The 72,089-nt window shown below is 36.5% G+C and overlaps 4 protein-coding genes and 1 pseudogene across 6 annotated transcripts in view; 4 read left to right on the top strand and 1 right to left on the bottom strand.

The window, feature by feature from the left end:
* The window catches only part of LOC137745373 (cytokinin riboside 5'-monophosphate phosphoribohydrolase LOG7), a 5,455-nt gene extending 4,966 nt beyond the window's left edge, over positions 1-489 (bottom strand). The window contains exon 1 of the mRNA XM_068485321.1: positions 297-489. Coding sequence (XP_068341422.1) covers positions 297-404 — 108 coding nt within the window. The 5' untranslated portion in view covers positions 405-489. The remainder of the gene's footprint in view (positions 1-296) is intronic.
* A 29,098-nt stretch (positions 490-29,587) lies between these two features.
* Positions 29,588-31,407, top strand: LOC137745550 (probable aspartyl protease At4g16563). Its single transcript, XM_068485511.1, has one exon. The coding sequence runs from the start codon at positions 29,657-29,659 to the stop codon at positions 31,061-31,063; it is 1,407 nt and encodes a 468-aa protein (XP_068341612.1). The 5' UTR covers positions 29,588-29,656; the 3' UTR covers positions 31,064-31,407.
* Positions 31,408-37,563: 6,156 nt separating this feature from the next.
* On the top strand, positions 37,564-38,143 carry LOC137744555 (uncharacterized; annotated as a pseudogene).
* Positions 38,144-39,107: 964 nt separating this feature from the next.
* On the top strand, positions 39,108-46,897 carry LOC137744035 (protein TRANSPARENT TESTA 9-like). Of its 3 annotated transcripts, none has more exons than XM_068483899.1 (20): positions 39,108-39,322; positions 39,896-39,947; positions 40,023-40,099; positions 40,192-40,325; positions 40,531-40,624; positions 40,796-40,853; positions 41,458-41,566; positions 41,661-41,781; positions 41,860-42,046; positions 42,386-42,654; positions 42,905-42,993; positions 43,108-43,163; positions 43,550-43,597; positions 43,736-43,876; positions 44,415-44,520; positions 45,046-45,120; positions 45,236-45,285; positions 45,436-45,586; positions 45,711-45,877; positions 46,387-46,897. In XM_068483899.1, the coding sequence occupies exons 1-20, from the start codon at positions 39,270-39,272 to the stop codon at positions 46,666-46,668; spliced, it is 2,319 nt and encodes a 772-aa protein (XP_068340000.1). In that variant the 5' UTR covers positions 39,108-39,269; the 3' UTR covers positions 46,669-46,897. The 3 variants fall into 3 exon arrangements, with proteins under 3 accessions (XP_068340000.1, XP_068339998.1, XP_068339999.1); XM_068483897.1 differs by having other exon boundaries at positions 40,023-40,118; positions 40,240-40,325; XM_068483898.1 differs by lacking the exon at positions 39,108-39,322 and having other exon boundaries at positions 39,912-39,947; positions 40,023-40,118.
* A 15,786-nt stretch (positions 46,898-62,683) lies between these two features.
* On the top strand, positions 62,684-66,794 carry LOC137745864 (protein SMAX1-LIKE 3-like). The gene is made up of 3 exons (XM_068485898.1): positions 62,684-64,299; positions 64,730-64,979; positions 65,124-66,794. The coding sequence occupies exons 1-3, from the start codon at positions 63,080-63,082 to the stop codon at positions 66,291-66,293; spliced, it is 2,640 nt and encodes an 879-aa protein (XP_068341999.1). The 5' UTR covers positions 62,684-63,079; the 3' UTR covers positions 66,294-66,794.
* The last annotated feature ends 5,295 nt before the right edge of the window (positions 66,795-72,089 follow it).

The following is a 72,089-nucleotide window of genomic DNA, read 5'->3' as shown; positions in this document are numbered from 1 at the left end:
AAATGGAAACAATGTATCAATGCATTAAATTAAATCCAAATTCCTATGAAAGTCAAAGAAGATAAATATGGCTTCTATGAATCCCAGGAGTAGAATCATTCGCAGAAAACCGAAATAGATCAATTTGGTACGTATGCACATATATACGATTAAACACTTTCTCTGAAACATAGATCTTTTGGCGATGAACTGTTCCAATTTATGTGGGAATTTTGGAACCCAAAAGGATGAATATATAAGAACAAAAAGTGAGAGATTGAAAGAGAAAATATAAAAATGAATCGAACGTTGATTACCAGCTCCTTCCCAAGTTCAACAGCAGCTTCTTGGTAGCTGGCTTTCTTCCCTGAACTGCTACCACAAAAAACACAAATCCTATTGAATCTCGACTTTGTCTCTTCCATCTCGTTCTCTCTCTCTCTATGATCTCAGAGATAGAATAATGATGATCTTCTGAGCAAGTGAGGGAGGGGGATGGTTGGGAATGAAAACAAAGTGAGTATTTGTTTATATGGGATGAAATATTATAACGCCTTCGCCAATTATATATTTGTATATATAGGCATAGGGGGCTCTAGAGCACTCACTTTCCTATTTGAAAGGTTGAAAATATTTTAATGGTTTTGTTTGGAATTTGCTATTTATAAACCGCTTTTATTTATCAATAATTTTTTTTTATAGTAGTAGTAGTTTTCAGTATTACAGTTATGTAACTTATAAGAAAAGGTTTGTTGTTTAATAGGCAACCAACCAAATAATTTTGAATTATATAAAAGCAGTTTTGATGTCAAATAGAGTAGTTGGTTGTAAAACATAGACATATTGGAGAGATATTTTTGTAGAAGTATTAACCATGGGAATAGGATCCTATTCAGATGTGGATTTTAGAGATTACTTTATCGTGTTCGCTCATTTATCATTCTGTAATTAGAAATCATTTAAAATTTTTTTTTGTTTAAAATTGAACACAAACATTACTTGACGAAAAGTGATCACACGATGTATGATGAACGAACATGATGAAGTGATCCCCGAAATCCTCATAAATAGGATCCGGAGAGGATGCTCATCCTTAACCATGGGATGTTCCAAGTAACTCTCTAGCAACTTAATGAATTATTTTGAGTTGATTAGTGTGATTCCGTGCAACCGATACATTTGCATTGCACAACCACTAGGTCTCTAAGTTTTTTTATTTATGGTCAAGTTATGCTTGAAGGTGGACACGGTTTGGTTCAGTGCGGTTTTAAGTAAAACCGCAACGAAATCGAAACATTTTGTGGTGAAGTTCTATGCGGTTTTAACGCGCGCCTAAACCGAAATGAGACCAAACTATTTGGTTCAGTTCGGTGTGGTTTCAAACGGTTTTGGTTTGGTTTTTGAGAAAAAAAATTGTATAGTTTAAAATTTACATTTTATCTACACATAAGACAACCTCATTTTCCACACAATACATGTTTACACCGATCTAATCCAAGTGTTCATTTATGCTGAAAATTAATAAAATAGAATCTTCGGCATGTTTTCACTTGGCCAAGAAGGAGATTTGTATTTGGCAGCAAAGGCTGATTAGCTTAATAAAGCCTACACTGTACATGTACATGAGGAGGATGGGAGAATTGTTTATAAGTCAACACACTATATTTGCTTGTAACAGATGACATATATTCCAACTCCATATATATAGATATAGAGCACGTATTTTTGCACCTTTACATGTTAATTACTAAGATGGTATAGTATAGTACCAAAAAAAGTTGTAAGTTTGCACAAGAAAATTACATGTCAATCCTAATGCAAGTGTTAATTTGCACCATTTACTGTTAAGCTTATGGTTATTAAATCTAGGAACATGGTTTGTTATGCAGAAGCTGGGGATGATTTTGTTAATCTACTCTTCAGTTTTCTAAAGAAATGCAGGGTAGCTTTTCCTCTTCGAAAGGTTGCATTGATAAGTGCTAATTGTCAAATAGAATAGGGGTGAAAAGGGATGACATTCTAGTGTAGTTGAGTTCATACTAAATGTATGTACTCTAACAAACAACCAATTAAAACATGACATTTAATTTGAGCTACAATTTTGGTTTCAGTGCGGTTTTCAAAAGCCAAAACCGAAACCAAATAGTTTCCTACTCTACGGTCCGCAACCATTTCAAAACCACAAAATTGAACCTTTCAATGCAGTTCGATTTGATTCGTGTTTTCGGTTTCAAGTGTCAACCCCTAGTTATGATTTCATAACAGAAGAGAAGTACAATAAAAAGACTCCAATAATAGGAAGGAAAAGCAAAACTTTCATGGTTACCGGGAAAAAACAAAGGGCATTCACATTTTTAGAGTTGGATGATGATAAAGATACTAAATTGTTAAATTAAATTTATAAACTAAATGATGTATTACCATTAGAAAATAAGCACGTTAATCCAATCACTAACAATCACATAATTTGATTTATGACTTGAATTGTTTTTGAAACCAAGTAATTTAGTCAAAGGTCAATAAAATCTTGACTAATTGTCATATATTAATGGCCTTTTTTTTACATAATCAATGAATTATTTATAATAATTATGCATAGATCATAAATTTAAGTTAACTAGAAAATAACTATTATATCTTTCTCTCATCACTTTATTCTTTTTATTATCTCTCCCATTTCTCGTCCTTATTTACCTCTTCACTCTCTTGATTATCTTTCCTCTCCCTGCTCTCTTTATCTCTCCCCCTTCAATCCCAACCGCAGTTTACCTATATTTTATATGTGCCTCCAGTTTTTATTCTTCAAGTCCGAAGTGTTTTTTTTTTTTGTTAAATAGGTTCGAAAAGCTTTAGTTTGGTTGAACATGCATGAAGCTTTGTTATACGTATAGCAGGGTGGCTATGGTGATTGATGTGGATGCAAATTTCTTCCTCCTTGTTCTTAGACCAAATTGCACCTACAAAACAAATAACACCTTTGGTCAAGGCCAAGAGCCTTACACGCCCACGATGAATTGGCGAGGGGGGGGTTTTGGCTGAAGAACCTCCGATGCCAAAGTTAGAATTTTGAAGGAAATGTGTTTGGAGAATTTAGAGAATTTAGCAAGAGTGTAGAACTTAGGTTTTGGAGAAAATGAGGGTCTTTATATAGGGATGTGGCCAGCCCTTTTGGAAGGAGGAGGACCAGCCACTTGGATGGTTTTTTGGGTGAGATTCATGATTTGTTAGCTAATTAATCAATTAATTGAATAATTAATCGATTAATTAGCTAATTAATATAAATTGAAAGGAATGATTTGGGGGTTACCTTGTGGGGAAGATTTGATGAGGATGGATGAAATAGGTTTTGAATAATTACCTATTTTGAGCACTTTGGACCTTGATTGAGTCATGATTGTCCACTGCTCATGTGTAGGAGTTCCGGTATTCATCGGGGTTAATTTTGTTCTTTTTACCCTAGAATCCACGTGTCACCTCCATATTTTTCTTGATTATTTTTAGCTCCATAAATACCCCTACACCTGTTGAGCTACTTGCAAGAAAGGGCAATTTTGTCCTAGTTTCGGTATTCCTCGGGGTTAATTTTGTCCTTTTTACCCTAGTTCCCGTATTCCTCGGGGTTAATTTTGTCCTTTTTACCCTAGAATCCACGTGTCACCTCCATATTTTTCTCGACTGTTTTTGGCTCCACAAATACCCCCACACCTGCTGAGCTACTTGCAAGAAAGGGCAGCAGGTGTAGAGATCTCCAACTTTGATGCAGATTCTCAATTGGACTTGGAATTAGATTCTTCTAGGAAAGGGAAATAAATTGCCTCCAAAGCCTATTTAAGCCTACCTTAAGTAGGGGATTAAATCAACTTCGAAAGGCAATTATTTGTCCCTACAAGAAAGAGAGAAAACTAGAGGATATTTGTTCCCCTTCCCCTAGCACTCTTCTTTACTTGCCCGTGCAAAGAACCGTCTTCCGTTGATTTCTTTGTCTTCTCCGCGCCACACCGACGTAAGAAAAACTTAATTCTCTTTGTCTTCTTCTTAGGTGGTGCTACCACGGGGCAGCCGTCGGGGTGGTGTGACACATCGGCTGGCAGGGGTCAAGAGTCGGCTTAGCATGGGCCAATGAGGTTGAGTGGCAAGGGCCATTGCTTGTGCCGCTCAACTTGACTGAAGCCAAGGACTGGCTCAGTGTGGGCCAAGGAAGTGGCGTGGCATAGGCCACGGTTTGGGCTGCCACGTCTAGGTTGCTTGTCAAAAATAAGAAAACTGCTTGAGTTTGATTTCTCAGCTGCCGTAGATAGAGTAGTCAAGGATAGAGCTGCCAAGATCGGAGTTGTTGAAGATGAAGTGTCAAATGAGCGAACTGTTAGTGCAAAGTGGCTGCTGCCCCCTGACCATTTGATGCTTAGTTGGTTTTCAAGCATTCAATCTTTTGAGCGATGTGGCATTCTCGCACTAGAGAGCTTACTCATATGGGTATTGGGGAATTAGTTTACCCTCCCGCACTGGAGAGCAATTAGTTTACCCTCTAGCACTGGAGAACAATTAGTTTACCTTCTCGCACTGGAGCGCTATTAGTTTACCCTTTCGCACTGGAGAGCAATTAGTTTACCATCTTGCACTGGAGAGTTTATCCATATGGGTGTCAGGGAATTGGTTTACCCTCTCGTACTGAAGAGCTTCACTACTACAAAAGAGGTTATCACTAGCGGTGTAAAAACCGACAAGAAACCCCAATTACTATTGGATTTTTGGAAAAAATCGAACATCAAATCGTGAAATGTCGGATAAAGGAACTGACACCATTGCTAGCGTCACGAAAAAGATATTGATGTCGGTTAGTCCCCTTAATCCGCCACAAATAAGGAAAGCAATATAAAATAAAAAATGATAGTAGCGTCAGTTAAAAAAGACATCGAGGCTCACGTCGGATAAATGCGACATTAAGTACTGACAATGATTGATTGATGAAGCAAACTAGTGTCGGTCCTAACCAACACCACCTAATAATTTGATAATAAAATAACCACTATAATGTCACCCATAAGCGACACCACAAACTATTAATAATAAAAAATAATAAAAATGTTTGTCTCAGTTTTTAACTGCTTCGTTCATGCATTTCTGCAAATATGCTATACATTTCTTCACTGCTTCGTTCCATCTCCCAACAGACTGAAATCACTAGCTCCTAAATGATTGCTTACACATTCAGGTTATCTAATGCACATAAACCAAACACAATATATAATTACTTGATTAAATTAAAAAATGAAAGAATTGAAATTTATAAAAATTAAAACAATAAAATAAAAAAGATGAAGCTTAATTACCCAAAGTGAAAAGCGACCCATCTGAAGCAGTAGATGCGGTGTGCTAGCGGTCACAAGTAATGTCCAGCCACCACCAATTAGCCCCCGCCGTGCACCCAAAAAGCTCTGGAGAGATGTTTCGGGGTCTTCAACTGCAGCTTCTTCGCATTCTAACCCGTCTGCTTGGACTTGTTATATCTCCACATAAATCGCCCTCTTCGTCGGAATGCTCACCGACCGGTTGTGACCCATAAGCTCATCAATGTCCATTTCCATAAATTCCCTTCACAAACTAAACCACAAAGTTTCAAGTCAACATTTGACAAAATATTAACAAATTTTAATCCAATTGAAGGAGAAAGTTGGGAACTTTACAAATGGGTTCTCTATTTAGTTATCGAGGAAATGGAAGAGTGGTGAATTGGGATTTTATCGGTAGCCAACCTGAGAGGGGGGGGGAGAGAGAGAGTGATTGGTGGAGATACTTGAGGGTTCAAAGCGGACGAGGAAGAAAGAAGCAAGAAAATTGAAAAAAATTCTCACGATTTGGGGATGGGGAGTTTTGCAGTTACTAGCTGATGGGATGAGATAAACCAATAAATAAAATTTGAACTTCCTTTTTATTTTGAGAAGTGTGTCAAAGTAATGTGAAATTTTTAAATTTCAAAGATGTTTGAAATTTTGCAAAATTCTTGTCCCGCTCATTCTCCAAATTTTGTAGTTAAGTTCGTGTGATTTCACAACCTATTTTTTAAAAATAATTATTAGCGTCGGCTACAACCGACACCGGGTTTTAAAATATTTAAATATAATTATTAGTGTCGGGTAGAAGAGACACGATTCTTTTTTTAATCGACACTAACTTTATGTCGGTTGAAAGCAACACGATTTTGTTTTTATACGACACCACCATTTAAAAAGATTAAAAGCTATGTCGGTTATAAGCGACATAGACAATTTATGTCACTTATACCCAACATTAATTTCGACACCATGTAAAGAGGGTGTCGGAAATGTCGTATCTGCCAGTATATTATATAAAACCGACACCAGCCACCGACACAATAAGCCACTTTTGTAGTAGTGCTTACCCATGTAGGTGTTGGGGAGTTGGTTTACCCTCTCGCACTGGAAATCAATTAGTTTACCCTCTCGCACTGAAGAGCTATTAGTTTACCCTTTCGCACTCGAGAGCAATTAGTTTACCATCTTGAATTGGAAAGGTTACCCATATAGGTGTCAAGGAATTGGTTTACCCTCTCGCATTGGAGAGCAATTAGTTTACCCTCTCGCATTAGAGAGTTTACCCATATAGGTGTCGAGGAATTGGTTTACCCTCTCGCACTGGAGAGCAATTAGTTTAACTTCTCGCACTGGAGAGCAGACCTATATAGGTGTCGGGGAATTGGTTTACCCTCTCGCACTGGAGAGCAATTAGTTGATCATCTCGTACTGGAGAGCTTACCCAGATAGGTGTCGAGGGATTGGTTTACCCTATCGCATTGGAGAACAATTAGTTTATCCTCTCACAGTAGGGAGCTTACTCAGATAGGTGTCGGAGCATTAGTTTACCCTCTCGCACTGGAAAGCAGACCCAAATGGGTGTTGGGGAATTAGTTTACTCTTTCGCACTAGAGAGCAATTAGTTTATCCTGTCACACTGGAGAGCTTACCTAGATGGGTGTCGGGGGATTGGTTTACCCTTTCGCACTAAAAAGCAATTAGTTTATCCTCTCACACTAGATAACTTACCTAGATGGGTGTCGGTGGATTGGTTTACCCTCTTGCATTGGAGAGCATGGAAGTCATTGTCGTGAGTGCAGCTAAGGAAAGCTGAACTGCTGGATAACTGAAATAATCCTTAACTTGCGAGGTCTTTTTTGGCGAACTACTTGAGACTTTGAACTGCTTGTAGAGCCCGCATAAAGGTGTAAGCACAGTGAGCTGCTCCCAGAATTATTGCGCCATTATTAGGGGTTTCATCGTGTGCCATTTTAAGGCTTAGTTAGAGCGAGCCACATGGCAAAATCAGCATGGCTGGGAGCTGTGGTGCTAGATTGGCACAGTTATGAGCCATAATGATAGATTAATGGATGTTGGGAGTAGTGGATCAGGTAGGCATAACTGTGAAAGCAGAGTTAGGGCTAGATTGGGCCTAGTTGTGCGTAGCATGAGGAATTGGACCACTAGGTCTGTGATGCTCGGCTACTAGTGATGTGCTACTTCAGTATTGAATCGTCTGGAGTGTTGAGAACAAGGCATGCCCTCGGTTCTTGGTAGTTAGGTTGGTATGTCATTTTGGTACTTGTTTGCCCCTGGCGCACCATTAGGCTGAGTTGCTAACTTTGTCAGAACAGAAGTAATCTTTGTATTCTACAATCTATGTGGGATAGTCCCGTCTGCTTGATATTATCATCGAAAGATGACCCGCTTATGTTGGTCATGTCTCATCAAATGAACGAAAAACTTTGAATGTGAGAGTCTTCTTTGAGCGTGTAAATCAAACTCTCAATGAAAACACCAATTTCTGGATGCAAATTTCTTCCTCCTTGTTCTTGGACAAAATTGCACTTGCCAAAAAATAATACATTTGGTCAAGGCCAAGAGCCTCACGCGCCCACGATGAAGGGGGCTTTGGCCGAAGAATCTCTGATGCCGAAGTTAGAATTTTGAGGGAAAAGTGTATGGAGAATTTAGAGAATTTAGAGAATTTAGCAAGAGTGTAGAACTTAGGTTTTGGAGAAAATGAGGGTGTTTATATATGGATGTGGCTGGCCCCTTTGGGAGGAGGAGGACCGGCCACTTTGATGGTTTTTTAGGTGAGATTCATGATTTATTAGCTAATTAATAAATTAATTGAATAATTAATCAATTAATTAGCTAATTAATATAAATTGAAAGGAATGATTTGGGGGTTACCTTGTGGAGAAGATTTGATGAGGATGGATGAAATATGTTTTGAATAATTACCTATTTTGAGCACTTTTGACCTTGATTGAGTCATGATTGTCCACTGTTCGTGCGTAGGAGTTCCGGTATTCCTTAGGGGTAATTTTGTCATTTTTACCCTGGAATCCACGTGTCGCCTCCATATTTCTTTCGATTATTTTTGGCTCCACAATTGCACTGAGGAGATGCGTGATGCGGTGATGGGGATTTGGTGAGTTTTTTTATTAATATTTATTTGGGTATTGAACAAACAGATTTTGTTTTCTTCATTCCTTTTTTTCTAATTCCAATTTGTGTTTATTAGTAGAAATTATTGCTATCATTCAGTTTTGCAAATATGTCGCAACCCCAACACAAAGGATCTTGAATTGCCCTTGACAAAACAATCACTGACTTGATTAATTTGGTTTAAATGGTAGAGACGATGGGGTTTAATTCGATTAATTTGGTGAATAAATATGTTAAATTTTGTCCAAGCAATCACTTAAAATAGGAGATGAGAGAGCACCAATAAGTGGACGATGTGTTGTGTCTAAATCCAAATATAAAAATCAGGAGTCGCGTGAGATATGAAGCGTAGGAGATATGTGAATAATCGAAAAACAGAACCAGTAAACAAAATCCAAATTGCAGTGTCTAAATCCAAATATAGAAATAAAACTTGCGCGAGGTGTGAAGCATATTAGGTAGGTGAGTGAAGTAAAAACCGAAACAAGGAAACAACCATTACAACGCAACGCTGAATCCAAATGTAAAAAACACAATCAGGAAATAGACACTAGCATTGTAGTGTCTGAATCCAAATATAAAATGAGGAGTGGCTATGAAAACCTCTAAGGACAACCCAAGCTTAAGCATGTGGTGGAGGAGAAGGGTACAACAGCAGATGGATGCATATTTTGCAAATGATTAAAGAAAAAGAAGAATATTATTTTGTTTTTTGAAAGACTTCTTCATAACAACATCGTTTTGAACCAAGTCATTTAAAAAAAAAAAAAAAAAAGAGTCTTCTTATTAGGTCATATGGGGGAGAGTTTTTTTAATTAAAAGTAATAAATAAAGAGTATTCGCTCTCCTCCTACCTGAGATCACCATTCATGCCCATTTTGTATTCACTTTCCCAATTGAGTAATTCCAAATTCCAATTCCCTTTTTCCTCTAACTACACCCAACCAATCACCATGCCACCACCAGCGATAATTGTTATTGATTGGATATTGCTAGAGAGACTCACTTTGTAAACAAAAAATTTGTAAACTAAATGACATAAAATTGATGATTGGATTATTATTTAAACATTAAAAAACGTGTTCATACTTATTAGTGACACATCATTTAATTAGTTTGCAAATTTTGTCTATCTAGCATTATCCTTATCGATTAATTCAAACAATCCTTTTCCAAATACTTCAAGTTCATTTTGGATAGTTTCAATCTCATTATGGATAGTTCAATTATAATGGATAGTTCCAAATGATTATAGATCTGTTTTTTCTTGTATAGACAATGAAACTATCATAACACGTTTTGAGAGCATGAAACCTCATCATGTACAATAGTCTTTGTAACTTGTAATGTTATTTGTATAAAAATTATGAATGAAAAGTTGATAGTTTATTGTTTAATTTCTTAATGTTATTTTTGTCTTTTTTAAGCTTTTATATTTGTACAATCTGATATTAAAATCCTAAATCCGTCATTAGGACCATTACAAATAACATCTACGAGAAAAGCATGACAAGCGCACTGTGAGACAATAACTTTAGTATCCAGTTCTTTTGAGCTGATTGCTTCCTTTTCTACTTCTACTACGCTATTGTGCTTGAAATTTATGTTGTTTTGTAAACGTTCTTGTTGTGATGTTGGAAATTTATCTATTAAATTTTGTTATTAAGATAAAAAAGGAATTTGGGATTTTGCTATGGCCGGTGGATTGGCTTAAAAGCATTTAATTTGTAATTTATTTTACGGCATATTTAGATTAAACAAGCATATTTTCTATTGTTAAAAGTATGTTAGAAAATTATCCCTCATTAATCTAATAATTTGGTTCACATGCAAGTTAGTATGTAAGTACGACAGATTATATATCTTTGGTCAGAAGGAGGAAAACAATATTAATAATAAACAATACTTCCTTATCTACTTTTTAGCTTACGCGCGATCGGATTAAGTCATTTTGTTTTTTTTTAAAGAAAGTTGAGTTTTTATTATAAAATCAATTAGTAATAAAGGAAGTAATCTAACTATTTATAAGAATATACGTGGTCCCTTCTTTTTTCAATGTGGAATTAATACTTTTAACATGTCATTTCACATGTGATGAATATTCAAGTCTAGCATGTGGATAATTAAAGTAAATTCGATGATGTGGAACACGTGTGATTGTTAAGCTTTACACGCAGGATAACCTTCTCTAATACGATGAAGAAAGTTAAAATTCCACTATAAAACCAATCGGTAATATGAGGAGAAACCTTGTACAAGTCTCTCTCTAATGGTGCTTTTTCTCAATTTACATTATTTTGTTTTATTCTTAGAAAAATAAAATCATGATGTTACCGAAGGAGTAAACATTATTGCGTCTTTATATTAGTGATATTTTAAACTTATTTCATCTTAACTACAAGATGAGAAATTAAACTTAAGTATAGAGATGAAAATATATTGATGAATTGCTTTGATAATTAGGCATTTTTTCAAATACTATGTCCTAAATTTAAACTCTCATCTCTCCCGTAGAATATCTCATGTATTTAAAAAGTGGGGATTAAAACATATTATTCTTACAAATTGACTCAATTCAAGCACGGTAAAAAATTTACAGAATAAAAATAACAAATCAGATATGATAGTCCATACTCGCCGCTAAGCAAACAACACAGCACACAAACTCGCTCGCTCGAGTCTCTTGGTGAGCAACGCCTGTGAATGGGTTGATAAAACCCCAATTTTAATTTTGGATTTACTTATTGAAGAATGGCCTTGTAGCAAACTATGCAATGATTCCTTTTTTTTTTTTTTTTTTTTTTTTTTTTTTTTTGTTTTTTTTTTTTGAAGAAAGACCATGCAATGATTCTTTGAAAAATAAAAAAGAGGTGCGTAAAAAATTAAAAATAACGTGTATGATTATCATTTACCAATAAAATATATGCAACAATCTCGAGGCAGAGTTCCATCACGGTCTAAAAGAGCATGCCTTTGTCACATTGTCTTTTCTCTTATTTTCTTTCCATCTTTTCTCTGGTTTTTGTTCCATCTGCAGTCCCCTCCGTCTCTAGCTCCAGTCGGTTGCTCGCCGGCGGCCTGTCGCACGTGTGCTTTCCCGCTTTATGCTGTCTATCTTACATGCAGCTAACGTCATGGTATGAGCATCTACGGCTCAGGTACATCAACAGTTGAAGACCGACGCTTCTGTTCTCTGGAAAAGTGATGGCCCCACGGCCGCAGTATTACAGGACCATAGACCCACAAAAGTCTTGTGGTGTGGTTCTCTTGCAAAATGTGCAGTAACAACTTGTATCTGCTGTAATGATAGCTTTTCATGCTAATAATATTAGAATATATAAAAATTTAAGATATTTATTTGTCTTGTTAACACTTGAATGGTAAAAATTTAAGATGCCAAAGTCTTGTCATGGTAATTTTTCATGCTAATAATATTAGAATATATAAAAATTTATGATATGTATTTGTCTTATTAACACTTGAATGGTAAAAATTTAAGATACAAAAGTCTTGTGATATATTGAATAGTGAACTCAAACGAAATATACGCACTAAAATTTCATAGCAAAATGAAAAATTAGAAATTGAGAAAACCACAAAGTTTAGTATTTTGATATGCAAGATTATCGATATACAACCCTAAAATTTGGGTGTATACACCTACAAACCCTAGCTCGCAGAGAAATATAAATTAGAAAATAATCAAATTTTAAAAGTCTTTTAAAATATTAAAAACATGAAATTAAACTTTCCGGTGAATTATACTCAAGACTAATATTACTACAAAAACATAGTACCTAAGTTATGGAGAGAAAGGCTCAAGACAAATAGGCAGAACATCACATTTGTCAAAAGTAAATTTTTTTCAGTTTACACTTGTCGAGCTTTCAATATGGTTCTTAATGTTAACTTTTTAAAGATGTCAACATTTTGTTTTTGTAATAAAAAAATTAAGAGTAGTATTTACTTCCTTCAAATTTTTCTCTTTCACTTCTTACATATGTTACTTTATTTATTTATAAAAATATATAAAATATTAATGTGATTTAATAATAATTATTTAAATTTGAAAAAAAAACGAAGAAAGAGAAAGAAGTCTAATTAAAAAAAAAAAAGATATTGGTTTGCTCATTCAATTTACGGACACATCAAACTCAATCAATCAAATAGTAATGGTTACGACATTAGAAAAATGTGATCTTCTGCAGATAAAGTTGAACTGCAATGCACCTTGTCGTCTTCACTCTTTAATGCACCACTCCCTTGGAAGTTGGAAGTTGTGACCTGCACACGTTTTACTCTTTTAGAGCAACTCCAGCGTTAGCGTTGGAGCTCTTTCTCCAAACTATGCACTATTCAATCCACTTTATAAACAGTAATTATTCTAATGAATAGTAATAGCATTAGCAATAATATTTGCATCTTTACCGTTACACTTCAATAGTCATGACAATAGGTAATAAAATATTAGTATTTTTTTTATTTATAAAATAATACAAAATAATTTTAATTGTAATTTCGGATAAGATTTTTAATTGTTCTCGTTACGTCACGTGTCATTATTCGAAGTATTATTAAATAATAAAAAATAATTTTATTTGTAATTTCGGATAAGATTTTTAATCGTTCTCGTTGCGCCACTTGTCATAAAATTCGAAAAGACAATTATTGGGGATGGATTTTCGATAAATTTTTTAATCGTACTCGTTATGCCACGTGTCATTATCCAAAAATACAATTATTGGTGATGGATTTCTGATAAGATTATTAACCAATCATGTTGCACCACGTGTCAAAATCTGTTTACAATCTTTGAGGATAGATTTCCATCAGATTTTTAACGAATGACGACATGCCACGTGGCATTATGTACAACCTAATCTTTTTTTATTCCTCCATATAATTCACCGTCTATCCTCATAAATCTCACACCAATTTTCTCAAGATCTCTATCATTATTCATAGTTTCTACTTTATTCTTCACAAAAATCTGTATCATTATTCATAGTTTCTGCTTCTTTCTTACAATGTCTTATTCTTCCTCAAGGATGATGTGGGAACTCGATCAAGAAGAGGAAGAATTGTTTAACCAATCAGAAGCAATGTTCAATCACCAGGGGGCAAAAAATGAGAGGGAAGAGGATGAGGAGCGTAGAAGGAGAGATAACGAAGTAAGAATGGGCAGAGCCTCACATTCCCGTTAAGTCATCCAAGTTGTGGCTCATATCTGCAGGCCCAGCCGTTCCGGAAACCTTGATAGAAGCAGGCAAAAATGAGGTATGAAACTCTTGGATGATTATTTTGTCCCTAATAGTGCATTACCTGATACGTACTTTAGACGTCGTTTTAGAATGGAATGACATTTGTTCAACAAAATCATAATTGCTGTTTGCAACCATGATTCTTACTTTGTGCAAAAGAAGGATGCTTTTGGTGCTATGGGTCTTTTGCCTGAGCAAAAAATTACTGCTGCCTTGCGGATGCTTGCATATGGAGCATCTGCAGACCAAGTGGATGAGATAACCAGGATGGGGAAATCAACCATTCTTGAGTCCCTAATGAGGTTTTGCGGAGCAATCAAATCTATCTACACCGCTGAGTACCTCCGCAAACCTACAAACATGGACCTAGAACGGCTGTTGAAGAAGGCCGAGATGCGTGGTTTTCCTGGGATGATTGGAAGCATTGATTGTATGCACTGGACGTGGAAAAACTGTCCAAGTGCATGGCAAGGCGCTTATGGGGACAGAAAGGGAGCAAAAAGTATCATTCTGGAGGCGGTGACATCTTTTGATACATGAATTTGGCACGCCTTTTTCGGGGTCCCGGGAGCTCAAAATGACATCAACGTCCTTGCCCAATCCCCAGTGTTCAACGATGCCCTGCAAGGAAAGGCACCAAAAGTCACATATGAGGTCAACGGACGTATGTACGACGGGCTATACTACCTAGTTGACGGCATTTACCCGCGATGGTTAACATTTGTCAAAACAGTGCCACGTCTGCGAAGTGCAAAGGAAAAACACTTTGCAAGCTGTCAAGAGGGGTGCAGGAAGGATGTGGAGCGTTGTTTCGGTATCCTCCAAGCTCGCTAGGCGATCGTCAGGAGTGCTGCCAGATTGTTTGATGTAGAGTCATTTCGATCTATCATGATGATGTGCATCATTCTTCACAACATGATTGTGGAAGATGAGTACGATTATGAAGTCGTTGATGAATATGAGCCAGACACGATGAACAATTCAAGAACACATATATATTGTCCTCATGATGCCACCGATGAGCCCGTGCAACATGAGCCATTAGAAAAGGATGGACGTTACATTGAAAGGCTCATTCAACGATATACTGCATTTCAAGTGCCAGACATGCACAATGCCCGACAAATTGACTTGATACAGCACCAGTGGGCATTGAAACAAGCTGGAGATAATTAAGTTCATTTAGTGTGGTTTTTTGAATTGGTTATGTTTATGTTATTTTATTTGGTGTGTTTTATTATTTGGTACGTTTATGTAATTTTTTTAGTGAGTTTTTTATTATTCGGTATGCTTATGTAATTTTATTTGGCGTGTTTTTGTCATTTCAATAAATATTCTCTTAATATAAATAACTTACCAAATTAATTTGAATAAATATTCAATAAATTGGAAACAACATAAATAATACAAACAATAAATAATAAATTACAACTCAAAGTGATTGGAAAATTATGGGCTCCGATTACAAAAACTACTATATTCATCATCACTTGACCAATTTGTGGTGCTAGGATGATCTTCTCTTGTGGTGCTAGGACCATCTTGGCTTGCTCTCGCTTCTCTTGCACGCCTCCTTCGCACCACGTCCGCTTTCTCTGACTTCCAAAAAAAATTTAGAATTTGGAGACTTCCCTTCTAAAGGCGTGTTCATAATCTCACGATTTCGTTGAGCCCGTCTTTCTTCTCTAACATGTTCCCTTTCTTGCCTAAGTAGTTCTCTTTCTCTCTCATTAGCCTGAAATTCTCTCTCAATAACTGCAGCTTTTGCGTCCTCTCTAGCCTTATCAGCCTCATATTTCGCCAGTTCCCTCGCCAAAGTCAATTCACCTTGGCGAGTAAGTTCTTCCATGAACTTTGCATAATCATTCTTGGAAGCACTCCCTTTTCTCTTTGAAGCCTTCTTACCTTGAGGCCTAATTGGATAACGGGTCGAACCTGACGCTTGTTCAGGGAGGGGTGTTTCGGGCACTTGTTCTGCATCATCTTCATGAACATGCGAGACATGATCAAGTGTAGAGTGTAGAGGGGTGCTGTTCATGTGCACTTCTAGACCGACTGGCACAACTCTAAATTTAGGACGATCTTTGACAATATTTCAACATTCCCACCGGTTGAATGATTTATTTTTGCTTTTGGTTTTAGCAGCGTACCAAGCTTGTGCTTGAAGTTCCTACACAATGCGGGAGAAGAAATAATTATAATGGAAATAAGTAACAAATAAATAATACAAACAACATAATTATAATGTAAAAGTAGGTAACAAATAAATAATTATAATGTAAAAGTAGGTAACAAATAAATAATACAAACAAATAATTATAATGTAAGTACGTAACAAATAAATAATACAAACAAATAATTATAATGTAAGTATGTAACAAATAAATAATACAAACAAATAATTATAATGTAAATTTGGGTATCAAATAAATAATATATTGTTACCTGATCCGAGTAATTTTCCCCACTTCGAATATTACTACTAGCTTGTGCCAAGGCGTCTCTCCACATACTAAACGATTGGCTAAGTAATTTCCAACGACTGGACTTCGATTTTTTGGTTCTTTTCCCACCAATTTTCTCAAGATAATTGGTATGAATAAGACTCCACATTTCTCGCAACTGCATCTCATTACCCGTAAGCGAACTATGAGTAACTTCAACCCAGCTAGTACACAACGCAACATCTTCAAGAAGTGACCAATTCGTACCTGCACCAGCGGTCATTTTGTTGAAAAAAAATGGATTGAAACTTTGAGACAAAGAAATGAATGTGATTGAAAGTAGTTGAGAAAATATGAAATTGTTGTGTAAGGTAGATGATAATGAGAAGGTATTTATAGAAAAGTAAAAACAATTTTTTTTAAAAAAAAATTCAGATTTTTTTTTTAATTTTTTACAATTTTTTTTTAAATTTTTATTCAACTAATTAATCTCTGCCGTTGGATATAAAAAAAATTTGAATTCCAACACTCCAGATTGTGCCATGTGTCACAATTGTAACTTTGCTTAATTTTAAAACTATTTTTTCTTTTATTTTTTTATTTATAAAGCATATTAATATCCACTGTTGATCTCAGATCGAACGGTGGATATTAAATAAGACTTTTTTTTTTTGACCGTTGAGATTGAACGGACTGTGCGAAGCCACTTGGCTTCCCAACGGTAACTGAAAAAGCAATTTATTTTCTGATTTTGTGTCAGGGACGCGCCCCCACACGCGAGTGGGGTGCATGCGCCTAATAGAATAAAAATTAAAAAAGGCCTGACGCCAGGCTGACGTCATAGGGCCTTGGGCTCTCGGGCTAGCAATTTGCCACGGGCCCGGAGCTCGGGCCTCCACCTCCACTCGGGCTCTCCAACGCTGAAGCCGGTCTACAAGGCCTCGGGCCCCTTTTCTCTATCCCGTCCCCCGAGCAACCAGCAACGCTGGGCTTGCTCTTAGCAAAAAACCTTCACCTTTAGTCCACACTTTAGCTAAAACTGAAAGTTTGATCTTAAAGAAAGCAAAGGATGACCGATTTCATTGGTTATATTAAATAACATTTACCTACTTGAATAGGAGTGATAAATTCAGTTACTCATGCATGTTAATATATGCAACTACGGTTTTTTTTCTTTTTCAAAGAGTCATCGCAAGAAGGGTTACTAGGGTTTTTAGTGGTGTTTGGCGTGGTAAACTAGTGTGATATGCATAGATATGCATAGCTTTCTGCGCTACTTCGTGTGAGAACAGTGGTATCGTGGTAGGGTTCCATTAAGTGACGGCGTTGGGGTCTCAATTCAAGAAGGCAGTGTGGGATCGTAGGTGTTGTTGTGTGTTTCACTGCGGGATATTTATGAAGGTGTTCAACGAAACTAGGGTGCAATGAAGAGGGGAGGGAGACAGAATATGGAGTCTTTGGCAAAAAAGTTTAGATCGAGCTTATCATTGTCAGAGAAGGATAAGGGTGGGATCAAAATTGAGAAGAAGGACACTGAGGGTGCTTTGCTGGGCTTCCATCACAGTGTGGTGGCGGAGGTGTTCTCAACCAAGGCTTTCAATGAGAATCGTTTACTAATCAATTTACGAGTCTATGGAAAGGGAATGAGGGAGTATCGATTAGGGCTTTGGGTGAGGCTAAGTTTATAGCTTTTTTCGTTAGACGTCGAGACATGAGCATGGTTTTAGAGGTGGACAAGCCATGGTTGTTTCGAGATGACATGGTACTGGTAATGGATGGTGCTCGCTATGGTAGGTGGGCGGAGGCTCTTTATCTTGCTACGATGTAGGTGCAATTACATAATGTTCCCCCATTTAATATGAAGGAGGCAGTTGCCTCTGTAATAGGGGGTTTGATTGGCAAAGTGATCAAGGTGAACAAAGATGATGGTCGAGCTTGCATTGGAAGATTCTTATGGGTGAAGCTTTTCTTCGATGCCTGAGAGCTTCTTATACGGGGAACAAATGTGAAGTTTCCTGATGATGGGGAGATATGGATTAACTTCTATTATGAGGGGCTGCCTAATTATTGCCTTATTTTTGGCAAAATTGGGCATGTTACTCAGTGGTTAAGGAGGAAACACTTGGTGAGATGGCATCGATGGAGGATATGGAGGCTATGTATGCGTTCAATGGACTTGATATGGGGTTTGATTTGTGGGGAAATTGGCTAGGGGGAAGAGGGCACCAGTTGAGGTAGGGGTTGGGTGACATGTATAAGGATCAAATGGGCAGAATGGGCCGACTTTATCATCATCTTGGAGGTGACAGTCTGATGGTGCTGGATTTGTTCAACAACAATATCGAGCCAGGGACGCGGAGGAGAAGGAGCGCCAAAGGTTGGAACGCGATAGAGCATTCGATGCTGGACTTATTGGACTATGAGGCTTGATTGCGCCTGAGGCGGGGCCGATAATATTGGAGGATTATCCAGAATAGGGTGGTTGCAGAAGTGAGGAGTGAGGTTGTGCAACCTAGCCATGACATCGATTTAAACGTTCACATTGTGATGAAGCAAGATGATCGATCAGTTACATTACCATAAATGGATATGGTGGGTGCAGGTATAGGGGACAGGTTGTTGTCCCAAGACTCCGATCTTCTTAACTTGTTACCCATAATTAAGGCGGCTACAAGAGGGGGAGCTAAGAGGAGCCGTGAGGAGGATGATCAGAATGTGGAGATAGTTGATGAAGGTTTGTACCATGTGAAGAAGAACCCAAGGTCTAGAATGGACTAAGCAGAGGCCGCCGATGAGGGGTTTCCATGATCATAATGAGTATCGTATGTTGGAATTATCAGGGTATCAGGGGGGACCTGATAGTTGATCTCCTAGAGCAAAATCGGTTCCACTGCCCCGAGGTAGTTTAATGGAAACTAAGAATCATAGTAAAATATACCGTTATTTAAAGCGAAGGCTCAGAATGTCGTGTATGCATGCTATTGAGCCTAGGGGAATTGTAGGTGGTATGTGTTTATTGTGGAGAGATGTAAAAGATGTGGTGTTGGTCAAATATGGGGATTTTTTTATTGAATTGTTGATTTAAGATATGGTTCGCCATTGTAAGTGACGGCTTGTGGTTTTTTATGCAAGTACGAATGATCGTAACAGGGCACAACAATTGGGTGTATTAACTGAACCTATGGCTAATTATCCGAAACCATGTCTTTTGATGGGTGATTTTAATGATTTATTATCAGATTCTGAAAAGGAAAAGGGTAATATTTGGACGGCTGCAAGCATGATGTTTTTTTAGAATTTTGTAAGAAATACACGTTTGTTGGATTTGGGTTTTGAAGGTTACCCTTACATGTGGCAGAACAAACGTGATAAGGGTTTTATTCAGGAGATAATTGATCGGGCACTTAGCTACAAATGAGTGGGTGAGTTGTTATCTGAATGTCATTGTCAAGCATGTAGTGCTGGAAGGGTATAACCATGCGATGTTAATAGTTTCGACAGAGGTGGTCCAACCTTGGAGGAAGAGACAATTTATGTATGATCCATGATGGAATCAGGATAAGCAATGTGGTGAGGTGGTGCGAAATGGGTGGGGAAGTGATCATGGTGGGTCTCCTACCCATATGTTGGTGACTAATTTGAAAAAGGTCAAGCATGGTTTACTAATGTGACGGAAAAAGGCTGGGCGCAATGAACAAAAGGAAATTTGTAGGAAGAACTTCGAAATGCATATCAGCAACCATTTTTTGATAGGCCATAGATTCGAGAGATGGAAGCAGATCTTACATGGGCAATAAAAAACAAAGAAACTTATTGGCGTACGAAGTCTAGAGTTGCAAGAATGCGATAAAAATATGAGGTTTTTTCATGCTCAGACTATGAAATGGAAATGGAGAAATACCATTTGAGGGTTAGAGGAGGTGCACATAACTTGGTGTATAGACCGACTGCATGTTCAAGGTATTGCAATTCAGTACTTTCAATCTTTGTTCTCCACGACTAGATCAACCAACTTTATAGAGATTATCCCGTCTGTGCTGAGTAGGGTAGGAAGGATAGAGAATAATTTGTTGATTGCTCCGGTGACTGATACAGAGATTGAGAATGCTATCTATCAAATGCACCCAACTAAATCACCGAGTCCAGATGGGTTTAATGTCGGGTTCTTTCATAAACGGTGGATGGTGTGGTGCTAGATATGGTTAAATCATTCTTTCAAACTGGGTGGATGCTAAAAGAGTTAACAATACATATATTGTGCTTATTCCAAAAAAGGACAATCTAAGGAAAATGTCCCAATTTCGGCCGATATCCTTATGTAATGTGATGTATAAGATTATTCCAAAGGTTCTGATGAACCGATTAAAGAAAGTAGTCCCTAAGGTAATTAGCCAGAATTAGTCGGCGTTTGTGGCAGGGAGACAAATTTCGGATAATATACTAGTGGTTCACGAATTGCTACACTCCATGAAGCAAGGGAATGATAACGGTATCAATTTCATGGTGTTTGTTTGTATCATACTTGACCAATCCCGAAACTACCAAGCACGGTCAACGTCATACCTTCAAGTACCCACTAAGGGGTTCATGCTGAGGCACCCTGCTGAAGTACAAGAGTTTCCCTCCAACCAGGAGACCAGTCACAACATGACATATGTCAACGTCAGAATAAAGCTCATAGAGTCCCACATTGACCGCGGACAAAAGCTAAAGATCCTTCTTAACTATAAAAGAAGATCATTCTCCTACAGTTAATTTATAATGTCATCATTGTACTTAAACTAGTAATTAGAATTCACTGATGATGATTATGCTTGAACCTATGTATTTGTGTAAACCTTTCACTATTAATGAGAACTTCTCTACTCCATGGACGTAGCCAAACTTAGGGTGAATCACGTACATCTTGTGTTTGCTTCCTTATCTCTATCTCTTTACACATCATCATCACTAGGTGACTGGAGCAACGGAGTGAATGTCACAAACTTGACACTTTATGTTGTTCCAAAGTCTTCACTGATTTTGTGCATCAACAACATGAAAATTGGATATGGTTAAAACCTATGACTGTGTTGAATGGACGTTTATAAATATTATTTTGCATAAATTGGGATTTGATGGGGGTTTTTTGTCAGTGGGTGATGGAGTGTGTGCAAACAGTTTCATATGGTGTGGTTGTAAATGGGGAAGCTACAAGTTACATCACACCATTTAGAGAACTTCGTCAAGGGGATTCTTTATTGCTGTTTCTATTTTTAATTTGTGTCAAAGGTCTTTCCGCCCTAATTCAAAATGAAGATAGGGTTGGGCGCTTAGGGGGATAACTATCAGCCATGTTGCTGAGCCCCTTTTCCATGTATTTTTTTAAGGATAACTTGGTGCTCTTTTGTCAAGCTACGGAATCGGAGGCGATACATGTAGATGGTGTGCTTCAAAAATATGTTGAGGGGTCAGGGAAATTCGTTAATTTGGAGAAAAGTTCGGCATATTTTAGTTCTAGTTGTCCACATGCATTGAGGGTCTGATTATCGGAGGTGTTGGGGATTAAATATTAGGATAACTATGGGAAGTACTTGGGTATCCAAGCGGATTTTTGGGGCTTGAAAAAGAAAGTGTTTGAAGATATATGAACTAGGTTGGAGGAGATAATTAATGGATGAGTGGAACAGTTTCTATCAGTTGCTGGAAAAAAGGTACTCCTTAAAAGTGTAGCGGGTGGTTTACCTAATTATACAATGTCCTGTTTCCAGTTACCCATTCAGTTGGCAAAAGAAATTGAACAAGTAATTACCTGATTTTGGTGGAGGGACCAGAAAACACAGAAGGGGGTTCATTGGATGGCTTATAGTAAATTAAGGAAAAGGAAAGCATTTGGAGGGCTTGGTTTCAAGGAAATTATTTCTTTTAACTTAGCCATGCTTGCAAAGGTTGGATGGCGTATTATCTGTGATCCGGACTCTCTTCTGGCAAAAGTTCTTAGAGCGAAATACTACCATTCCTTTTTTTTTTTGGATGCATCAATGGGATGAGGTACTTCTTAGGGTTGAAAAGATCTTCTGCGGGGGCCAAAATTTTTGAAAAGGGGAATACGATGGCGGGTTGGGGATGGTCGAAGTATTCGGATTGTGAAGGACCCCTGGTTGTTTATTCCGCGAACTTTTATCCCTATTTCATGGTTCGTGGATATGCCACAAATGGTTGAGGAGTTAGTGGCCCTTGGAGGTAAATGGAAGATGGACGTTGTTCAACGATGTTTCAATAATGAAGAAGCCCGCATTATTTTAAGTTTTCCGTTAAGTCGATTTGGGTGTTCTGATCGAATTATTTGACACTATACCCATAATGGGATGTATTCGGTCAAATCGGGTTATATGGTTGCTCAGGAGATGAACCGAAATGGTGAGCTTGGGCGGAAGGGTGTAGGTCAATCAAGTGGGGATCATATAAAAGACCCTATATGGTCGGCATTGTGGCAGTTGCAGGTTCTTCCCAAGCTTTGTCATTTTATTTGGAAGGGTTTTAAAAATATCCTTGTTGTTCGGACTAATTTGCAACTCCGGTGTGTTCGATTGGAGACTAGTTGTCCACATTGTGAGGAAGACATGGAGACGCAGGTACACTTATTTTTCAAATGTTCGTTTGCTAGGATTTTTTTGTTTGGCTCGCCACTACAACTAGATATGCTATCAGTTGAAGGTGGGGATTTTTTGGAATGTTGGAAATGGTTGTGCAGGAAATATGGTGAGGAGGTGGAGGCAGAAAAACTTATGCGATGGGTGGTGTGTGGTTTGTGGCCTATCTAGAAGTGTAAAAACAGTGTGGTATTTGAGAAAACCATCATGGAGCCTAGAGTTGCATTGGAGCTTCTGCAACGCCAATAGAATGAGCTCGAGGAATGTGGAGGGGAGCAAGTGAAGCAGGTTTGCCAACAACGCCAGGTAGGGGGCGGTACAAGAGAGATGGGTGAAGCCTCCATTTCAACCAATTAAAGTTAACTGTGATGGAGCTTGGTACAATCAAACGGGAAAGGGTGGATTTGGGTGGGTTGCTAGAGATTTTGCAGGGATTTTTCAAGGAGCTGGAGGAGTGGGAATGTTTTATTTGAATCTAGTTTGACGGTGGAAGTGGAAGCGGTGAGGGCGGCTTTGTTGGCTTGTGTAGGGAAAGGCTTTAGGATAGTTCAACTAGAAACTGATTCGAAGGTGCAGGTGGATATGTTAAATGGTATACTACAACCGAAGGCTATCATGGAAGGTGCTTTATGGGACATTCTACATATTAAGCAGCAATTTAGTTCCGTTGAATTTCTTTTCACTCCTCGTGCCTATAATGGGGCTACGCATTTGGTGGCGAATTATGTCACGCATATGGGGGGTTGTCATATATGGGATTGATTTGAACCGGAGTGGATGTTTAATGCTTTGGCTTTTGATGTAAACGTTTCAATTCGTATCTAATAATATTCTACTCTTTGAAAAAAAAAAAATATGCAACTACGTTTTTATGTCTGTCGATATATGAGACTTATTGCGTGATCATTTCCAAAAAGAAAATGTAATTTTCTATACATTGATTATTGTCTTTTATTACAAAACGATATTCTAAATTAATTTATATATATAAAAAAAATTGGGTTTGCATGTCATACATAATAATTGAAAAAAAAAGACCTAATCAATATGCAGTTACGCAATGTTAGTTTTTGTACTTATTCACAAACATTACTCCCAATCTGTGCCCAGAAGTTTGTAAGTTTGACATAGTTTTATATACTTTAATTGATTAATTAAAAATGAACTAACATAAATAGTTTAAAGTGATGAATTGATTTAGAACCAAGCGAAATCTCCCATCAAGATACGTTTACACTAACAAAGATATAGTGACATATGCTATGATTTGGAATAATCTCTTTCCTCCACTATTAAATTTTGACAAACATCAACTATTTAAACACTCAACTTCAGGATTTCAAACACGCATTAGATGATCGAAAGATATGCTGTAAATAAATAAATAAATAATTTCGGGATCACCATTAGAGTTTTAGCTTCATCGATCAAAAAGCGATGCTTTATCAGTTTTATAGAAAAGATTCCAGTTTAAGCATTCTTATTGAGAGGCTGAGAAAACAGCTGCCTCAATATATACATGACCAGTATTTTTATTTTATTTTAATAATCTATTATTATTAAGCGTAAGAGATATGCATCGAAATCATTACAATAATCTAAAAGAAAGATGAATTTTGAACGCAATACAGATACGTGAAATCTAATACCCTCTTCACAAAGAGGGTAGACCACATGCAAATACATGATCAGTGTTCTTAATTAGCTAAACGTGTCAATGTCTTAAACTTAGTGGTCGGGGAAACCTAAGCTAAAGTACTCTATATGTATAAAAGATTCGATTGTATATGTCGCATACATTATACGTCTACCCGAAGATTGTATATGTCGCATACATTATACGTCTACCCGAAGCTACTCTATCGAACTCGATCCATAACATATATTTAAAAGTACATAATATATATACCCACATATTTGGACTTTGAAGGAAAAGTGAGAAAGAGCACGTGAATAATCTTCTTGGACATACATTAATTGGCGCCACACTTTTAGTGGGACCTGGATTGTCTCCCTTCCCATCCTTTCTTATTTCTGTGGTTACGGTTAAGTCACGCCAACATTTTATATTCTTATTGTTTTTTACCTTATTATTTCTATAAAAAAAATCAATATAAAATGTTGACGTGGCTTAACCGTGACTGCAGAAATAAGAGAAGATGGGAAGGATATGGAATAGAGAGAGCAGACAATCCAGGTCCCTTTTAGTGGCCAAGGAGATACTGAATCTTGATCATTTCAACAATACTCAAAGAGAAAATAACATGTTTCTGCAATACGACACATGGTTTTGTTGTAGGTTTATAGGTTATTGTTTTTGATATGCTAAATAATATGAAAACTAATACAGTGTATGTTTCTTTGACATATACACATCAGGGATATGATAAGCGATTTATAACTTATCATAAGAGCTATAACTTTTTTACAAGTGATGTCTTTTGTCATGAAAAGATAAGACCATCTAAAAAAATCTCACAACTCTCTATTGAGCCCCATAGGATCTCTAGACTCTATTGAGTTAGTGTTACCCTCTTCTTCCATCTTTTTCACTAGAGGTTAATAGGTGTGTGAAGTAGAAAATGTAGTTAACCATCCTGTATTTTGATTAACCACTAAAGAGATATGTCTAACCTTGCTAACGCAAAGTGCGTCTTTCAGAGAAACAAGATGGCACAGCCCAAGTCGACAACAAATGGTTACCCACCCACAAGGCTTTATTTTTTGTAAAGAGTACGATAAATTTCTACAAAAGAAGAATTCAACCATGTAGACAAATCATTCGATCCGAAAAACAAGTTATCTTCTTCCCTACAATATGATATTAGTAAATAAATCTATGTGTCATAACGAGAGATTAGTAATACCGCGTGTCATAACATTAACAGTATGATGTCACCTACATAACACGTGAAAATGATATACCACGTATTTTGTATTTCTGATACCTATAGAAGTTTCTCAACAATACGATGTAAGATTTATTAGATCAGTGAAAGAAAGTAACACCTAATAAAAAAGTACTACTACTATTGCTATATGCCTTCAAAAGGAGAACAATTTACATGTCACAAGTGCACAACCACGTATCATCTCGTCCAATATAATAAGAACATGTAGACAAAGTTTTATCATTGTCTTTATTTTATTATCACGGAACGCTACCATAGTAGTATACTCATGTCAAGTAAGTCCTCTCATAAAAAAGAAAAAAAAAAGAAAAAAAAAAGAGAATAAATGATTACTATATTGGGCTCCACTATTAAAACCTGTAATGGCCCATGCACAGTTATTTGTTGTATGATCCCCATTTTTATCATGGGCTTTTTGGGTGACTTACAACATAAACCTTATCATAGTTCAAAAGAGATTGCAAATAAACCAAACAAACAAATATGGCCCAATCGATCGTCAAATTTGTATCATGACCAATAGATTGTTCAAAACGTCGTCTTGTGCACTAACAAACAATGCAGTCAGATCATAAGCCCAAATGTCAGACCAAAATGTGGACTTGGTGGAATATGTTCATCTTATAATTATCTCTTTGCTTCTTGGACAACAATTGGGAATTTAATTTTGGAAACCCTAGAGGAATGTGACTAGTATTCTTGTGGGTTGCTCCAGTTTTTCATACCAACAACCTGCTGGACTTGCTGTGTTTGGTAGTGAGCCAGCTCATGGACATCCCAATTGGGTCTTAATGTTTGGAGGAATTGAGGTTCTAATTTTTCAGAATATGACTATGTAAAACTTGCACGGGAAGAAAACAAAGCTTATGCGGCGATAGTCAATCATCATATAGCATCCTATTTATAAAAAACTAAACCATAATCTAGATTCAGATGGTAGATGCGGATTCAAATAGACAAATGACACTTAGATTTTTAGACATTTGGGCAGATGTAGTATCCCGGCATACAACAACTTGTCTTTGATATCAAGTTGAAAATCAAACTACACAGAATAGACATATTATAAAATTACGAATAATACTTAATTAACTAGAAACACTGAAACACTACAAAATGCCAAGGCTACTTTACCCTCAGATATTACATTTTATTAAACTTTATCCTCCAAAGTTACAAAACGTCATTTTTATGAAGAACTAACCCTAATCCCAATAGGCAAGAAATTCAAATTCTTATCCTACAAGAAAACCCTAAGACATAAAATACCAAAAATACCCTAAGTTCCTAACGTAATAACAAACAAACCACTAAATAATACGATCCAGTGATATTCCTTTTCATTTACAAATGAGATATTTTAGGTTCGAATATCGGAAATAGTAATAGTAAGCTTTCAACCCATTATTACTCCACTCCTTGAGTGTAACAAGCAACTAACTAATCAACTTTTCCAACACCTGAATATATGATGGAAATGGTGGGACTGTAATTGACACTGGGGCAACCTTTACATTCATGGATCGAGGAGTCTCTTTTAAATGTGTCAGCAGTAGCACAAGAGTTTGAGAGTCAAATGATTAATCATGAGAGAGCTGGTGATGATAGGAGTTCTAGAGGTGAGGAGTCCATGTCATTGCCATGCTTTGTGTTTTTGTCAATTGTCACAAACAACTTGCACAATGTGGGTTTGATTGTTCAGTTGAGTGGTGGGCGGAAGATAATTTTGAGCAAGAGTGGTTCTTCATGGACCCAATTTTTCGTTTCTGGATATTCATCAATTTGATTTAAAATATATTTTTATACCCGTATATAAAATTACAACAAATGTTTTAGTGATTTTTTTAAGGAAAACAAAGGGCTTAGTGACTTCTTTTTAAGTTCTTAAATCTATGGATTTAATAAATAAATAAATAAATAAACCAGAAAATGTTTTTCATACATATGCGACAAAGCTCTTGTGGCTTGGTTTGCCAGTGGGATATGAGTTTCATGGCGTATATGAATTAGACGATTTTTCTAATTAATTTATCATTAATTAGTAGAAAAGATAATTATGAAAAATTAAAATAAAATAATTTTAAAATAATAGTACATTTAAAACTTACTAGTAGCAAGTTTTAAACCAAATCAGCATCCACTCACTAAAATTCAATGACAAACCAACCCTAGACGAGTTTTTCTCAACAGTAAGACCAAAATACAAAGAATATATTAATAAATAAAAAATGAAAGTTGTTTGAGGGTGACACCACGATGCTCCCATTATTCTTTCACGTGTCCTGTAACTCCTGTTGCCGTTGATTTCCGTTTCGCTACACCAAGAGATCTCTAACAAGAGATCTGTAACTTGTGGGGATCCGAGAAATTCCGTAATCATGGACGTTTATCATCGTGCGGTCAGAAATCATTTAAAATTTAAAAATTAAAATTTAAAAATAAATATAAATAGTACTTAATAAAAATTGACCGCACGATATACGATGAACGGTTATGATCACGGAATCATTTATCTCTCTGACACCAAACGCATCACAGCGATGATGCTTCTCCAGGTCCCACCCCCGCCTGTTGTTTGGTAATCACGGAAGCAGCAGATCATCAGCTTCTCTGCACTTGCGCCACGCCGTACGTGTTTGTTAACGGTAATCATACAGATATACCGCGTGCGAGAATATGGTAACGAGAGTCAAAGACTTCAACGGCTACAAGTTTTGCTTTGTTTTCACCCGAGACTTTTCGACGTCGTTTTATTATCATTTTCAACGCCGTAAAATTGGAGATGGAATTTCAGTGTTTTTACAAGGGTACCCGACCTTATGCCCCCATCAAGAACAAGATTCCTTTCATGCCAAGCTGTCCCAATAATTTCCATTCCGACCGTATGTTGTGGCTTTTTAGCTAGTAATTATGTAAATCGTCATTTAGTACTATGATATAGTGATATTACTTTTTCTTTGTAAGTGAGAGATCTTAGAATTGATTCTCGTCAAAGACAAAATTGAATCACATTATTCTTAAATCTATTGTGAGGCTTAGCCCACCCCATTACCCCTGATTAGAGAATATCGTTTGTTAAAACAAAAAAATTATGTAAATTGGAAATATCAAATGGGCAAGTTTTACCAAAATTAAAAAACTATAACAAAGGGAGAAGGAAGTTTGATGGAGGCAAGCCACAAAGTGCTTTCTTTTGCTAACAAAATTTTGGTAAAGAGAGCTTAAAGTTCAAGATTATCACAACTTTTCAAGTGTCTTTTTTTCTTCATCTTTCTTGGTTAAAGGCTTCTAGCCTAAGGAAAGTTTAAAGTGCTAGAATTGTTTATGTAGTGGAGATTACACTATAATTCTACTGGTATAAAAATACATAAATATCCAATATCATATACATTTTGATTTTATAGCTCATGTCAATACAATGAAATATAAAAGCAGGATGGGTCGCTACAAGTAGTGACCTATCTCAGTTATAAATGTCCTCAACAAAATAATCAATACCAGTAGTTGCTTCAGCTAAGAAATTCACTTACCCAAAAATATATAGCTCCAAGAAATATGTGTAAAAAGAATGCGATCCATCTAATCTCTTCAATAACTGTAGTCAGCCTCCAAGAGACTAACTGTGGGTCTGTGTGACTGATTGTCCCCATGTCTGTACTTAGAAGTCGTCGTCTCTAGGTCAATTCTTAGTAGTGATGTGCTACCTTTTTTTTTTGTCTTTTATTTTACACTTACACTGTGTATGAATGATTTGTCAATAGTTAATGCATTCGGAATTTTACCCAAGCAAAGAAATCCCAGTAGTGGCATTTACTGTTAATTTATAACAAAAGGGCAGTTTGTGTTGCCCAAATCGAACTTGATTCTCCTCTTTCTACCTGCTTTCACTATAAAGAAGCTCACCAAAACCAAACCCTCGGAAAAGTACCAACTCTTGCTCCAATGGCAACTCCCACCTCCCTCCTCCTCTCTCTCACCACTCTCCTCTCTCTCCTCCTCCCTTCTCTCTCATCCAAACTCACCATCCCTCTTTCCCCATTCCCCAAATCACCGTCCACCGATCTACTCCAATCCCTCAACTTCCATGCCACCGCCTCTGTCTCCCGAGCCCGCCACATTAAAAACCCCAAAAAATCCGCCCACCCTTCTCCCTCCACCCAAGTCCCCCTCTTCCCCCACAGCTACGGCGGCTACTCCGTCTCCCTCCGCTTCGGCACGCCACCGCAAACCTCCCCTTTCATCATGGACACCGGCAGCAGCCTCGTTTGGTTCCCCTGCACCAAACGCTACACCTGCTCCAAATGCCAGTTCCCAAACATCGACCCCTCAAAAATTCCAGCTTTCATCCCCAAACTCTCCTCCTCCTCCAAAATCATCGGCTGCAAAAACCCCAAATGCGCTTGGATTTTCGGCCCCGAAGTCCAATCCAAATGCCAGAATTGCAACGACCCAACTACCCAAAACTGCTCCCAAGCCTGCCCAACGTACATACTCGAGTACGCTTCGGGCACGACAGCTGGGATTTTACTTTCCGAGTCACTAAATTTTCCCGAGAAAATTGTCCCTGATTTTCTCGTCGGCTGCTCCGTCTTCTCCAGCCGCCAGCCCGCCGGAATCGCCGGATTCGGCCGCGGACCTCAATCCCTTCCTGCCCAAATGGGGCTTTCCAAATTCTCTTACTGCTTAGTCTCCCACAAATTCGACGACACCCCGCAAAGCAGCGACCTTGTTCTGTATACTGGCACCATTTCTTCAGCCCAAAAAAACGAAACGAAAGCTCAGAGCTCGATCTACACGCCGTTTCAGAAAAACCCAGGTTCTCCAAACTCTGCATTTCGCGAGTACTACTATATCATGCTCAGAAAAATCATCGTGGGCAAGAAGCACGTCAATATTCCGTACAAGTTTCTTGTCCCCGGAGCCCACGGCAATGGCGGGACGATCGTGGATTCCGGATCGACCTTCACGTTCATGGAGAAGCCTGTTTTCGAAGCCGTTGCGAAAGAGTTTGAGTTACAGATGGCGAATTACACGAGAGCTAAGGACTTGGAAAACGGGACGGGATTGAGTCCCTGTTTTGATATTTCAAGGGAGGAGAAATTGGAGTTTCCGGAATTGGTTTTCCAGTTCAAAGGAGGTGCTAAGATGGAGCTGCCATTGACGAACTATTTCTCGCTGGTTTCGAGCTCCGGCGTTGTGTGCTTGACGATTGTTACTGATGGGGTTGTTGGTCGAGGGGGCAATGGTGGACCTGCGATTATTTTGGGGAACTATCAGCAGCAGAATTTCTTCGTGGAGTATGATTTGGAGCGTGAGAGGTTTGGGTTCCGGAAACAGAGTTGTAAATGATGAGGCCCCGTCACATTAAAACGACTTACTTTGAACGGATTCAAACGCTAGCTACTGATATTCATGTCATTGTGACAGTCCCGATCCATATAAGTTGATCTCGTATTACACAGGAAAGAAAATAAGAAGCGCAAAACAAGTTTTTGGGCAGTGACTTGAAACGATGATGACAAGTTGGGTAGATTCAAGGGAGGTTAATTATTGTGTGTTTTTATAGATTAGTGATAATTTTTCACGCTGGGGAAGAAGTTTCGATTTGTTTTGCTAATTGAATTATTCAAAGTATGAATATGTATTAATTTATTTAATCAATTGCAGAAATTGAGCATAAATTAGTAGTTCAATCTGCATTAATGCCAACTCACTTTGTACTATGTGGAAGGCAGACTTTACCTGCCCCACTTTTTTTATGGAACCTTCTTCTATTAGATGTTCTATATAATTTAGATAATGGTGTTAGATCATGTTATAGATGTTACGTTTGTATTTTTTTTTTACGTTGTATTTATTTTAGTAATATCTCTATTAAATTTAAATCTAAGATAGGATGGATCTCTAGTTTTTTAATTTTTCAGAAAAATGTCCCATAAAAGTTCCTTTTTACAGTTAAACATAAAGGTAACTAGATTTTTTTTGAAAGTATATGAATTTGTAACAATGTTTTGACTAAACCCTTCGAAAAAAATTACGAAATACGGACTACTTTTCCTTTTCCTCATGGAAACAAAGACCCTTTTTGATTTTGATAGAGATAGTTTAGTGATTGATTTTAATAGTCGTTGTTAAATAACCATTAATAATATGCAAAAGTACACCTTGTAATGCTATTTTCATTTAGCAGTCAATATTTTAGTAGCATCTAATCTTGGAGGTATGGACGGAGGTAGCTAAGGCCTATTGGGAGTAGCTGTTTTCTCTGAAGTTTTGTGAGGGAAAAAATTATGATAATTATAGATGCAATAATATATTGGTCATTTTATTTCTGCTTTTTTTAATTTAAAAAAAAACATGTAACTTGAATTTATCATAATTTTAGTTTATATTCTCAACCCATAATTGTAAATAAAATCGTAGAAGTGGTAGTTTAATGAAGTTTGAGAAAAAAGAAAAGGTAATGAAATTATAGATGCTATTATTATGACTTATGATGCTTTATTTTTGTCAAGTATAACTAGAAGTTACGGTACCTCTACTAAAGAAAATTTCTAGCTCCGTCCATAGTTGGTGAGTACATGATACTGATAAATTCGTCACTTCAAATTTCATTACATTAAGCTACAAAACCCTAATTAGGATGAAAGAAGAAAGACGTGTAATTATGCTAAGCTAGACAAGTAGATTGGCACATGCTTGGTGTCCCTAGATCACCGGCTGGTGCAACCTTTTATCTCAGCTCCACAGTTGGCAAATCTGCTGTCGTCTTTTAGGTGAGAGTTTTAAAGTTAATCAGCTGCATACATACATGAGCACCGCCCACCACTTTTGTGAAAGTCACATGTAGGATGTAACTAAAACATTAACTTCATTAGTTGAACAAAAGAAAAAAAAAAAAAAAAAATATATATATATATATATATATATATATATATATATATATATATATTACCCTAAGTTAGATTTTAATGATAATTCGATTAGGAGTTTAAATCTTCTGCATTTATTTTGTGTGTGGCCTCTATTGTTTGTGTTCATAAACTTAATCCTAACTCTATTGTCTATAAACTCAAGATGTGTCAATCAATGATAGATGCTTCAAAGAGGTCACACACAAAATGAATGTACAAAATTTGAACTCTCCAATTAGGTAAAAGGAGGTGAAATGAGATATTTTATATGATAGTCTCAACTATGTTTGGATAAGGGACTTTCAAGGTCTTGATGAACTTTTAGGCTATATCGTTAAAAAGACACTATAAGAAAGACAAACAATATGAACTGCTCAAACACTACAAAATGCAACATAAGATACTTAAATTGTACTGTGATTCTAGACTATCGGTCATATTGTTTTTTTTATATTTTGTTGCGGCGTCTAAATTCACAATCTATCAATATAAGTGTTCGTTGCTGCACCAACTTTAAAATCTTTCCCACATAAAACGTACATATACAGTTGTATATTGCACAGATAATTCATGTGCAAGCATTTGATGATTTGAGCCATTGAGGTCCCAAAAAATAACCAGTCTAGGGTGGAACCCCATACTGGTTTATTAGGCTTAACTCCTCAAGGAAGAAAACAGATGGATCATGAATGGATGAGTAGCTTAGGACCACAACAATTCGAGGAAGCTGAGCAGAGTGGGTCAAATTATTGTTTGATATATGAGGAGGATGATCGTAGCCATCTATTTCTCATCCACCGCATGTCCTTAGCTAGTGCTGGAAGTTTTTACAGTAATACGTCTGTATATGATTACTGCTCATATGGTAAAGGTCAGATTTTATGACATTTCTCATATGATTTCTTCCACCGTTTTGGTGGGTAGTCTTTTTCTCAAGTGCTAATAAGAACACTGCACCACTTGGATGAATGGGAATGAATGTTATAAACTTATAAGTTATAGCGCTTTTGGAAAATTTTGAAATTAGGTTTTTGAAGACTTCCAAGCTTTTTTTTTTTTTTTTTTTTTTTAGATTCTTAAAGTACCATTAGACCGTAGTGTTAAGTGAATAAAAGTCTAATGGATGCAAAACTTGGCTAGCTTTTTTTCACACACCTATTTTTTTTCCATCTGCACACTTTTATTTATTTATTTTTCTATTGATTCTCCTCTAACTTATTCAGCCTAATGGTAAAACAATAAATAAGAGTGTGTAGGGAAAAAAAAGTGTGCAAATCGTTTTCCTTCAAACTTTCTCCTGATTTTCTAAGAAATTGCAAAATGCGGCTAGCTAGACACACAAGCAACAAAGAAAGATTTCCTTGGCCTGTTTTCAAGGAAAGAGTGTTGTGAACATAGTGGTGCAATGCCCATGTCATAAGGTTAAAACCTTACTCATATGGAGAAGGTCCTACTTCAGCTAATAGAATACATAAAATTAAAGCAGAGAAAAATTCCCATCCCTTATAAAAAAAATACCAAAGTGTTGTGAAATGGGTGTGAATGCCTACATAAAACAACATGTGGCTGAGGATGAAAGATGGAAGAATAGAAGTAAAAAATGCATGGCTTAAATAGTAGAAGTTTGGTTTTTACTATTTTGGTGTGTAAATTTTCTACATGCATTAAAAGAGATGTCGGGTGAAAATCTCTATAAATAAAGTTATCATACCACTGCAACAACAAGGATAAAAGCAGAATGTAATAATACGAGTTTCCCGCTCCTCTCTTCTTATATTTTCACTTCCCTTGTCTGAAATAAGTAAAGAAAATAAATAAAATGATACATTGATCCTGTTCCACTTCAATCTTTGACAAACTTTTTCTCTCATTTCGTCTATTTATAACCAAAATAAAAAACCAAGTCCCGTAAGGATAGAAAAATTAGGTTTCTTCAACTTCTTGTCGTGGAGGATAAGTGAGATATTTGAAGATTGAAAGACATGCATGCGATTCGATAACAATAAAAGAAATGAGTCACCAAAGGGCCTTCGGTTTTCTTTTGGAATCTCTACTCACCGGCAATTATTTTCCAAAGAAAGTGTTCTGTGGGCTGCTTTATTCCTGCTTAGTGGTATATGGTATGTTCACTTTTTTCATGTCATGAAAGGAAGGTTTGATATTAAGTCTTTTCTTGTCGCATTAGTCAAACTATACATGATATGATGTCCTCCATAACCAAACCACTTTGATTTTAAATTGGATTATGTATTACGTTTTATGTCGGTTGATCGATTCACGCATGCATTGAAGAATGTAGCATGTAAAATGAAAACATTTAACTCAAAACTAATGTAATAAGTAATAAAAGGATGCAAATTTCTTCCTCCTTGTTCTTAGACAAAATTGCACCTACAAAATAAATAACACCTTAGGTCAAGGCCAAGAGCCTCATGCGCCACAATGAATGGAGGGGGGGCTTTGGCCGAAGAACCTCCGATGCAAAAGTTAAAATTTTGAGGGCATCAGAGGTTCTTCGGCCAAAGCCCCCCTCATTCATCGTCTGCGCGTGAGGCTCTTGACCTTGACCTAAGGTGTTATTTGTTTTGTAGGTGCAATTTTGTTTAAGAACAAGGAGGAAGAAATTTGCATCCACAAACACGATCATGCATACAATATATATTATGGAGTAAAAAATAATTCCAAAAATTTTATAGACAACCAATAGATCATTTTCTTGAAGAAGACAAGATGCCCTCGTTAAATGCAGTGCCCTCAAATATTCACTCGCAATCCAACATCCCTGGAGGTTCTACGACACAACCAAGCTTGCCTACTCATGGTGAGGAGGAAAAGTCTATTAAAAATAGAATTAATCATATCTTTAATATTTTTTTAATTGAAAATCAACTCAATTAAGTAAAAAATCCTTGTCATATCCAATTAAGGATACTTACAAGAATATCTCAAGATATTATCTAATAATTAATATCTTTTGATTATTCTTTTCTCATCCATCCTACGGATGACACACCTTGACTAATGGGATGCCGACTTGTGTAGGACAAAACCCTTGCCACATTCCTATAAATATCTCATCTCCACTAATTTCTGGTAAGTTTTTTTTTGTTACACACTTAAGCCCTAAACTAAAAAATTTACTACCACATACATTATATTCTATGTACAATACCTTCCTAATGTGAAATAATACTCTCAGTTACACGCTCGTCAACGGCACAGAATCTCCCAGAAAGTTAGTTCTTGGACAAAAAAGTTTACTTCTAACCGGCTCGTGATGTACAAGAGAACAAACTAGCTAGGCATATACAGTTCCTTACAATTTTGTCGCGTGATATATTGGGACCCCGATGCTGCAAGTTTCAGTGATTGTTTAGATAAGTTGGAGCTACAAATAAGGTAAAACTCACAGAAATATCATAGAAGTTATATATACAAACTTACAAGTTAATTTTCCCATATTGGTAGCTTCAGTTTTCAGCGTGGTGGGAAATTAACTACTGTATGTTAGTAGAAGTTGTAAACTCATTTTTCACTCCTATATACAACATGAATGAATTAGTAACGTCACACAGCGAAGTTGTAGTAGTATATTAAATAATTTTTTCCACTTGGGATGGAACTGCATGCCGGACATAATTTTACATTTTTGCCTAGACTTTTTGACCAGAGAGAATAAAAAAGATCTTGGCCCTCGATTGTTCGATGCATGCCGTACGCCATAAATAGTAGAGTAACTAGAGTTTTCGCGTTTCATTTATATATATTGGTTGATAACTTCTTATACAAGCTGACAATGAATGGATTGATGAAGAAAGTCAAAAGCTAGAAAATTAGCAAAGCTTATGTAAACCTAAATGCCGTGAGGGAAATCATGAAAATGATGGCGAACGTTGACCATCTTATCTTTACTTAATCAAGGTGATTCAGTAAGTTTTATGCTCTTCATGGATATTTGGCATAATCTAACAGAAGGAAATGCCCATTCTAATTAGGCCTGATTTATGCTCTCTTAATTAAAGGAAATAACACTTTAATGTTATGGCGACATCACATTTTCCAATTCTTATATGCTCTCTATTGTAGTTGAACTCGTATTAGTGCAACGCCTAATTTTTCTCGAAAATTATGTGATGTTAGCTCGGGTTCCTATCAAGCTTCACTTCGTGCATGACAGCGGTGTTATTGACGGAGGAAATCACTCACTAGTGCATGTTAACCAAGGTGCACGTTGCTAAGTCAATTCATGCTTCGACGTACTCTTGACTGTAGCCGAAAGATTTTAATTAGTTAGCTCTGTAATAAATAGATAAATTGAGGAAATAGATTTTCCACTGACAAAAATAGGGACATAACAAATCTGACCATAGCTAGAGACAACCCCCTTCGAAGCACAATAATTGGCCTTTTATGGTCTAATTTGGACGAGTGATTTCCAAGTAACATGTAAGCTACATTATTAAGAAACACATAACAATAGATTAATGAGATTTGAATCAGTCAATGCAAAGCATCGAGAGAGATTTATAAATAACTATGTGAAATGAGTCATTTGCCCCTTGTATTTTTGTTTTTAGTTTTTAAATCTTATAAAAACAGTCATTTTATTCCTTCGTTTATTGGCTTTTTGATGTTCGCTAATACATTTTCAATCTCTCTATCTAATATCTTGTAATGCATATTTCTTCTTAATTTAACCTAAATCTCTTTATACTTAAAAAATCCCTTATCCAGACACTCTCCTCAAAGAAAAGAAAAAAACTTTTTTTTAGGTGAGACTGAAAGCATGCACTCAATGGGTCCTTCCAATTCACGAGCCAAGCTAAGTGTTAAGATCCAAGTCCAAGACACTGCCAAATGAAAGGGTCAGGATAAAACAAAGCCCATTGGGATCCCGGCCAGGCTGGGAACCTTTCTGATGGCCATGAACAACCAATGTACAATTCCAGAAAATCGATTAAGGTGGCCAGATGGATCGAGCCAGAGCGGATCGAACGTCGTTGTTCAGAAATGGAAGTTGATCATACGGACATAAGGATGTTGATGCTTGCATGGAAGATGAATTAAACAAGGCAGGGATACTTAAACCCTAGAAGAATGGCGAGAAGGATTTAAAACCCTAAGGGTAAACAAAGTAGATAACTTAAACAAGGCACTTGCAGAGCTAGATAAAGAGGTCAGAGGGGAACCATCAGACTTCATGGATTTCTGTTCGTATGCGTTCAAATATTGTTTCACGGAGGAGGAACAGAAAGGCATAGATATAGACATGATATGCGAGTTGTTAAATACTGTTTTGGGATGTCAATATCCAACGCAGGTTGAGTTATTTACTCAGTATCTGAAGATTCAGAGTGATTACAAAGTCTTAACCATGGATCCGTGGATGTCCTTTTACTGGTTCTACGATTCGATAAGTTTTCAAGATCCTATCAAATACAAGCTTGAACTTGCATGGCCTTTGATCGTTGACGACTTTGTTGAATGGATACGAGAAAAACAGACCCAAAGCTAGCTGATCGTTTTCGGACACGATCCACCACTAACATCCCCGATGGTTTTGGAGGAAGGTTGGACAACACAATCGAATCAAATGGCCTCATGTATTTTTTTTTTTCTTCCTTTTCTTGCAACCATGAAAAGCTTCCTCAAAGTGCTCTCTTTTGTAGTTGTATGTTTGTGATATGAATTTGGTTCAGAAAATTTGTACGAGTTTTTTTTTTCTGGGCCCACTAAGCGTTTGATATGAACTTATTTTATTCAATTTTTTTATGTTGTCCCAATATGGCTAATCATGAGCCAACTTAATAGAGTGATGCCGAGATACACCTAATAAGTATTATATCAAACATTTGATGGATACAAAAGAATCCGTATCAGCTATTAGGAGGGTCCCTGAGAACCTTCACATGCATGTTTTCATGCCTTTGAGTGGTCCTAGTACCACATTGGTCCCAATGTATAACGGATATTGACCTCACGTCAACCACTTATTTGAACTTTGAAATTTCCTAAACCGAATTAAATCGCCTATTTATAGTTTGGTTATATATCAAGTTCAATCGTGTAACACCAATAACCAAAATCCGTAGGAATGTTTGAATTTGATGTAATCTATCTCTAAATATAATGCTAAAAAGTATCTTAACTACTGTTCAATTTACGGGATAAAATTACTTTGATACATGTAAGATCTATAAAATGAACTTAGTCAGTTTGTTTATGCTACTAATTTGAGACCTAAAATGAACCAATTTGAACCCTTATGTTTTTAGGCTGTGCGATAATGGAATTCGAAATCTAAACCAAACCAACTAGAGAACTCAATTTGGAAAACAATTTACATAATCGAGTTCATCGTAAATGTGCCAAAAAATTTATAATTTTATAAATACATTATAAGACTGAAACGCCACGTAATCGCTGTACTCAAAAGTGAGTCCACATAATTTGGCGCGTTGCATTGAGAACAAGTAAAGCAAAAAGTAGAAAACGCATAGGGAGAGGAATATGAAGAACTTCCCTTCCAACCAAACAGCCAACGAGAAAGAACTTCCCTTCCCTTCCCTTCCCTTCGTACCAAGCCGTCTTCAATTTGATCGCTCAGGTCAGTCAGCCTTGTCGCCGCCGTCTTCGCCACCATGTGGCGCTCTTTCTGGCGCTCCATCGACCGCTTCTCGCTCCAGTACTTCAAGTAAGTTCCCCGTTTTTCTCTCTCCAATTTTTCAACTTCTACATTCACTCCCAATTTCGTAAATTAGGGTTCTACACTACTCGTTAGACTAGTTCCTCATTTATTTTAAACAATTGTGAGCAACTGAAATAGTCGATTTTGGGTATTTTAATTCAACTTCCCTGAAAGTATATGGGAAACGAATTATGGATATGGTTGTAGTTTGATTTACATTTGAAGGTATAGAGACTAGAGAGTGTTGGGTGAATTTTAATTTAGATACTTGTCCTGTAACCGGATTCAGAACTCGATTTTTGGGAATGTGGAGGTAATGCCTACATTGTGTCAATTTATAGATTGAGGGCTTAAAGAGTGGTAGGTGAATTTTAGTTACTTGTTCGGTTGCCAATTTGAAAACCTTATTTCTCAAAAGTGGAGGTAATGGGTAACAATGTCTGCAGTGCATCTACTATTTAGTAGCACACTGAAGTTTTGTCCTAAGAGTGTATCTCATTGTTTCGTAGGCATCCTCATCATCATAATCATCATCAAGTATTTTTACTAATACTTTTTTTTATGCTGTTATTGAAATAGGTACGTAATCAATGAACTGCGGAAGATCAAAGTTGTGGACGGGCATAACAGGGTAACTTGTTAGACTTTCCTCTTGTTTCATTCAGTTTAATATGCCTCACCTTCCCCTCATGTGACTCTCTACCAGGAACTAGTCATAGATTTATTACAGTCCATAGTGGAGCTAGTTACTTATGGCGATAGACAAGACCCATCGATTTTCGAGTATGAACTGTTGTTCATGGTAAAGCTTCTATATTGGTACGCCTTTTATTTTCTTGTTCATATTTTAATTGTTACTTTTAACTTATATGCAGATATTTTATGGAATACCAAGTTTTATCAGAATTTGTTCGTGTGCTAAGGATCAGTAGAAATTCAAGAATTGAGGCACCGTTGCTTCAGTATCTGAGTATAATGATTCAAAATATGAATAGTGACCTTTCAATTTGTAAGATTCTAAATGCAATTAATCAATATCTAAGATTACTCCTCCAATTTTTAGGTTACCAAAGATTTGGTAGCTGCAACCATGATGGAAATCAGTTCCAAACATGCCTTCTCCTGAATTTCTATTTTTATTTTTCATTAATTGTGCCATTGTTAAGCTTATTGCTTCTACTTATTGGTGATCTGTTGATGGTTTTTTGATGCAGATTATTGTTTTAGCAATGACTACATCAACAATATTATAGGACACAAGTTTGAATTTGGAGGAGATCTAGCGTTATATTATGTTTCCTTTTTGAGGTCTCTCTCTCTCTCTCTCTACATTCACGTTCAATACATGCATACACACACACACACACACATATATACAACTCTTATTTGCTAAAGCAGTTGTGATGCAGTTTTAGCTTGATTTTGTCATTACTTGTGAAGTTTATTATTTTCCTGATTCCCCCGTTTCTCTCTACTCAGAGCAGTGGGCAATAAATTAAACAAAGATACACTTTGCCTTCTTCTGAAGGTTCACGGGGTAAGTTAAAGTTTATTGTGTAAATTTTTGGTACAAGTCATGATTTACTTGATAGATGCAGTTCTGTCTGCAGTGGCAGTCAAAATCGTATTTGTATCCTGCGGACCATTGGTAATGGATGTGAAAACATTGTTTAAAGTACACTTTGAGTGGGTTCCTACTATTTAAGAAGCAAAAAAGTTTTGGCCTCAGGGTTGAGCCTGTTAGACTAGAGCATGCAGATGGCTTCTTGTGTTCTATGTTCTCCAAGTGGTTTCTGGCAGGGCCATCAAGGCTTAGGCCAGTCCTGATTGTCTTGTGTGGACCCTGGAGAACTGTAACGCCTTTTCTCTTTTTGAGGCATCTTATCTGTTCTTTTCATCATCATCTAGGCTTGCGTAATCTATTTCAAAATTTTTAGTTTATTTATTTATAATTTATGTTGTTTTTATAAGGGGAGAAGCAATAATGAGTTACAAGAAATGACAGTCACTGTTTCATACCGTCATCAATAATTAAAGGATGGTCACTACTTTATCACTGCATTTATTTAGCTTAAGTGTGCATGCCTAGATGCATGGCCCCTAATTAATTTTTTCATGTCCATGTCTCCCTCCAATCGCAGGATGCTGTAGTGTCATTTCCCCTGTATGATGAGGCTCTCAAATTTGCCCACCATGGGGATAAGATGATTCAGACAGCTATTTGTGCATTAACTCTCAGTATATATAATGGTATGCTGCTATTATCTTTCTTTTTTCTTCCTTTTCTAATCTGCTAACGGAAACATTTTCCGTATTTTGAAACAATATTTTTTTCGTCGTGCAGTTAGTGATAATATGGTTTATCAATATATAACAACTCCTCCAGTCTCAAAGTATTTCTCAGATATGGTTTCAAGCTTAAGCAAGAAGTTCTGTCATCTAGATGCCCTTGTCCACGATGCAGAGTATGTGTACTTGAATTTGGTAAAATGAGATTTAGGTACTATGCATCTGGAAGGCTGAATGGTTAATTATTGATGCAGGATGCGTACACGTCAAAAGAAAGAAGAAATACTTTTGGAAACTGATAAGATAGTCGATGATCTGTATTACTTGAAGGACATACTTGGTATTGGCGAGTCTCGTTTGAGTAGAGCAGTTACTGAAAATCTTCTTAGAATATTAATCGTTCCTATATTACTCCCATTACTGCAGATGGGGCAGAGTAACGTAAGATGTTCTTCCTTGTATCTGCTTCATTCGTTTTCTTATCAGCATGAGAAATACTTTTTGTTGGTAGATAGTTCCTACTGGAAAACCTAGAATTGCGTATGTCCACATTACATTTTGGGAAATAATTTCTGCACATCCTTTTTCGTCCAATGCACACACCACTTTTTGAAACCACTTAACAAATGTAAAAAAGTAATCACAAAAAACAATGGTCAAGCATTGCTGATTGATTCAATGTTAAGCTGCATTTGTTGTACTGTACAAGCTACATAGTACTATTCACAATGATACCTTTTTTATATGCTGTATTCATTCAGCATTTCATTTATGATTCAGGGCTCAAATCTGTCTGCAGTTACGTCTTTCTATACTATTTCTTGTCTTCTTCAAGTCATTGGTGGAAAAGGCATGTTCAACTCTGTCGCCGAAGTTATTTTATATCCTCATATGGCCTCAAGTGTGAGAGATGCTGTTCAAGGGGACTCAACTGAGAGCAATGGTCATGCTAAATCTATATTGAGTGAAATGGGAATAGTATCTTCTAGTCATGAGACTGAAGGAGCAGAAAATAATAGCCTCCTTACTGATACTGTCTCTATCAAAAGGTTATTACTTTTCTGTTTTAGTTCTTATAACCTCCTCTCCAGAAAGTGAGAGTAAAGAAATGAGAGAAACGTAGTTTCTTTCTCATTATTTTGGGCAGAGGTACTCGAATACTAAGACTAAAAAATCAATCTGTTCACATTTCACTAAGTTAGTTAACAGGTCAATTAATGTTCTTTTATATCAAAGAGTGATGACAATTGATAATTATTACATACATTTTGATGTTTATGAAAATTTTTCCTGATGCAGGAGTGGAATACTAGCACATATTTTCTCCGAGAATCGTAGTCTATTGCTAGCATCACTATTCTTGTTGTTTATTTTAGCAGAAACGAAAGGTACTAATTTAGAATCTGCTGTTGTACAGAAGACATAACTTCAACGCATCGGTCTGATAGCCGCTTTGGAACTGACTTTGTTCATATCTTTAATTTGTCTTTTCATTGATGCAGATCTTCATCCTTTGCCGGCTCAAATGACTGGATTAAGTGGAATGCAATATATGATTGTGAGTTAATAACTTCAATTTTTCAATGTGCGCTTTATATATTCTGTAATTTCCAGCTGGTAACAAGTGAGTACTGAGTTTACTGACTAATAAAACAAAGTTACTGTATATTAGTTTTATGCATGATGGTGATTTATGCTTATTCTGCGTATTATGTATTTTCTGTTGCATTCAAAGACCTTTACATTGAATTTCATTTTCAATTTTTGAAACTTCTGTGTTGACAACCATTTCTCCATATAATGCATACATTTCTTGGCATTTTTGTTGAATGTTCTGCATTTGCTAGTTTTGTATATGCAATTTGAAGATTCATTTTACTTTATTCCACCGTTTTGAAACACTTTCGAAATATATTGACAAATTTCCATTTCATATCTTGACAGGATGTGGATGGTAGTATTGGAAATCTCCTATGGAAACATATGGATGTGGTAGTGACTTTTTGATAATTATTGTTTATTTAAATATATATCTTCACTTATTGGTCATTTTAGGTCAGCAGTTTGACTATTTAAAATTTGACCCTTGTGGCTTTCAGTGTCGTGATGAACTGAATTTTCATTTTACAGATTTTAAATGCATTATTGAAGGTTTTAGCAAGTCAACCACCTTACTCTATACTAATACAATGGCATGCAGGGTGGTTCTTGCGGAAGCTTTTGATTTGTCAAGGAAAAGGGCTTAGCGATCATAATTTCCAGCTATTCAATGTAAAGATTCAACTGATTTGGTAGAAGCACTTGTATATCATTCTACACTCGCATCAGAAATCATACCAAAATGAAATGGATAATTATTCGTGTTTTCTTGGGAAGACTGGAAACGATTGGTAATTGGTTGAACTTTCTAAAGAAGGAATAGTACCACATCAAACCTTCCAGGGCCTAGCTTTGGTAGAACACTGTATGGTGGGAACTGTGGGATTCTATATATAGGTTTCAAAGTAAAAAGTTGATAGATGGTAAAATTGGGGTTACAGATAGATAGATCTGTTAGTTTAGAATTCAAAATTGCTGTATAGGACTGTAAGAAGACATATAATGATGATTGCCGATTAAAATCGTTATGTAGCTAATAAATGTAAATGGAGTTTGAAGAACACTGTCTGACCTTTCTGCGTTAAGAGTAAAAAGCAAGCTCTGAAGTGCACAGTTACTATTTCGTATGATCTAGTAGTATATTATGTTGTGTAGTTTAAATGTGTCTCATACTTTCTAAAGTTTTATATTTTCTAGTTTGTGTGGACAGACCTCATATCAGCAGTCCCGTGAATGTCTTCAGAAAGAACTTGATGGATGCTGGTTTGATCATATCCCAGAGGCTTTCAGAAATGAATGGGCAAACTGTAAAGCAGGTAGGTTGGGGGAGGGGGGATATGTTTTCTTCTTGGGATGATGGTAGTTTAGTTCCATTGTTCCCAAAAGATTAAGCTGTTAGGATGTAGACCAACATTATTTCATATTATACCATCTCCCCCTACTGAAACCTACATGGAGTCCAATAGAATCAGTGAACTTGCAGTTGCACGGGTTTGCACTGAAGATCTTGTTATATTTCCATCATATTTTTTTATTGTTTCAATACTATTGACAAAAGCTTAAACTGTTAAGTTTAGGATAAAAATCGTTTTATACTCTAAAAAAATCTCTAACATGTCTGGAGATCATTAAAGTTTAGAGGTTGAAATAGCCGGATTTGAACTTAGGATTTGTCACTCTCATATCATGTGAAGTTTTAGTGGTTTCTCAATGTTCAAAATAGTTTCAGTTGTTAGGATGCGAGTTGGTTTCTAACATAGGAAAAAAAAATTACATTACTTATTTGATATGGAATATGGAACTACTTGCTAAATTCAGTTTATCTATTTTCAAACATACAGCTCTCCTGGAAGCATCCCAATGTAAAGATCCTTTTTTTGTTCTCGAGCTTGATGTTAACCAACAAACTACTGATGGTACATCTTTTCTCTGTATTATTTAAAAAATTTCTTTATGGATTGTACTTCTCTTGTCAGAAAGCTTCAGAAAGGGTTTAGCTTAGAGAGAAATAAATTTATGTGCATATTGCAGGTGATGCAGCTTCATACTTTGCTTGGCAGAGGATGGTTGACAATGTGAAGGTAAATCCCATCATTAGTATCAGTTTTTAACATCTCTTCTAATGTTGTACTAGTAGTCTCTCTTTCTCTCTCTCGGCTGGTCTTCCTTGATTGACCACTTCTAGTTTTTATGTTGATATTTCGTTGAAGGTTCCCTTGGTTTACTTTTAGGTTTTTATTCTCCATCTTCAACTTAAATCAACAATTTCCAAAGGAGAATTGCTTGAAGAGCCCTGGCTGGACAGCAGTGCAATTGCTGATTCTAGTAATATGCATGCTTCAAATGGTGTGTCTGCAAGCTTTGGGTCGGAGGTTGCTTTAGGTGGGTATTATCCATTAAAAGTTGAATATTTCCAGTCTCTCTCTCTCTCTCTCTCTCTATCTCTCTCTCTCTCAATGTGTGTGTGTGTGTGTTTTGAATTCTTACTTCCTACAACTTTCTGCAGGATCTGGAATTCCATGTAGAATTTCATTTTCCAACGCTGGAATCAGGGATATCTACCTGATACCTGTGGCAAAGAAAACATCTGGAAAAGTGATTCTTGCAGAGAAGCATCCTTTCTGCAGTCAACGAGGAATTGTACTTGCTATTGCACCATTGGCTGGTTTAATTGTAAGTTAAAAAAATAGATATATGCTTTGCTTCTAGTCCTGGCTAGTTTCGTGTATCAGCATTAAGTCAACTCTAAAATTCTAGATTTTAGTGTGAGAGGTCAATTAAACTGATTTAGTTATGATACTCACATTGATCAATTGTGTCAATTAGGCTTATGGTTATGGCCGGTTTTCTTGGTGGTCTTGCGCTATGCTATATTAGAGTCCAATTGCTTATTGAAAAATTCTTGTTTATGACAACAGGCTTGAAATAGAGTTCTGCAAATGTGCCTTGTCTATCTTATAGGAAATGAGTTTTTGGAGTTTCATATTGAACAAAAGACAATGTAGTAATACGAAGAAGCTGACAGTCGCAAAATTGGGGTGAAATACGGAAAAAGAAGTGATAGTAAAATTGACAACGTAGTGTCAGGGGAGCTTGAAATTCTTTTGATTGTTGTAGATCTTCTTTCTTTTTTCTCGTCATTATTTTTCTACATAGTTAATATGGTTTCTCACTTGAAACAGCCAAAAATAGACGAGGATCAGCCGACATGGTTGCATCTTCAGATAAGAGAGTCTGAACCAAAACTCCACAAAAGTAAAGTTAGAGGCCAACGTTTGGGGAAGTCCGATCGTGTGGCTGATGGGAGATGGACACTTGGTTTTCCAAATGCCAAAGCTTGCGAAGCTGCTCGATTGTCAATACTTGAGGAAACAAGGAAGCAAAGATCATCTGTCGAGAGTGTACTTGCTCCTCTCCTGCAGAATAGTTGTCTCGGAAATTTATCAGAGAGCGAAGATGAGTGAAGCGTTTATTTGCGGCGTTGTTAGTTAGCTTGCCAACAACCTCAGTTGAGTTCTGTGTCTTTCTTCTCTCCTTTATCTTTCAAATTTTGTTACTGTCACGTAAAAGGGTTGTGCTCACAGTAGTTGTTTATAATCGTAGATCAGTACTGATCACCAAATGTGTTAGCAATTAAGGGCTTCGTTGTATTGACTTTCTCAACAATAATGTTAATAAGGTTTGGGTTTTCTAGCTTTAGTACGAGAGCACTTAAGAGCTAAAATGTCTTTCAAATAACCAAAGGCGCTTTATGTTTCGATCCATTCTGCTATCGTCGTCAGCTGGGATGATTAAGAAATTAATCTTGTAGGCAAGAGGCTATCAGACACCGATGATTATCTTCGTTCTTCTACGGTTGTTAACTTTCTTTCTGGGTTTTTTCATGGTCATTCTAAACACAAATTTTCTAATTGATTCTTAAACAATTTGTTTGGTGATCTTTTCTAATTGATACTTAATGATTCGAGCCTTGATCTTAAACCCACTACATCTCAGGTTCAAACTCTTCCCCACCTCTAATAGTAGTTTAGAGTAGAAACATTGTTTTGAGCTTGAGACATTTTATAAAATTGGGACGAGAATTAGTACTACTAAACCAAGAGCTGGTTAACTGGGTTAACTTTTCACTTTATGGTGAAATGAAAGGGCTTTGGCAAAGTAACTTGCTATAGTTGAATGCAGACCTGGCTAATCAGAATACCTTAGCATAAATCCAAATGTACATGATTGCTGCAATCAAATGCAGGAAAAGCCGTGCTTTTAGTGATCAGAACTCAATTGGACACCACTTATCCGAAGCACATTAGTGCACCAAAAGCTCGTGCTTTGATGCTTGTACGTCTGTGCGGTCCTTGTTCTTTCACAGTAAAAAAACTGATCAGCAACCTGCAGCCGAGTACGTACAGCACAACCATCTGCAAGTTGAAGCACGAGTGTTCATCATATAGCTTGCAGCTGCAAAGTGCAACATGATCCTAATTAATTGTAGCAAAACGGAATAGGTATACCACCATTGTAGAGACAATATATTCACTGTATATAAAGCTGGCAGGTAGGCATATGTCTAATATCTAGTTATATCACCTCATGATTCATGGTGAATTTGATGCCGCCTTGTAAGTGTAAATAACGAAAGATTTAACTAGTTTAATTAATAAATTGGAGCAATTTAGATACCAATAGCGAAAAAGTAATGGAAACTTTCGGGAAAAGGAGTGTGTGGTACGTAATTCCATCGCCTTTACACTAACAAGGCTGTCATGTCAAAATTTGAGCAACTTTTTCTCATTTCCCTACCTTTAAAGTCGACGGGCAGTCCAAAGCCTCCCTCCATATATTGCTATATACTCTCTCTCTCTCTCTCTCCTGGTTTGCTGGTCTCTTCACTTGGATATTGCTTTCTCCCACATGGCCAAGTATAGGGCAAAGATGCTCTTATTTGAAGCTCAAAAGCATAAAATGAGCGGCCCTTCTGAGTAGATAATGCCATATTTTACTTTTAATATGGCTTTATGAGAGAGTGCTTTACTTTAAGCAAAAGAAGAGCTAGAACAAGAAAAAATTTAATTAAATATTACCAACTCTCTGAATGCATTTGTGTTCCCAGAACATATATATCAAAGCAGTTGATAGTGAAAGAAGAGAAAAGATCACAAAACCCTAATTTAAGCTTTCACTTTGACACAAATCTCATGGCGTCTATACACAGATTAACAACTAGTACTTCTACAGTTATATGGACATGGCTTTTCCTTTTCTTTTCTTTTCTTTCCTTCTTTCTTTCTTTCTTTAAACCAAGTTAACCGTTACTAGTGTTTGGGAGGGGAGAGAGATAGAGAGAGACCGAGTTAGGGTGTATACTAAGTAATCGTAGATATTCCTCATCTCATTCAAACGCTCCTTTTGTAGCAATGCAGAGTGCTTGTGTTCAAATATTTGGTGGCTTTCCTTTTCTGTCTTTTTAGGCCAAGAAAGATAGAAGAAACTTTTTGACTGGGGAAAGAATAAGCTAAAGAATAAATAGTAGGAAGTTTTGGATTATCTATACCTGTATAAGCATTGTTTGGGTCCCTACCTCCCATATCATACAAACCCCATGGCATATATTTTTATGAGAAATTCTACGATCTCCTTTAAGAAAAAGATTATTGGAATCTTTTGTTTTAACAAAATTACATTATAATCGTCGATGTTTATAGTCCAATACATAATAATTGTGAGGTTATAAAATGATGTTGTTTATTACACTGTCAACATTGATTATTACACCATGAGCGTCTTGTTATAATACGTAAATTATTATTAACGAACGTCATGAAATTATCCATTATCGTTATTATGATTAATTGGTAAATTGTTAACTTATTCGTTCTTTGAATTTACTTGTTAGCTATAAAACTATTTTTTGGGGGAAGTAAAAACATTGATTTATCAATAACCTAAGTAAAGGTAGAAGAAGATTGAGGAATGAAAGGGCGGGAAGATCTCTCGTTTTTTGTGTGAGGATCTCTGTATGTACATATGTTTTAGTTTTTAATGCGATTCCCATGTATTTTGTAGTATTATTAGCTTAAACACCAGCCATGGTGGTGAGTAGTGGTTTAGCTCTCCTTTCTATGTTTCGTGCTATGGAATAAGACCAACTGATCCGGCCACCAAAAAAGCTTACACAGTGCCCACAAAAAGATACAAGTGTGACTGATCCAGCTGAACAAGGAGAGTTTATTTGATTTTAGATACTGGAAAATTGAAAATTTTACATTGTACATTCCTTACAAGTGTATTTTTCTTTCTAAATATAAAAAGTTTGGAGTGCCAATAACAATTTCCTTAGAAAATGGAAACCAGAGAAGGACGTATACACAGTTTTCTCTCACTAAATTCAAGTTTATTAACTGATGTTTATTGGAAAAGTTATCAATTTAGGTTATTTTTATGCCAAGACCTTTCTTTTTTTTTTTTTTTTTTTTTTTTTTTTTGGTTGTATTTTATGCTTTAAGATTTCTCATGTTTGTGTCAGGATGAGATCTTTGTAAATAAACCTCATGTATAACTCGTAAGCACTGTTAAAAAAAACGGCTTAGGCACTAGGCGGAGGCCGGACTATTTTTTTATTTTGGTTCTTTTTAGGTAAAAGGGGTAAAAGGGGTTGAAGATAATTTTTTATGTAAAATAAAAACTCTGGACCTTTTTTTTCTTTGAAAATAACTCTAAATACATATTTCATTTTATATATTTATTCAATTGAAGCACTTTATAATTTATACATCTTCCTATGTTGCATTTATGTTCCCAAATACGAGTGTGTGTGTGTGTATAAGTATAACTGTGTAGAGTCAGTTATTTGCCATGGTTAGTTTCTTGGTGGTTTAATCACCACGGGGTCATCATGTGGTTGTATAACACCATAAATGTCTTCTTTTTCAAGCGTAACCGGAGCTCTCATAGCTTTCCTGATTTTGAAAGGCCTCGGGGTTGACCTAATTGAGATTTGAGAACCTTTGTGGTTTAAGTTAGAAAGGCCGATGGATGTCTAGGTGACTCTTTCGGGATTTTCAGTGAGTTTATTTATAATTTTATAAAGTATAGTTTATAAATGATTTTTATTGTTGTTGTTGAATCGGATTGATTGATCAATGTGGTTAAAGGTTGATATTGTGCATCTTTGATTCATTTAAATGTTATTTGTCCTTGATTGTTGTTTTGGTTGATGGAAAACATTGTGATATATGTGAATGATGAAATAACATATGGGTGCATCGCGTATGTGGGAGATGTTTGGAATTCTGTGTTTCTTGCCAGTTAATTCCTTGAGAAATATGCAAAGCTTAACAGAAATGTGAACTACGAATGGCTTGACCTCGTCTTAGGGTACATAGATAGCCTAACATAGAGGTTAAATGCAGCTAGATATAAAAGAAAAGTTATTGCATTGTTGAACCATTGATTTGTGTTTTGTTTATGTCTCAGAGACGAGGCATGATAAGTGAATATGTACCTGATGACGTCATGTGTTGATCCTAGACGTATCTCGGGTGCATGACAACTTTAGTGGTATAAAAGTTTTGGTTTAGGTTCTTGAACCTCTACCTTAGATGGAGGAAGGCCTTTAGGAATGTGTAATTGGTACTGAAATTTCGAGGACGAAGTTTTTATATGTGGGGAAGAATGTGAAATCCCGTCCTTATATTTCACTGTTTAACTTTACGTATTGTGTATTGTGCGAAATTATTTTATTTTAGTCAACTTCAGAGTTTTAATTACTTAGTTACAAAGTTTAATTTCCAGAATTAGTCATTAAAAATTCGTAGACCTCTTGAGGTCACTTTTAGTATTTTCAGATAGAGTTTGATCTCATGAGCTCGTAGGCAAAAACTATTCGCGAATTAGATTTGTAACAAAGGAGAAAATAAGCATGTAAATTAAGGGGCAATTTTGTCTTTTGCCATTTCTATTTAAGGTGGGCTCCAGCAAGGCTGGAGTAGCCTTTCTATGTAATATCCCATATCGACCAACATAGAGGGGGTGATGTGCCTTATATGTACATGCCCACCTCCATATATCACGATACTTTTTAGGAACTCACTGGCTTCGGGTTCCATCGCAACTCTGAAGTTAAGCGAGTTCGGGTGAGAGCAATCCTAAGATGGGTGACCCATTGGGAAGTTCTCATGTGAGTTCCCAGAAACAAAACCGTGAAGGCGTGGTCGGGGCCCAAAGTGGACAATATCGTGCTACCGCGGAGTCGAGACAAGGATGTGACAGAATGGTATCAAAGCCACTCTGCCGTGTGGTGTAAGTGTGCAGACGAGGACATTGGGCCCCTAAGGGGGGTGGATTGTAACATCCCATATCGACCAACGGAGAAGGGGTGATGTGCCTTATATGTACATGCCTACCTTCATATAGCACGGGGCATTTTGGGAACTCACTGGCTTCTGGTTCCATCTGAACTCCGAAGTTAAGCAAGTTCGGGCAAGAACAATCCTAGGATGAGTGACCTACCTGGAAGTTCTCGTGTGAGTTCCTAGAAACAAAATCGTGAGGGTGTGGTCGAGGCCCATAGCGGACAATATCGTGCTACGGCGGAGTTGAGACTAGGATGTAACATTTTATTTCTGGAAAAACCCCAAATTGTGGATGACCCAGTTTTTCTCTTCTAGTCGCTAATGTGACTTGGTTGTTGGAAATTTTTCAGACGCCGTTTTGAAGCATTTTTCGGCTAAGTGAGCTCGACCACTACCTTAGGACAACTCCTCTATTTCCCACAAACACAACCCACCCAAATTCATGTTTCACGGCGAACCAAGATCGTCGACCTTGGGTTCCTTGATGGCGAATTGTCGTTTCCATCCATTTCAACATTAACCACCACCATCTAAGAAAGCTCAACCCTAGGAGCAAAATCCTACCCTCCGATCAACCATTGGTGCAGCGATGATGGCACAACGAAGCTCGACATTTCCAGCCACCTGCGTTGTTCACGACGATTTCACCATTCTTTAGCTTGTATCAGGCCCCAATGCAAGTGCAAAATTTTTTCCTCTTGTTGTGATCTTTATTCTGGTGTAATTTGGGTGATATTGGTGATGGCCAAAAATTTCGGCTAACTGTGGTCGCTGGCCACCGCGGCGAGTGGGCTCGATAACCCACTTTGTCCCCTTTAGCTAATTTTGATGCTCTGAATCCTTTTATGACATCCGTTTTGAAAATTTCAACCTTATGAAACTATTTCCGTAATTGGCCGCTACTTGACCTTTGTAAAGGCAAAGATCTAACCGTTGGATCATCACAAAATTTTAATATGTGGTTATACGTTATATTTGAGAATCTTAGAAATTTATGGATCAAAAATCCAACTTACAAATCTTCTAGATTGGATTGCTAGGGTTGTTGACCTTACATTTAACTATGTTGATCGATGGTTCTTAGCTTCTGGTCAAAATGTCTCGAACAGTTCATAAATGATGAATTTAGTATTCCTAGAGACCCTGATAGAGCCTAGTGGGCCTATCTTGGGTAGCGAGCCATACTGGGGATGTGTATCTCAATTTATGTGCAAGTAGCACCTTTATTGAGTTTTTAGATGGCAATTGTGATAATGTACAAGTGCTAGTATGAAAAGATAAGCTGAAGACCATATTAGGATTATTTCGTAGAACTTGTATGTTTTTGTGTCTAGATATTGGTTGGTTAGTGGAATCGATAATGTATATACTTGAAATTGTGATTTATGATGAACTGACGTATGAATATTTGATGTGTGATGATGTGAATGCATCATGTAGCAGTGTGGTACATGGATGGTCTTGCCTGGTTAATCCACATTAGCAGAGTCATTGCTTACCTTGTTACATTATTTCCATAAGTGGTTTCACTTGGTTAATCCTCATTGGGGAACCACACTATTGGATGCTTGCCTGTGGTCCCATCTGGTTAATCTACATTGGGGGGACTATACGCATTCCAGAAATCAATTTCGTTTAGTGGTCAAGAATCATGTTCCGCTGGTGTTTCGTTGAGTGTGCCAGATACCCTGCTTCGTCTTGATTCCTTTGAGTGATCTAGAATCGTGTTCTATTCGGATTCCGTTGAGTGGCCTAGAATCCTTTCCCGTGTCGGTTCCATTGAGTAGTTCGAAACCGTATTTCGCTAGTGTTCCGTTGAGTGGTCTGGATACCCTGCTTTGCCCGATTCCGTTGAGTGGCTAGAATCATGTTCTATTCGAATTCCGTTGAGTGGTTCGAAGTCCTTTCTTGTGACGGTTCCGTTAAGTGGTCTAGAATTGTATTTCGAAGGGTTCCATTGAGTGGTCCGGACACCCTGCTTCATCCCAATTCCATTGAGTTGACCTGTAACTATCTCCCTAGAAATATTTACTGTTCATTTGAGTCAATCTAGAATGCGGAAACATAGGAGTTGTAGGCGGCCGAACTATGCCGTTCTAGTCCTAGTTTAAGTGTATATATGAACTCGATTTGAGAACTCTTATGGTTTGAGTTAGAAAGGCCAATGGATGTCTAGATGACTTTTTCAGGATTTTCAATGAGTTTATTTATAATTTTAAAAAGTATGGTTTATGAATGATTTTTATTTTGTTGTTGAATCAGATTGGTTGATCAAAAGGTTATATTGTGCACCTTTGAATCATTTAAATGTTATTTGTAGTTGATTGAAGTTTTGGTTGATGGAAAACATTGTGAGATATGTGAATGATGAAATAACATATAGGTGCAACACGTATGTGGGAGATATCTGGAATTCTATGTTTCTTGCCAATTAATTCCTTGAGAAATATGTAGAGCTTAGCATAAAGGTGAACTACGAATAGCTTGATCCCGTCTTAGGTTATGTAAACCATCCAACACAAAGGTTAGATGCATCCATGATATAAAAAGAAAATTTACCACGTTGTTGAATCATTGATTTCTGTCACTTTATGTTTTTGGCATAATGTTTTAAAATATTGATACGAGAATTAACGTTAAATAGTGAGGTGACATAGAGTTTATAGAAAATTCCACCTTGAGAGTCCCCTTATCATTTCTTATATGTTATTTGTTTTTGAAATGAAAAAAACGAATTGGAGAGGTACAAAAGCTCAACTTTATGTAATAAAGTTGAATTGTAGAGGAAGGAATGTCTGAGAGTTGTTATTAATCCCCATGCTTGATGCAACATATGCATTTAAAGCGTCAAGCTCATCAGCTGTAGCTTTGTTTGTTGTATATCCATAAAAATATGTAGAACTAAAATGGTGGGACGCTTTAAGCTTTATTCCATGTCTTTGAGTCTGGAAGAAAAATCGTATACAGTTCGCGATTCCTTGAGACACATAGTCCCCATTCTCCTTTCAGGTCCTCGATTTTGGCGGATCCATATACATATCAGAGCTCTCCGATCCGTTCTCATGTCCAAAAACAAAACAAGAAAAATACTCTCCCTAATATAAACCTTATGACCTAATCATGCGTAAATAAATATCATGATCAATAATGTTTGATTACTACTGAATTATTTATCCTCGTGTGGCACCAATATATAATGAAATTATAGACGTTAAGATTACTCGCGAGTTAATTAATGATAATTGTTAAACAAGGATGGGATTGTCTTTAGAGATCGATCATTTGCTCATCTGCTGTACTGCAGGCACCTAGCAAAGTAAATTTAGACCACTTTTCTTTAATTAGTTTGTCGCTGCAGTTCAAAATTCATTAGTTGGTTGTTTTAGATTTTTGGATAGTAGCTAGCTATCTTTACATCCAAAAAGAGAAAAAGGAAGAGAAAGAGCTAGCTGAAATCACCAGCTGGAATTTGGTAATTGAATTATGCCATAGACTAATATACTTAAAGATGGATAAATGTTTATTGTGAAGGAAGTTGGAAGTTGCATCATAATATCAATTGGTAATATAGAGATTAGCTCAACTCCTTATAAATGCATGCAAGGTCTCTCAACTTTCTTACGTGGCGCCACTCAAGCCAAACACATGCAAGGTCCTCGAATGCTGTCTCACGTGTACTAACACTTAAGCCAAACACATGAACATCACAATTCGAGTGACGTCAATCAGTCAATGTGAAAGACCACTCCACATCCTCTTACATTCCATGTGGTGACACTCAAGCCAAGCATGTGGACAACAAATATCGGGTGATATGGAGCTCGTGTATCTATTAGACTTTTACACGTAGGCCAATTTGTTTTGTACCATGAAGGAAATTGAGTTCCACCATAAAACTAATTAACAATATGAAGACTAGCTCAACTCCTTCTAAGCATATCAAGGTCTCTTACCTTTCCTATATAATACAACCCTTCACATTTTCACATAGGATGATGCTATCCACATACCTATTTTTTACCTCCCAAATACCCCCTGTTAATTTCTTTCATATGATCCGATTGCCGAAAATTAAGTGGTGCGTATAGAAGATAAAAAGGATGTGTGGATAGCAGTACTTTTTCACATATTATAATTACTAGACTGTGGGCCTTGCCTTAGAATATCACACTTTTATTTGTTGAAAATTCAAGCTGAAAAACTATATAGTCGCAACCTTACTAGCCACTCTAGAACCTTTACCCCCAAAACCCCAACTTTAAAAGCATCTATGTCGCTGGTCCCGTGCTTTAGCTTGGGGCTAGCGACAACCATTCTCCCCTTCTAAAATCCTTCTTCCTCTCGTCTACTTTCCTTCCCACCCACACTGTTTCCACCCTCAATCTTCCCTTCTATGCACACTGCCGCCTCTGCCCCATTTTCTTCTTAGCTTTTCGCCCACCCCGTGCCTTGTCATTATTGATGCTAAACGAGGATCTAACAAGGGATGGTGGCATACTAGGGTTTTTACAAGGAACCCGGATTTGCAGTGCAACGAAGGTACATGAGACTTTCCCGGTCATGTCGGATCTCTGGGTTCTGGTGTAGTTAACAATCAAATACTGAACCCTAGGTTTGTCAAACCCCAAGTCCAATCAATCTCTAGGTTCTGGTGTACCTAATAATGAGTAAAGAAAAGAGATACTAGAGACTTTCCTACCAAACTCGGGTCTTGAGTTCCTCGCAAGGTTTTCACCTTGAGTTGAGACGATCCGTGGTTTTTGTTAGAATTGTATTTGATGGTGGGTCGGTTATTAACAAAGTATCAAGAATGCAAAAAATACGCTATGAACACTATGACTGTTTAGAGCCTAAGCTACTAAGCTTAACAAACTCTATCCACAGTTTCAACTGTCTAACTAACTATTGATAAGCTGGAATGATGAGCAGGCATATGTATGTAGTCAACATCCCTCCTCAATCTAAGCTAGGAGCTAGGATTTCCTAGCTTTAGATTGTAACAGTGCTTAAGAAAAGAAGGACTATGTAACCTCTTGGTTAGAATGTCTACAATTTGTTCTTCTGTAAGAATATAGAGAACCTTAAGATCCCCTTTTTGCACTTTTTCCCTTACAAAATGATAGTCTGTATCGAGGTGCTTTATTTTGGAATGGAAGACAGGATTAGAACTCACTTTTATGGCATAAATGTTGCCACAGTGTATTACTAGAGGTTGAGGCATTGCACATTTCAAATATCTGAGAATCTGTCTTACCCAAGCTATATCTACAACTATGTGATCAAGAGCTTTACATTCAGCCTCTGTAGAGTTCCTGGACATAAATGCTTGTTTCTTTGATTGCCATGAAACTGGATTTGCTCCAAGATAGACAATGTAACCTATAACATATCTCCTTGTATTGAGATCTACAGCCCAATCAGAGTCTAAGAAAGCTATAAGAAGTGGTTGTGAATCTGCATAATACACAATTCCACTATGCATTGTTCCTTGCATATATCTTACAATCCTTTTTACAGCACCAAAATGTATCTCAGTTGGAGAATTCATGTATTGATTGCAAATGCAATGTCTGGCCTTGTAAAGGTCAAGTATTGTAGAGACCATACAATGCTTTTGTAAGGACTGGAATCAGTAAGTGGAGTGCCCTCTGAAACCAATAATTGATTATGACGTTTAAAAAGGGGTAGCAGCTGGTTAACAAGAATCCATTCCTAATTTATTGAATAAGATCCTTTATATACTTTGCTTGATGAACAAAAATATCATTATTTGATTTGTATTGAATCTGTAAACCAAGAAAGTAGGTGAGCTTTCCCAAATCTTTCAAGTTAAACACTGTAGACAACTCTTGAACCACATTTTGAACTTTAACTGAGCTTGATCCAATCAAAATAACATCATCCACATATAACAACAAGATGATTATATCTGCATAATCTGTTTTCATAAACAAGCTTGTATCTGAGACTGATGCAGTGAACCTTATTGCTAGTGAGTAGTTTGTAAACTTTGAATTCCAGACTCTGGGTGCCTGTTTTAATCCATACAGTGACTTCAACAACTTACAAACATGAGTTGGCTGACTGGGATCCACAAAACCTTGTGGTTGCTTCATGTATACCTCATCCTGCAACTTTTCATGCAGAAATGCATTCTTTATATCAAGTTATTTCAAATCCCACCTATTCATAGTAGCTAATGTGATAATAATCCTCACAGTTGTATGCCAAACAACTGGACTAAAAGTATCATAATAGTCAATTTCATGTTCTTGTGAAAAACCTTGAGCTACAAATCTTGCCTTGTATCTTGAAATACTACCATCAAGGTTCTTTTTCACCTTGTACACTCACTTGCTACCAACTCTGGACTATTTTTAGGAGGAGTTACTAGTGTCGAAGTACCTTGAGCTCGAAGAGAATCATACTCTTCTTGCATTGCATTTTTCCAGTGAGACATGGATGCTGCTTTTCTGAAACATGATGGTTCAACTGAATCTATAATTTCAGAAAGAAAAGATAACCCTTAAACAAATGAATCTTCATATATAACTTGTAAGCTTTGAAGTTCAAGACAAAAAGCTACTAATGCTGCATAATTCTTTCTTTCTATAGCACCAGTTCTCAACCTTGTTTGAATTACATTGTCTGATATTGTAGTTGAGCGAAGTGAAAACTCATAAGATGAATTAGTTAATGGAAAGACAGGGAAAATTACTTCAAGTTGTGAATTGTGATAGACAGGCAACATTGGAGAAGTACCAATTGATGTACCAGAATGATGGTGATGGGATTGTTATCTTGATGTAAATTGTGAATACCATTGTTGTGTGAAGTTGAAGTTGAATTTCCAGCACTTAATTCTTGTGATTCACTTGCTTGAACTGATGTACTATCATAATCATTCTGTACTTCTATATCTTGGCCTACATAATCATTTCCACCAAAAGATGACATCTTTATCACAATTGGAACTGAATAACACTGTGAACTGCATTGTTGTGATTCTGTGCAATTCTGCATCTCTGTGACTGATTTTACTTTGTATGGAAAGACTTCCTCATTGTGAATAACATGTCTTGATATGATTATCTTAATATAACCAAGAAATACACATTAAGTTGACCTTCACTGTAGTTTATTTTCATTATATGGTCTTAAAAATGGATAAACTGCAGTACCAAACACTTTTAACTTTTGAATTTTAGGTTCTATTCCAAAGAGTACCTGATATGGTGGCTTCATACTTAAATTTTTGCTTGGCATCCTATTAATGAGAAATGTAGCATGTGTGCAAGCATGATACCAAAATTTGAGTTGGTAAATTTGCTGTAGTTAACAATGTCACAACAGTTTCAATTACATGTCTATGTTTCCTCTCAGCAAGTCCATTTTGTTGGGGAGTTTAAGGACAAGATATCATATGACTAATTCCTTTATCCTCTAGAAAATCAATAAATGCCTTACTTAAAAATTCTCCCCCTCCATCAGACTATAAACACTTGATTGCAGTATTGAATTGATTCAGAATAAAAGCATGAAACTTCACAAATAATTCAAAAGCTTGTGATTTATTGTTCATGGGAAATATCCAGAGAAACCTAGAGTATTCATCTACGAAACTAATATAGTACCTATACCATTGTACATACACTTTTGGAGATGGTCCCCATCCATCAGTATGTATGTTCTCAAATAAAAAAGTAGCTCTAGATTGTTTTACAGGAAAAGGTTGCCTAGTGATTTTACCACTAATACAAGAAGAACATAAGGCCTGTCAATAATCTACACTAACTGTAACATTTGACTTCTTTAACATTGCAACAAGAACTTCCTCAGATGGATGTCCTAACCTTTGATGCCACACTGAAACTTGAATCTTTTGCCCCAGAAAAGCTGAACATCTTCCCAATCTTGCAGCAAATGACATGGCAAACACATTTACTGGTATTGTAAATAGATCCGCACCATCACTCTTTCCTTGGTAAAGTATTTTCCTTGTTGCCTTGTCCTGTATAAAGAACATAGTATCATCACAAATAAACCAACAACCATTATCCTTTCATATTTTTTTAACAGATAACAAGTTGACAGTAATTTTAAGTACATAAAGCACATTTCTCAATATTATATCATTATGAGGCATATATATTGAAGTTGAACCACAATGAGTAACTGATAAACCTGTACCATTCCCAATGGTGATCTTCTCATCACCAATGTATGGAGTAACATTATTGAGATGGTTTAGATTGGCAATCATGTGATGAGTAGCCCCTATGTCAATGATCTAATTATCTTCAATAGAAAAACCATGTTCATTTTCATTTGAAAACATAGAACTAGCAGCTTCATTTGATTCAATGTTTGTCTGAGCAGTCATCGCAAGATAAGGTGGTGGTGGATTACCTTAATAAGCATAGCTGTTCCTATGATAGCATTCAAGAGCAATATACCCTTTTTTCCCACAAATTTGGCACATCAAAGGACCAGAACTATGTGCATTCCCATTATCAAACCTGTAATAACAGTTTGGTGCAGTGTGCCCTCTTTTTAAGCATATCTGACACTCAGGTGAGAAGATTTAAAGTTGGTATTTCCAACCCAATTTAACTTAGAGTAACCATTTGAATTCCTATTACCAGAGAAAGAACCCTCATTTCCATAATTATTGCCATATATAATAGCTACTACTTCCACCCTGAGGAGTTTTTCCATTACCAGAATAGCTATTATTTCCATTACCAAAGTAGTTGTTATTACTCCCATTTCCATTTATGTTATTAAACCCTGAAGAAGAATTCTTGAAACTGTTATTCCCATCACTAAACTTCTTGAAGTTGTTGTTGTTACCATTTCTGGTATTAAAATTGTTGTTGCCATTCCTGTTACTTCCATTTCCCATAAAACCAGTACCACCTTGAAAATTATTCCCAAATTGATCTCCATTATATCCTCCTTGCATCCCTTGTGTATTTGAGCTTTCACCATGTAAATAGCCCTGATATCTCTAAGAGTTAGACCTTTCACCTTGTACACACATTGCAACAAGAAGTTGAGCCCTGAAATCTTTTAGAGACAAAGTTGTATCCCTTTCCAAAATCACTGTACTAATCATTTCAAAATCTGTAGATAAACCAGATAAAACAGCAATCATCAAATCATTATCTGGGATGGTTGATCCCTTATATTCTTCAACCTCATCAAGAACTTATCCATAGATTCCCCTCATTTTTGTGTTGTATGTAATTCAGTCTTTAACTGATTAACTCGAATTACTGAAATCGATGCAAACCTTTCTTGTAAACATGTCCAAGCTTCATGAGATGTCATGCACCCAATGATATGCTCCATAGCCTCATCAGACAGAGTGGCAATAAGCAAACTTAGCAATGTCATATCCTTCCTCACCCATTCTTTGTAAGTTGCAGTAATTTCCTTTGTTACACCAGTTTTTGTATGAATCACAAAATTGGGTGGACAAGGAGCTTCTCCAAGAAAGAAATCAAACAAATCATATCCCCTTAATACTGACTGGAATTGATAGCTCTACTTAACAAAATTATCATCCTGTAGCTTTACAGTTAACATTCCCAACAACCCTTCAATCTTGACACCTGAATCAGCCATTGTATTAATTCAGCAAGCACAATCAACCTTACTATCAAGAAATCTAAGATTGGACACTACAAACAAGTTGAATATTTGCAAGAAACCTTCAAACACTTCTGGCGAATAAATATCAACTTTTGTGAGTAAATCGCACCAAGAATTCTTCAAACACTTTTGGCTATCGGCCTTTCTGAAGTGAAAAATATAAAAGGCAAATGGCTTTCAGCCTTTCTATCCCAACAAACACCTCATTGCTCTATAAACTTCCATAATTGCGAACACTTATAGTTATCGGCCTCTAACAATTATACAAATTGAAGCAAAAAACTTTCACTGCAACATTCCATCAAACACTTAGAGCGCGAAATTCCAGAAACACTGCAAACCTGACAACTTTGCTTTCTCGAATCTGCACCAGAACTGGAACAATCTTGATCGAAGATCTTCAGCTCCTTTCAGAGCACAAATCAGCGGAAGTAGGCCGCCAAGAACCAACTCGACTATGATACCATATTAACAAAGTATCAAGAATGTAGAAAATACACTATGACTGTTTAGAGAGAGAGAAGTTTGATTGTATTAATAGTGAATGGATCAATCTTACAACTATCAGAATACAGTTTATATAGCTATCAAAGTTAGCTTGCAGCCTAAGCTACTAAGCTTAAAAGACTCGATAACAACTTAACAAACTCTATCCATAGTCTCAACTGTCTAAGTAACTATTGATGAGCTGGCATAGGTATATAGTCAACATCGGTTACATGAATCCACCTTTACAACTTGTTTCCATGAATGAATTGCTCTCCTTGATTGAATAATGTGGCAGTGTTGCTTACCTAGGCCGATCTATGGTAGCTTGATGCGGTCTCGCTCAGTAGCGATGATTTTTGTGTGTCTAGTATAAGCTTTTTGCATCTATTGTTTATTGCCACAAATTTGTATTAGCGGCGGTCTTGTGTTTATTGTTTGTAGTAGCCGTATATGGGTTTTTTTTATTGCGTTTATTTGAGAAAATTATCCCTAGAACAATGTATTGGTCATTGGAGAAATCACACCCATGTAGCACACGCTGTAATCTTTTTCTTTGGTTAATGAAAATCTCTATCTTTTCTTGTAAAAAAAAGAGACAAAAACTAGACTGTGAATCTGGATGATAAATACTCAACGAATAATTTTTGTGATCAATAGTTAAAATTTACTGTCAACTTTTAAATATGTTTGGTAAAAGAAAATTTCCAACCAAAGATTGTAGCATATATAATATGGAAGAGGTGTTTATTTCTAGTTTAGTACCCTATCATTAATGTTTATTATTTAACAAATTCTTTTGCATAAAAAGAGAGCGACGCACTTCGAAATGAATACCATATCTTTTATCAAATTTGATGTGTGATAGAATTAAAGAGAGAAGGCAAAGCTGAGTTGCCTTTGATACTTAACATTAGAGTCCTGCTTAATTGTCTGCACATGCATTCCACTTTCCACTACAAAATCGACTTTGGACCCCAATTTTTACCTCACCTACAAGAAAAGCACCATCCCACTCTCCCATAAATTTCACGCCCAATTTGCCTTCACTCTCTTTCCTATCTCTCTCTAGATCTTCTTGTGTATCCTCCTCTCTCTCTCTCTCTCTCTCTCTCTCTCTCTCATGATCATCTAGATCACTAGATAACAAAGTCTCACTGCTACTGCACTTCATATATAACTGATCTAGCTACACATAACTGAGTTCCAACACTCCTTAGTCTCTTTCAAAATCCATCTCACTTCTTTCTTTCTCCTCTAAGCACTGATCACCAGGCCATGAACCTATAATCTCAACAAGTACTCTCTCTACAGATTCACCATCGAATTTAACCTTCCGTTTCTTATAATTAAAGCAGGTAGTTGGTGATCATAAGAGTTGAAGATGAGAGCAGGAGGTTGCACGCTTCAACAAGGTCTAACCACAGAGGCTGCAAACATATTAAAGCAAGCAGTAACCCTAGCAAGGCATCGTGGCCATGCCCAAGTAACTCCTCTCCATGTTGCAAGCACCATGCTTTCTTCTTCAACAGGCCTGTTGCGAACCGCTTGCCTTCAATCACACTCTCACCCTCTCCAATGCAAAGCCCTTGAGCTTTGCTTCAATGTTGCCCTCAATCGCCTCCCGGCTTCTAATTCTAGCCCCATGTTGGGCTCTCACCCCCAACACCCTTCCATCTCCAACGCCTTGGTTGCAGCTTTCAAGCGTGCTCAAGCTCACCAAAGGCGTGGTTCAATTGAGAACCAGCAGCAGCCCCTCCTAGCTGTGAAAATAGAGTTGGAGCAACTCATAATTTCCATCTTAGATGATCCAAGTGTTAGTAGAGTCATGAGAGAAGCTGGGTTTTCTAGTACCCAAGTGAAAAGCAATGTAGAACAAGCTGTCTCATTAGAAATATGTAATTCCCAAGCACCTTCTGTGAGTAGCAAGTCCAAGGAAAGCAATAGTAATCTAGTAGTCAACCCTCATCAGTTTCCTTCAATTGGTAGTCAAATTGGAGTAATCAAAGATAGCAAGCCAGTGCTGCCTTATGATCTAAGTGTTAGGAATGAGGATGTGGCATGTGTTATAGAGAATTTAGTGAACAAAAGAAGGAAAAGTATTGTGGTTGTGGGAGAGTGTCTTGCTAGTGTTGAGGGTGTGGTTAGAGGAGTGATGGAAAAAGTTGAGAGGGGAGATGTTGAGGCTTTGAGAGAGGTGAAATTCAGAAACCTTACTCCCTCCTCTTTTAGACATCTGTCTAGAGTAGAGGTTGAGCAGAAGCTTGGAGAACTCAAAAGCCTAGTGAGAAGCTGTGTGACCAAAGGTGTTATCTTGTATGTTGGAGATCTCAAGTGGACTAGCGAATATAGGGCCAGTAGTTCAAGTGATCAGGGAAGGGGGTATTATTGTCCTGTGGAACACATGATCATGGAGCTTGGGAACTTGCTTTGTGGCATTAGCAATGGAGACCTTCAGAATGGGAGGCTTTGGATTGTGGGGATGGCTACTTTCCAAACTTACATGAGATGTAAATCTGGCCATCCATCTCTGGAGACTGTTTGGGGTATTCATCCTCTTACAATTCCCTCTGGCAGCCTGAGACTGAGTCTTGTCACTGACAGGTATAAATTTAGCAGCTAACCAATTAGTAAAGTTAATTAAAAACATACAAAATTTTTGCATACTTTTATTTCATCTCACTTACTCTCTTTTTAAAAATGTTCATGTATTCTTATAATTTTAAATCTTCGCATCCGTTTATCTCGAGGAAGATGTGCAAATTATTCACTAAGTTTCTTTTTTCTTTTTCCCTTTTAGAAATTAATGAACCTCTCTATTCTCTAAGTTACCATGCACCTTTTTCTTATCTTCCTTTTTAATTAGATGGGGAATGGTGAACAAGGAGCGCTTCAACATTTATTCAGACTCCTCTTTTAAGTTTTTCACTGTATCTCTTGTTAATTACAGTCTTTAGCGGTACCCATTCTCCTTGAATACTATATGTAGTCAGGTTATTGTTCTTATTAACATCAACTTTACTTGTATTTACAGCCATGATTTACAGAGTTATCAGTCTACAAGTAAGATAGCTGAAACTGGAAGCAACAAGCAAATGCTTGAAGGTGGAGATCAGAAGCAGCTCACTTGTTGCGCAGAATGCTCTGCCAAGTTTGAAGCCGAAGCTCGAAATTTACAACAAAGCAGCAGCATTTGCAACAGTGAATCCACCACCTCAAGCCTTCCTGCATGGCTCCAACAGTACAAAAACGAGAACAAAGCACTAAGCAGTACTAATGATCAGGTTCTAATAATAACATATCTCAACCTCTTCAGCTTATTCATAATTACCTAGCTACATTTATATGGCCCATCTAGCACTAATACAATTACTCCAAAACTAACTTTTTCCTTTGCAAATATCTCGTTTTCTTTTTTTTGTATACAGAACTCTGTCACAATTTCAGACCTTTGCAAAAAGTGGAACTCCATTTGCGGTTCAATGCACCAACAACATTCCAATAATTCCTCTGAGAAAACCCTCACATTAATCTCTTCACTCTCGCCCTCTTCCTCTACTTCCAACTTTTCATATGAGCAACAACAACAAAACCCTAATTTACACCACCAGCATCAGTCATGGAGGCACCAACATTTCTGGATATCTGGATCTAATTGCAACAAGGCTGTTGATGATCAGCTCAGTTTGAGAATGTACATTCCAGAGAATAATACTAGTGCAAAACAACCACTTTCATCAAATCCCAATTCTACCCCTACTTCAGCCTCATCTAGTGATATTGTCATGGAAACTGATGAGTATATCCAGAGGTTCAAGGAGCTCAATGCCGAAAACCTCAAAATCCTATGCAGCGCACTGGAGAGCAAAGTTCCATGGCAGAAGGATATATTTCCTGAAATTGCAAGCACAATCTTGAAATGTAGGTCTGGCATGGTGAGAAGAAAAGGGAAGAAGATGGGAAGTTACAATGATGGCACAAAAGAGGAAACGTGGTTGTTCTTTCAGGGGGTTGATATGGAAGCTAAGTTAAAAGTTGCAAGGGAGTTGGCTAGGCTTGTTTTCGGTTCTCAAACCAACCTCACTTCCATTGCGCTAAGCAGTTTCTCATCGACTCGAGCTGATTCGACTGAGGACTGCAGGAACAAGAGATCGAGAGATGAGCAAAGTTGCAGTTATGTCGAAAGATTTGCTGACGCTGTGTCTTTTAATCCCCATAGGGTGTTTTTAGTTGAAGATGTGGAGCAAGCGGACTACTGCTCTCAAATGGGGTTTAAGAGAGCAATTGAACGAGGACGAATAACCAATTCATGTGGCGAAGAAGTTGGTCTTGGAGATGCTATCATTATTTTGAGCTGTGAAAGCTTTAGCTCGAGATCAAGAGCTTGCTCTCCTCCTATCAAGCAAAAATTATCAGAAGGGCTAAATGAAGAAGATAATAGGGATATTGCTCCTTTAGAGGAAACAAGCCCTTGTGTGTCTCTCGATTTGAACATTTCCTTTGATGACGATGATCATTCCGAGTATCAATCGATTGATGACATTGGTCTTCTTGAATCTGTCGATAGGCGCATTGTTTTCAAAATTCAAGAGGTGTGAAAAAATGGAAGGAAGGAACAGAAAATAGTTTGATGGTTTTTTCTTTTGAAGTGTCTTTTTGCTTCTTTTCGAAACTTTTATTTTGTTTAGTATGTTTTTAGTTCTTAGGGTTGGAGATTAAAAGATTTTCCTTTTATGTATAACTACTTGTACATTATGATCCATGATTTTCCTGTAACAGATTGGTGGTCGATTTTATTTTCATAATTTTCTTTGTTTTATTTATTTAATTACTTTGTGTGAAGGCATCCTTGAATTTTTACCATCAGGCATGGAATTTCTGCCAAGTAACTAGGAATAGGGTTCTTGTGCATGTACCAATCGAGTTTAGAAGAGAGTGGAATGCTCTAGATTTGGCCCGTCTATCACAATTGTACGTACTATGTTTATGATGCCTAGTTATTCCCGTTGCTGAAATATTTGACAATTATGGCAACGATGTTTGAGGATAAGACGACCACTTGTATGATGAACATTTGGATTTGGTATAAGTTGGGGATATCTAATCCTTGTTAAATAGGTACGGAACAAATTAATAGTATGGTATCAACTAACCAATGTAAGGGTCCGTTTGAGAGTGGTTTGGAAGGGACGTAATCTCGAAAGCACATTCTATATAATTTATCATAATTTCTTTTGAGGAGAAGTATATCTATATAAGTAATGCTAGGGAGACTAAATTTGCAAACTAAATAACATGAAAGTTGGTGATTGGATTATTACTTAATTGTTGATAAACATGCTCATTTCTATTAGTGACATCTCATTTGGTTTGCTAATTTAGTCTACAAATTTAATCTCCTTAGCATTACTCTATCTATATACTTCAGAAGTAATTTTCGAGCTAATATTAATTAGGAATAACAATTGTATGTCCCCGGCCCCTCTTTATTTTTCTTGAGAAGAAAAATGAAAGACAAAATCTTAAAACATAAGCATCCCTACTCCCTCCCATCCCTCTTGCTTGGAAGAAAGGTGTTCTTCCTTTATGTAGCTTATCAGAAAGGTTTCGCGCGTCTCTGCGGTCAGAGGCGCTCATTACGTATGTCTCCTATCGGTCAAGAAGGCCAACATGGACGCCAACGGCCAGTCGTTAGGTATCGCCTACGCCGTCTGTACCATTTCAACCATGGTGGTGAGCTTGTGGAGAAAAAAGAATAATTAATGAAGTTGGTGTGTATACGTAAAAAAGTGTGTTTTACTGTCACACTCACACACATGCATGTTGGGTAAAGAAATAGCATTTAAGTGTCGGTCACACACATTGAGCAATGAAATGTAATTAGATGAAGAACAAATTAATTTGTGAAATATATATATATATATATATATAAGTTTATAACAATTGGGAGTTAGGAGTTGGAGTTGAGCCACACAATGAACTAATAATTTGATATCGAATTCGCCATTTATAAGAGCCAAACTTAAAATTTTGCACTCACAATTAGAAAAAAATATTATGTTTAAACATTAATAGTAATTTGTTCATTTGTTCTCCATTTCCATGTCTAGGTTGCTCGGACTATAATTCTAGGTCGACTATATAACAAAAGTTTAATTTTGTACCCCCAAAACAATTTCACATATATATGCAAATTGAGTGATCATTTTCTAGTTGATGAAGCGTGACGCACGAAAAGTACATGGCTAGGTTGCTAAAACCAAGCATTAACATTTTCATCATGATGATAATAGTATCAAGTCTAGAGTATCAACCAGCGCTCTGTCTGAGATATAGAAACATGAACTATTGATAAAGCATTATGATGCCAAACATGCTTTGGACTTTATTCTATGTGGTCTTTTGTCACTAGCAAAGCAATTTAAATGTAAAATGGCAAATTTACTCCATCTATATGCAGGTATCAATGTGCTGCCAACTGTTGCCACCCTTTCCTTTTTTTCTTTTCTTTCTTTTTTCCTTTTTTCTTTTTTTTTTTCTTTTGTTTTTTTTTTAATTTTTTTTTAATTTTTATTTTTTGTTGAAAAAAGGTTCAGTATAACTGTGATTTTTCCACTTTTAAATGTTCAAGGAAAGTTGAGGGATTAAACTGTGCGTGAAGGTTTACAAACATGGAGTTAATCACAAGCATTCCAATAATTGATACTAGAAAGTTAGGGAGAGGCCAAATGGGAAGGGTAATTCATGCTGGTAAGTTAGGAAGTCAACAATTCGGTATATTAGGGTGTTTTTAGTGACTATGTTGCAAGCAAACTAAATTAAAACATAGATTACAAAAGCAAGTTTGATTTATAGTTTTTTGACAAGTAATAAAATAATTACACTAAATTGATCTAAAGAATTCAAACTTAACTGAAAATAGAGCCCATGATATATAGTTATAATATACGAAACAGGAATGTTGGGAACGCACAAAGTAGATTAAGGAATGATTCATAACGTAAGGGTTGTGCAAAGGAGAAGCAACTTTTCTTCTTTGGAAGAGAAATTTAAAGTAAAATCTTCCCTAAGAAATATCAAAAGAGCACCACTTTTCATTCATTGTGATTCGTTTTTCGTAAAAGAATAACTTTTCTTTCTTTGATTTTCGTAAACCCAACATTCTCATCTTTGGAAAGCATTGGAAAGTTGTGTTGGGAGGGTTCAAGATATATTATCTAAAAAAAAAGGTTAAAAAAATAATGGAAATGATTAAGAAAAATATCGATAAGCATCTCCTCTTTAAACTTCAAAGGTGTTTGCTACTTTAGAATCACGAAAAGATCATTATCTTCACAACTTTAAATTAAAACTTAAGCATAAGTAGGGAATTTGTCGCTTATGGATTTTGAAAAGATTAGGGTTTTTGAGACACACTGCATTATATGTGGAGGGCAAATTAAAGATTGCCAACTCTCTTTCTCTCACTTGTTTTGAACCATATCCGGCTTAATATTTATTATATTCTCTTTGGCTTTTTACTTATCTTTTGCTACTTTGTTCCATACTCGAAAGGAAGAAGCCTCCATCTTAGACTGCCTTTGAGATTTTCTTTATCCAATTTTTCTTTTACCAGTTTCCCATTTTCCAGTTGTCTTCTTTGTCCAACTTTGATCCCACCGCATTTAATTTCAACTTTGGTGCTAAGACATATAGTTTCCTTTTGGTAGTAATGCGTACATTTACTTCTTTAATTAACATAAATGAAGCACTGAACTGTCTCTCTATGATGTAAATTACTGAACAGTTACTTTGTTGGGCATGACCAAAAATAAAGTTATGAGAACTGGAAATATTAATGGTGTTGCTATATATTTGAATCGAACCCTAAAAAATATAGTTATGAATTAACTTTGATGTGCCGATCCTCTTTTTTGATAATTGATAATTAAATTTGGGAATTGTTATTGACACTCTAAAATTTTCATTGTACAATGTACACTTTCTATATTAAGAAGAAAAAAAAACTTAAGAAAATTGCACAATAAAATTTTTAGAGTGCCAATAACAATTCTCTTACTTTTCGTTTATAATATCTCAACCTTTTCATTATATTATTGACTAATGTGAAACATACCATGACAATTACCTCTCAAATTATTGGCAACCCACAGGATAAGAAGAGTTTTACCTTTCAAATTATTTGCTGGGCATCTACGAATGAAAGTTACAACTACTCTTTTATTTGTTGAATCCTTAAGCCTTAAGTATATAGTTGTTTAGTAGAAAACTCATCGAACCAAATTAAAGATCTTAACTACCCTACACAATTCTCAAACTCTAACCGCTGGGGAGAAAAATTAAGAAAAAAATTCTAAGTTGCCGGCCTCTATCTTTGGCTTAGGGTTGGTTAAAATCCCTCTCGGTTCTCCTATATTCTAACCATCTTCATTTTCTGGTTGAGGTTGTTCATTCGCTCTGATAAAAGAGTATTCATTTGTTGTGATCGCTCTTTTGCTCTAGTGAAAAGAGTATTCATTAGTTGTGGTCGTTCTTTCGCTCTTTTGAGAATAACCTTTGTAGTCTCCAGTGGTGATTGTTGTTCACAATTGAGGTGATGTTTTTTATACTTCTTGTGGAGGGAAGTTTAATGTTTGTTGGACGGGACTCATCGGTGTTTTTATTTTATTTTATTTTATTTTATTTATTATTATACTTACAATTGCAAGATCATTAGGGGAAGACGCGATTTTTCACTTGTGGTACCTTTAGAGTTGTTGTACAATGTGTAATTAATTAAGGTTTGGCCCTTGTGATTGTTATCTTTCATTTGGTTCTTCTTGGCTAGGAATTATATAATAATTTTGATGCGTTTGTGATTGTGAAGTTGTGGTGTTTCTTCTGATATGTGTAATATCTTAGTTACATTTGACATACCTACCCTGTATATATATCTTCTTGACCATTCTTAACAAATATTCATTTCATCTAAAAACGGCCTCAAATATATAAGTTTAGATGCTATTGAACAATTTATCTTCTAATGTTAGGTAGATCAAAAATTTTAAACTAAATAATGTGTCATCAATAAGAAAGAAGCACGTTAATTGATACTTAACTAATAATTCATTCATCTACAACCAAATAATTTAGTTTAAAAAATTTAGTCTACGTAGTAGTACTCATTGAATGTATCATATATTTGCGTACAGGACTAATGCCCTATGTGATGTTAATCAAGCCTGCAATCATTCACTTTTTAAGATAGTATACATGATATCCCTGTCAGAAAACACTGAATCGTTTAATTAATGGGTTTTCTATTTGGAATCTAATTTCACCCTCAAAAGCAGGAAGCAAGATAAAGTAGTATCTTTAGTTAACAAATAAATAACAAATCCTAATTTATAGCAGAAAGTGGGTGTCCCTTTCGAAAAACAAAGTTTTCTCTTTTACACTTCTTGTGGCTGCCATTTAACCCTTCCTTACTGTGCGAACTTTGATCGTCTGCGCAATGCATCTTTTTGTACGGCACAAATGGTTCAAACTTTTTTTCCCACTGTTTAGAGCCTATGAAAAGTGACCAATTCGATAATCTTGATTATATTTGTAGCATGCCATTGAAAAACACATGGAGCGCATTTTGGGTTCATTCCCTATGCCAAGGACAAGGAGTAGGCCAAGTTGAGGATCACATTGATTTGAATAGTTTGACTGCAAAAAGTACACGAAATGCCTTTCTTAAATGGTTAGATTGCGTTTCATTGTGTGTGGTTTGAATATTTTCAAGTACTTATTTAGAGTTTAAGTGATTTAAGTTCATTCGTAATGAAGTGGATGAGATCGAAACTTCTTATGAATTGATAATGTTTTGGTACCGTATTGGACACTAAGCGACCGGAAACCTAACCCTATCGGAGATGGGATCTAAAATTCGTATCAAGCTTACAATTTTTATACAAACATCAGGCTTATATATGTTACTGTGGCTGCCACCCATTGGTACAATATGTAACTTGCGCAAGTAAAAACATAAAGCTGCCAGTGACACCTTAGTGCAACAGAGAAAATGTGTTCATGCTTTACTGAGAAAGAGAGAACCATATTATACTGGGACATTGAGTAAAAATGTTCACGCTTTGATTGAGACGACTGCATGAATTAAGTTCAAACATTTGTGCACTTATATTTCTAATGAAAAACCTTATTCATTTATTTTCCAAGTTTTTCTTTTTCCTTCAAGACTGCAAATACTATGACACTAAGACTTCAAGTTAAATTTGAAAAGAAATCATTTTACAATTTCTGAGTAGTCTGATGTGAGTGGCGATGCATGCTTCATGCGTGGCGATGCATGCTTCATGCATGGATTACAATTTCTGAGTAGTCTGACGTGAGTGGCGATGCATGCTTCA

Source organism: Pyrus communis, chromosome 9 (genome assembly GCF_963583255.1).
Source record: "Pyrus communis chromosome 9, drPyrComm1.1, whole genome shotgun sequence".
NCBI lineage: Eukaryota > Viridiplantae > Streptophyta > Magnoliopsida > Rosales > Rosaceae > Pyrus > Pyrus communis.
Note: the sequence above shows the minus strand (reverse complement) of the source record. Positions and strands in the feature narration are given on the sequence as shown.

Bases quoted from the DNA above. Each gene is read 5' to 3' on its own strand.
- LOC137745550 (XM_068485511.1), top strand. From the start codon at position 29,657: ATGGCAACTCCCACCTCCCTCCTCCTCTCTCTCACCACTCTCCTCTCT.
- LOC137744035 (XM_068483899.1), top strand. From the start codon at position 39,270: ATGTGGCGCTCTTTCTGGCGCTCCATCGACCGCTTCTCGCTCCAGTAC. The intron at 40,625-40,795 runs GTCTCTCTCTCT...CTCTCTACTCAG, and splicing joins TATTATGTTTCCTTTTTGAG to AGCAGTGGGCAATAAATTAA. The intron at 45,587-45,710 runs GTGGGTATTATC...AACTTTCTGCAG, and splicing joins TGGGTCGGAGGTTGCTTTAG to GATCTGGAATTCCATGTAGA.
- LOC137745864 (XM_068485898.1), top strand. From the start codon at position 63,080: ATGAGAGCAGGAGGTTGCACGCTTCAACAAGGTCTAACCACAGAGGCT. The intron at 64,300-64,729 runs GTATAAATTTAG...TTGTATTTACAG, and splicing joins CTGAGTCTTGTCACTGACAG to CCATGATTTACAGAGTTATC. The intron at 64,980-65,123 runs GTTCTAATAATA...TTTTGTATACAG, and splicing joins TAAGCAGTACTAATGATCAG to AACTCTGTCACAATTTCAGA.